At 32.6% G+C, this 72,089-nt stretch overlaps 1 protein-coding gene across 2 annotated transcripts; it reads left to right on the top strand.

Annotated features, from left to right (window-relative positions):
• The first annotated feature begins 24,653 nt into the window (after positions 1 to 24,653).
• Positions 24,654 to 29,868, top strand: LOC141533529 (uncharacterized). 2 transcript variants are annotated; one of them, XM_074252451.1, is made up of 2 exons: positions 24,654 to 24,834; positions 29,648 to 29,868. In XM_074252451.1, exons 1-2 carry the CDS (start codon positions 24,661 to 24,663, stop codon positions 29,741 to 29,743), a joined length of 270 nt encoding a protein of 89 aa, XP_074108552.1. In that variant the 5' UTR covers positions 24,654 to 24,660; the 3' UTR covers positions 29,744 to 29,868. The 2 variants fall into 2 exon arrangements, with proteins under 2 accessions (XP_074108552.1, XP_074108551.1); XM_074252450.1 differs by lacking the exon at positions 24,654 to 24,834 and adding an exon at positions 28,481 to 29,279.
• Positions 29,869 to 72,089: the final 42,221 nt, after the last annotated feature.

The raw sequence follows: 72,089 nt of genomic DNA, 5'->3' as shown, positions 1-72,089 counted from the left end.
AATATATAAATACAATCGTGAGTACATGAACTAATAAACATTTGATTAACAATAGTAAAAGATTCCAATTTATCAGATAATGATCAATTTAAAGCTAATAGTACAATTCATCTCAATGAGTTTAATTACTATCTCAGATTTATAATTATGAGAATTGTATTTTTTAACTTCTCGCTGACAAAATCGAAGATTTTTAAAAATCGGGGTTTTTGGTTTTACCCAGTTTTGCAAAAATCGAGTTTTCATCAGATCTCTACGTTTGAAGGCCACAGGAAGCTTGCCTGATGACCCCCGTGATGTTGTCGCTGTGTGTGTGTGGAAATAATTTTACATTATATATTCCTCGTTCACGGGCTGTCGAGAAGGTTAGAATTAACAGTTTGTCGACTAGTGTCATGGTATCCTCCTCTGTCCTAGTCAACTTCAGATTCCTTAGTCCCATAGTGAGGGTCCGGGCAACAGCGCGATTTAGGTAGAAACTGCAGTATAGACGCTCCTTATGAGGGTACTGTCAGGAATAAGTAAACTATGATAGAAACTACAACATAGACGCTTCACATGAGGTGTTATGACCGAATTAATTATATTTAAGTAATTATTAAATGATCAAACGAGCCTGCCGAAGGCAGGCGAAGTTCGATCGTAATTATATGAAGAGCCTCGTTCGAAGAGATTACATAAGTAATCGACAATATATCACCATGTAGTTACCTTCGTTCACGCTAGATGTCACAACTTTCAGAGTTCCCGAAGGAAAAAAATCCCTTCCATCAGCCCTCTGCTGCGTCCCACACTTCATATTTTTTAGAGTGTATAGAATAACTAAAGTTAAAAATAGAAATTGTTTGTCTATTTTGGGATTTCGGGAGATGGAAAAAACATTTTTCCCATGGGAGGGTTGTAATTCTAGTAGGGTTGATGCTACACATAGCTTAGGTTTCTCTATAAACTTTGGTATAATAAGAGTGGGTTGATCGCGACCTGGATCAGAAGTTTTAATTAAGTTTAAAATCTTAATTTCACTGCCATTATCTCTTATAATAATATTTTTTATATTTATATTGGTCAAAGTTTGAGCCCTGTGAGCTGTACACAGTGCCAATAGTATTATTATCTTTTTTGTTAATTTTTCTAATGACAAAGTATTCAGTGGAAACCACTTTTCTATATAATTCAATTGTGACTATTGTGACATCCCAGGTATGCGAATATTTTGGTGTTACAGGTCTTATCTTAAAAACACCTTTTAAAAAACGACTTATCATTGGACTTTCCCCAATTTTATCATTTGATAATAATGATATTGCTGACCTATATGTATTGAGGGTTCCATATGAAGCGCCCTCATTAAACTTTTGAGTTAAAAACTTCAACATTATTTTCTGTTCCGGATTAAAAAAGTCAAAACCCGATAGTTTGCAATATTGATGCCATTGTTTTAATCCTGAAGCATATTGTTTCATAGTGCTATCTGACAGAGAAACTATTAAAATGTCCGCAGCTTCCACTGGAGCTCATCTCCTTATATATGTCTCGCGGACACTCTGCCTGCAGTCAAACTCAATTGATTCGCCCTGGGATGTTGTTTCTTTCTACAAGAAGATAGTAATAATTTAGAATCAGGTTTAAATCTTATTTGTTTACTAACTAGTAAGGATAAAAAAAGTGGGTACCATGGCTGATTAGGCCAGTCTGGTACCACTATAATTCCTGAAGCTTTATCAGTCTTAATTTTTACAAGAACTCTAAGGATCAAAGAAAAAGGTGGAAAGGCATAGAATTTTAAGTTGGTCCAGTTAACTGTAAACGCATCAATTTCTTCCGCGTTAGTAGAAGAAAACCATGAGAAAAACCTTTCGCACTTTGTATACTGATTAGAAGCAAATAAATCTATCTCTACATTCCCAAAATTTTCTATAATTTTCTTAAATGCAAAATTTGCCAATTCCCACTCTGTGTCCTCATTTTTTATTCTGGATAGAGAATCTGCTTCTATATTATCTTTTGAGGCAATATATGAGGCGAAGGAGAAAATTTTTCTTTCTTCTGCCCATTGCCAAATAGACCTTGTTAGTAGATTATATTTCTGAAATTTAGTTCCTCCCATTTTATTTATATAGGAGATGGCAGTTGTATTATCTATTCTGAGTAAAATTTTACAGTTCCTCATACCGTCTTCTAAAGATTCTAAAGCTAGCTTTACTGTATATAATTCTTTGTAATTAATATGCCAATTTTTCTGATTATGATTCCAAAAACCGTAAATTTTATTAGACTTATCCGTTGCCCCCCAGCCTGAATTAGATGCATCGGTAAAAATTGTTAATTTAAAGTCTCCTGTTTTTATAAAACTTTTCCCATCTTTTACTCTATTTTTCCACCATAGTAAGTCTGGAATGATCGTGGAAGGCATTTTTATCATACTATTATAATTATTATTGTTTTTTGATAAGGCCAAAAGTTTTTCTCTTTCAATAATTTTTGTATATAACCAACTATAATCTAATGCTGGACAAGCTGCTACCAGTTTACCAGCTAGGTGGGAAAATTCTAAAATTAAAAAATTTTCTTTTTGACAAAATTCTAATAATAATTTCCCTAGCCTTTCTCTTTTTTCCCCAGTGAGTTCTACCGTATATTGATTTGAATCAATAATAAATCCTAAAAACTTACATCTATTGCTCGGTACTAAGTTACATTTTTTCTTATTTATTAAAAACCCTAAAGATTTTAAAAATTTAATCGTTTCTGATATATTCATTTGACATTTGTTAAAAGTTTGTTCGATACTTATAATATCATCGATGTATATTACTGACGAAAACCCTCTAGCTCTTAACGTTTTCATAAGTGGTTTTAAAACTTTTGTAAAAACATGAGGACTGGTACAAAGACCAAAGACTAAGCACTTAAATTGATATAGTTTGTTCATGAAATAAAATCTTAATAATTTTCTACTTGATTCATGTACTGGAATTAAATAATAAGCATCTTCAATGTCTAATGTAGCCATAAAGAAATTTGGAAATACAAGTCTAGTCACTGTCCTCAGATCCTCTAATTCAAAATGTTTCGGATCTATGAACTCATTTAATTTCTTAAGATTTAAAATGAAACGATAAGAGCCATCAGGTTTCGGCACCAGAAAGAAAGATAAAATAAATTGGTCTGGTTCAGGTTTACACTCTTCAATTGCACCTTTTTGTAATAATTTTTTGACCGCTTCTTTATATCTTTCTAATTCTAGCTCTGGGATAATTACCTTAGGGATATTATATTGAACCACTTTTCTTGCAATTTCAATTTTATATCCTTTAATACAATTTAAAACAAATTTATTTGTGGTAATCTTTTGCTAGGCGGATAAGAAAAATCTAAGTCTACCTGCTATCGAACTTACATCGTCGTTTATTTGTTCTTGCTCTTGTACTTGTTTGTCTTCTGAGACTGAACCCTGGGATTCATGAACTGTTGTTTCGACCTGAAGAAGATCCGAGGTCTGGATTGATTCGCCTGACTCGAGAAGCCTGCCTGGTTGGAGAAAGACCTCTTCGCCGGCAGGCTTTTCCCATTTAAATGCTGCCTTGGGTTTTGGTTTCCAGCCTTGGATTGCTGGTACCTCATACTTTGGGTTAATTTATCCAGGGCTCTGGCTTCCTTGAGTTTATCTGATAGGTTCTTTCCGAATAAGAACTTGTCCATTTTGGTAGTATATAGAACATCTTTACTCTACTTGGTCATGCCAGGGAGAATAAAAGCTTTTCTCGATTCAGAAAGTCTGAAATGGAAGTCTGACAGTATTTTGGTCGCATCACTCAGTCTTTCTACGAAAACGAGTTTATCAATGCTCTCATCTTGTTCGAGTAACATCGATAATGCTGACCCTACCGCAGACAGTGATGAACTAACTGATTTCTGATTTTCGGTGATAAATTTATCCCGTTTAACCGCTGATTCACCCAGGTTAGAGCTAACCTCAAGATTGAGTTTAGGTGCCTCTAGACCTTCCTGTCTTGCGTATTTGGACAATCTTCCATTTCTTGTTTTAGTATACCATTAGCTGTCCAATGTTTCCATCTTGCTGATAATGACGAGTGTAATTTTATATCAATTGCCTTTGAAGCTAGTGGATCTTCGCCCAGGACCTTGAGAACATCTTCGCTTAAAGTTTTACTACAGCTCGCTTGCTCTGCGTTTAGCGATGGTGGTATTGGATCAGTTTTTTGATCTCGAATTTTATTTTGATCATCGTTTTCTTTTTCCTCGACTGATTCTTCATCTTAAAGCAAAAAATAAACAATTTCAATTTTATTTATTATTATTATTAATTAAATTTTTTTAATTTTTTTTTTTTGGTATGCTTTGCCTCTCGTGCAAATTCATTACTAAATAACTCTGAGATGTCTTATCTCTCGTACAAGCTCCTCAGGTGTAAGGTCTAACAGCGTCCTACCTCTCGTGTAGGCTTGTTAGCCATCGTCGCCATTTTGTTTTGCCGCCCGTGCAAACTCTATGGGACTAAGTCATACTAGACATTACTTGTCTTGTGCAAGTTTTTATTTAACATTATACATATAAATATTTTACCTTGAAAATTAGCAAATAAATCAGTCTCTAGCCCATCTTTTTGTGATGTATCAGACTCGGTGTCTGATACCTCTGGTTCTTACGGTTCTTCCAGCGGCTGTACAGCGTCTAATTGATCTTGCATCAATTTTATCTGCTTTCGTAATTCTATAACAATAGAATCGCTTTTTCTCTTCGACATATTTAATGTCTAATAAAACACAACACTAAAATAAATCACACTTTTTTTTTTTTTGAAAAAATAATTTTCTTTAAAATGATATAAAAAGGTTGATATACGTCTTAAGTACTCTCTTACGTCATTCCTCTAGCGCACAACGAAAATATATGAAGTGTGGGACGCAGCAGAGGGCTGATGGAAGGGATTTTTTCCCTTCGGGAACTCTGAAAGTTGTGACATCTAGCGTGAACGAAGGTAACTACATGGTGATATATTGTCGATTACTTATGTAATCTTGAGAACGAGGCTCGAAATATAATTTGGTAGAGTGGGTTGAACTCATGTATAGAAATTATCTCTCACCCTACACTAAATATTTATCATAAATCATAAATACTTAAATGTTCAAGGTGATTAATTCGAAAACGATTTTTAAAAAATAATTTTTAATTTCCGGATGAATAAAAATATATAATTTATCCGGTGACTGAACGAATAAAAATATATAAGTCGTCCATTGGTAAAGGAAAATATAAATTTATGGTATAAATAGTCACTGCGAAAATTTAAATAAAGATATTAAAATATCTTATGACTATTTTTAATTAATTATTAATTTCCGGACGAATTAAAATATTTAATTGATACGGTTACTGGAAAAATAAATTAAATTTGTTCATACGGTTGACGGATTAATGTACGCAGCCTTTATTATTTGATTAAAAGTAGTGTTAGCTATCATTTTTTCTGAATAACTATAGGTAGATGTCTAAATATTGTTTTTACTTTCAACTTTTAATATTCAATTTTATTTTTCCTAAAATTAACAAAGACTTTTTTTCTACATCTAATATTATTTGTATGCTTATAAAAATTTTCAAATTTTCAATTCTAGATCAGTCAGTAAAAGATAAACAGATCTCAATAATTAATAAGAATGATGTAATAACATCTTAGTCATTAGCAAGCTTGACTCCAAAATCAGTCTCCGATTTTGAAAATGAGTTAGCACCGCCTATTGCTCCTAAAATTAACGTGATGGTACCAGAATTAGTTGCTGCATTAGATCGATCGAATGTTTCTTGTAGAAATGCTATGTACATTATTTCTGCGACTCTGAAAAGCGTTGGAGTTGATTTAAATAGTGTAAACATCAGTTACAAAACAATTCAACGCAGCCGAATAGCTTTGCGAAAAGAAATTGCGAAGGGGTTAAAAGATGAGTTAAAGTTTGAAGATAATTATATTGTGCACTGGGATGGGAAACTGTTGACAGACATCACGGGAACCGATACTGTAGATAGACTTCCAATCGTTTTGACATCATGTAGTGGTGAACAATTATTGGGTGTGCCGAAGTTAAAATCAGGAAGTGCCAATGATCAAGCAGTTGCTATTCTTGAATCTCTAAAGCAGCGGGGTCTTAGTTTATACGTCAAAGGGATGTGTTTTGATATAGCAGCTGTTAATACAGATTAGTTATTTATGATATACAAGCTATTTATTTGAATCATCTATATTTTTCGATTATTCCATTCGTTTTCTAGGAATTCCTTATGGGACTTGTGCTGAAATAGAAAAAGCTTTTAGTCGAGAGTTGATTCATTTACCTTGTCGCCACCACATCTTTGAACTCGTTTTGAAAGGTGTGTTTGAGGTATATTGGTCAACCTCATCAGGCCCAAACGTTCAATTCTTCTGTAGATTTAAAAATAAATGGAATGTGTGACAGGGAATTTGAATTCCCGCGCGGGGCTAGTGTCACTGTTATCTTGTCGCGGTGAGTAGGGACTACTCCGTACCTTCTGAGCGTGAGTAGCTAGTTGTAAGACTCGTCACCGGGTCGTACGGATCGCTAAGTCCCCACCGCTGTTCCCCAGAAAATCTAAGCGGGAACGAGATAAGGGGAAAATTCGAGAACCTGAGAGAGAGGTTATAAAAGAGCCGGCGAAGACCAAAAACAGCACCTTTTTGGCGGACGAGACTTGTGGTAGTACAGTGCCCAGTGATTTCCCATCAAAACAACGTAAGTAGAAATTTGCTCGAGGCTTCACGAAAGGGGAACGAAGCGAGCTGTTATATTCTAATTCATTGTTAAAATTTCATCCAGTCAGGCCTTTAGGCTGACGAATTTATAATTGATCCATTATTTATTTATCGGCTTTTACAGATATAATTTGTACGAGAGATAATTGAGATCGAGGAGACAAGGAAAGAATTGACGGACTCGAGAAGCTGAGGAAAGTTGCTATTTGCAAAATTTTACTTGCTCGGGATAACTCTATCGTCGACAGAATTAATTGGAACTTCAGGTAAATTGGTTATTCAGGCCATTCTAATCGTCATTAGGCCGAATTATCCAATCTAAGTTTTTATTGAGAATAAATATAATCGTCTCGGGTAGTCTTTACGTATTAGCAAATTCCAATCGAGTTAAGTTCGGCAAGGTCATGTAGAAATTAAGAAAATAGAATTAAGAATAATTATCAATTAACTGTCATCAAGAAATTAATTAAAATAAATTCGGTCTTGTTGTTATAAATATTCAAAATTAGTTGCCAATTAGTTTAGAAAACTTGGTAAATTCGAAAAGTACGTAGTTTAGAATAGAGGTCATTTACAGTTATGTGGTAAGTTCTTGGAAATTGTGGAAGTATAAATTAAGGCCGTTTGGCTAAATTTAATGAAACAATTTTAATTATTTCGTTTGATGAAATTTTGGAATTAGTAAATTATTAAAGGAAAATTGTCAAAAGATATTTAGTGAAATTTAATTGAAAAACTTTGATAAAATTTTGGGAGTAAGAAATTAATAATTTAGAAAACCGACAAGTATTAAATTTTGTGAGATAAAAAAATTTTGTATTGAGAATTGTTAGAAAAATTTAATTGTTAATTGGAATTAAAATTGAGAGAATTAGCACCTCGAGTAAAAGTTAGAAAATTTGAGTTAGCGTCCGGTGGACGATTTTGTATGGAATTAGGGAGTTATTTAGAAACGTTGTATAGACGCCCGAGTCGGGGGTACAACGGATTAAGTTAGGAAACCGCTGCGTAGACGCCCGAGTCGGGGGCGCAGTCGGGAATAGGTTTTAATTGGTATTCCGTCAGGTTGACGAGGTAAATTATGTTAATTGGTATTCCGTCAGGTTGACGAGGTAATTAGTTGGTATTTTATGGTATTCTGTCAGGTTGACGAGGAAATTAAGATATTGAGATATTCCGTCGGAGTGACGAGGTTGAATAATTGGTAAATTAGTTATAGAAAAAATTGGCAAGGGCCAACGTAGGTGAGAGGTTCTCACAATTAAGTTAGTTATAAGGAAATTGTTAAGTTTGTAGATTGATTGAATAAATCATTTATATTTTTCTAATAATTTTCTCAGTCTTATTTACAGCCTTTCTCGGACTTCTCACGACCCTGTCCTTTCCTTCTCATGCTCCTCCGGTTTCTGGGACACCGTGTCTAAAATCCCAGTGGCGCCCTTTCTAAAGAGGAAAGGGGTAGCTAACTGGACCTGGGCTAAAACCCCCCGGTTACAAATGGCTTTAATAAGTACAATTTCAAGGCTGGGATAGATGAAATCTACCGTTAATGAAATATTGTCAAATAGCAAACAAGCATTAATTAAATTGATTGAAAGAAATTTACAGTTATGAATTTATAAATTTGACTTCACAAAAATTATACATGCCATATGTTCTTGATGAAGTTTCAGATCATCCTCACTTTATGGGATAATTCAAATTAAATTTTTTCTAAATACTTGACAGGTTCGTCAACCAAGAGATGATTATAAAGAATTGTTAGAGCTATCACTGGTTTTTTTGGGTGAAAAGCCAAAAGATAACTTTACGTTTAAAAATCCAGGTCCAATTCATCATCCTCTTTGGATGTCAAGAGCCATTTATTTGTTAAAAATTTTTCTTTTTAGAAAAGAATTTAATTTAACTAGGCGAGAAATTAACGGTTTACGTCAAGTGTGTATTTTTTTAGTAAAAATATATTTAAAAGTTTGGTTCACTGCTCCATCTGCGATTTTGGCACCACACAATGATCTGATCTTCATGCAAGACTTGATTGAGTATAGAACTGTAGACAGTAACGTATCAAAAGCAGCTTGTTCAAAAATGATCAATCACCTGTGGTATTTGAGTGAACAGCTGGCAGTCATTTCTCTGTTTGACGATAATGTGCCTCTACTCGTAAAGCAGAAAATGATTTTATCTTTGGAAAAAAATCGAATAAGCGCTGATCCAAAAAAGAAGCGATTTGAAATTGAGCAAGAAAATTTAGATACGTTGTTATCAACAGACCTGAGTGATTTTATTTCAAAAAAATCATTGACTATATTTCAAATTTTCGACTTATCTACTGATTTCATGGATAAAAATGTTGAATTTTGGACACAGGATGAGAGCTATCAAGAGAATCTGACATTTTTTAAACGGCTCAGCGTTGTTAATGATGTAGCGAAAAGAGGAGTTGCAATTATAGAAGAGTATAACAAGTGTCTAACCAAAAATAAAGAACTGTTGCAATATTTATTGGAAATAGTTAAAAATCACAGGCAAAAATTTCCCAATTGTAACAAGAATTATTTAGTTTGATTTTGAGATAAAAAAAAATGGCAAGTTAGAAAATAAATAGTTTTATCATGATTGAAAAATTATTGAAACATGATTCTCAATATTTTACATTACCTAATATTAAGTGCAAACGGAGCACTTATTAATTTTTCAAGAAATAATTAATTTTTTCGTCATTACTCAGGTAAAGTACAGTCCCGAGTTTTTTTCTAATTAGGTATAGAAATATCGATTTATCTTATGATTATCGATATTTTGTAAAAATTTTGTTGTTTAATTAAAAAATACTCGATAAAATTTACGAAAACTAAGATATTTTATATTTTTGAGTCATTATTTTCTGATAGAGAATAAAAAATTGTAATAGTTATCATCAACTATTTGAGGTTGGACTTAAACCTCAAATAACTTTTAAACGAGTCAACTTAGCGAAAAATCATTTCAAATCTTTTTTGTAGATCGTCAAATTTCCTACAATAACATCTATTTGTTTTTACTAGAAATTGTTGGTGACAACAGCATTTAGATATATATTTACTGACTTTCCCTTTCCAGTTATTATCATAATTCCTGAATAGCCGAATCGGCATAACTTTGTATAATTCATATCTTTCCTATTTAGTCTCAATAAAGTATTCGTCACGTTAACTTGTGTCTTATACTTCATTAATAACCCAACAAAGGTTATGGGCCCAGGATTGTGTAATAAAGTACAGTAGTTAGAATAAAGTGTTTTTAGTTATAAAGCAGTTAAAATGGCAGAGAGTAATGGCACTGTATTTGGAATTGTGAAATTAAATAATAATAATTACCAGAGTTGGAAGTTCAAAATAGAAAAATTATTGAAAAGAGAAGGGACATGGAGGGCAGTTACATCAACAAGGCCAAGTGATTCAAGTGCAGCTGCAGCAATAGAAGCATGGGAGAAGGAGAAATTTAATGTGTGACACGAGACGGAAAAGTTCGTTCATTCAAATTAAAACGCGTCCTATACGTCCCACAATTTGATTGTAATTTGATATCGATCGGCTCACTCGATAGAATTGGGTATCAATTAAAAATTAAAAATAATAAAATGACAATATATACAGATAAGGGTTCTGAAATCGCTATTGGAGATGCGCGGGGACGCGTGTATAAACTACGAACACCGGAACGTGCGAACAACGCCATGTCACACCCAAGTAACTGCATACATCGCTGGCATGCTCGATTTGGTCACCGAGATCCAAATGCAATAAAAGAATTACTGAAAAATGATTTAGTTAGAGAATTAAAAATAGATGATTGCTCGATTAAACAAATTTGTGATTCATGCGTCAGAGGAAAAATGTCAAGGAAACCGTTTTCGAAGAAATCACTATCATATACCAAGGAATCGATGGACTTGATCCACACTGATCTATGCGGACCAATGCCGGTACAAACGCCAGGGCAACGCAGATACATAATGATTCTAATCGATGACTACAGTCATTACACGTATGTATTTTTACTTCGTAACAAATTTCAAGTAAAAGATGTTATTAAAGATTTTATCCAATTTAGCTCTACGTAGTTTGGACGTAAGCCAAAGGCTTTTAGATCGGATTTAGGCACAGAGTACGTGAATCAAGATCTAAAAGATCTTTTAAGGAATAAAGAGATAGATTTTCAGCGTACAACAGCATATACACCCGAGCAGAATGGTATTGCAGAAAGGAGAAACAGGTATTTGGTAGAGGCAATCCGGACGATGCTCATAGATGCGAGACTCGCGAATAAATATTGGAGAGAGGCAGCAGTTACTGCTGTGTATTTGCAGAACAGACTTCCCACGAAAGAAAGAGATGCAACTCCATATGAATTACATTTCAAAAAGAAGCCAAATGTGGAAGGAATTTGGATACAGGGCTTTTGTATATGTTCCTAAGCAGAAAAAAAAATAAGCTTGATGATAAGGCAATAGAATGTATTTTTGTTGGCTACTCGCCTGATTCCAAAGCTTACCGATTACTAAATAAATCTTCGGGAAAAATCATCACGAGCAGAGATGTAAGATTCATCGAAGGAACTCGTGATGAAGGGGAAGTGACTGAGACAGCAGATTTCCACCTAATGTCTAAAAATTTATCAGTTAACAAGACCGAAGAGGTAGTTTACTTGCATTCTACAATATTGATTGAGCTAGAATCACCTGGGACATGAGGAGAAGCACCTAGGACATCAAGGGAAGTACCAAGGACATCAGAGGAAGTACCTAGGACATCAGGCGAAGAATTAGCACCTTCTGTTGAAATCACTGAGGCAGAAATCGATGATGATAAGCCTTCAACACCAGATGAACCCTACGACATTGATGATATGCCATTAGCCGATAGGCATCCATCACAAGCCTCGAGTCAAGAAGACAGTCAAGATATAGAAAACGATGAAGAACCAACGACACTTGAACAATCTTTACGAGGACCTTATGCCGACCAATGGAGAATAGCTATGGCTGAGGAATTAAGATCGCTTGAAGAGAATGATACCTGGGATCTTGAACCCATCCCAAAAGGTAAGAAACCCATCGGATGTAAATGGGTATTCAAGATCAAGACAACTACCAATGGCTCGGCAAATGAATTCAAGACAAGGTTCGTTGCTCAGGGATTCTCGCAGAAATTTGGAGTGGACTATTAGGAAGTATTTGCTCCAGTAGTTAAAGGAACTACGATACGATGCGTGTTGTCGATCGCAGATAAAAGAGGATACCACGCAGTGCACACGGACGTCAAGACAGCCTTTCTTAACGGTAAGATTAAAGAAGTAGTTTACATGAAACAACCGCCAGGCCATGAAGATCAATACCATAGAGATTGGGGATGTAGACTGAATAAAAGTCTCTATGGATTAAGACAGTCAGCTAAAGATTGGAATGAGACCTTAAATGAAATGCTCGTCAATTACGGGTTCGCACGGAGGGACAACGATCCATGTTTATATAAGCATGGCAATACCACGCATTCATACTTGCTAGTACATGTGGATGATATACTCAGCCGGTCTTTACAAAGGATAAATGCAATCATCAACGTATTGGATAAGAAGTTCAACATGGTTAACCTGGATGAAGTTAAATGTTATTTAGGAGTCGAGTATATTAAAGATCGAGCTGGACATTTCCTAATTCACCAAGAAAGCTATATAGATAAAATTCTAACCCAGGTAAGACTCAATGATGCTAGACCTTCGACTTACCCAATGGATAAAAATTATGAAAGGAATCGAATCGATTCACCTGAAGTCGATATCCCGTTCTATAGCAAATTGATAGATAAACTGTTATATGTTTCAGTAAATTCACGGCCGGATATTGCTGCATCAGTGGCCATACTGGCTCAGCACATAAAAGATACTCGCCAGACGGACTGGAACGAGTTACAGCATGTGTGCAAATACCTAAAAGGTACTAAACACTATCGACTTAAATTAAGTGATCAATCTCTTCATCATCAGCAGCTAATTGGCTACGTAGATGCAAATTCAGCCGAGGATAGATCATCTCGCAAGTCAAACACAGGCTTTATATTTACATTGTGTGGAGTTGTTGTCAGCTGGATGAGCAAGAAGCAACAATGTGTATCTATTTCATCGACTGAAGGTGAAATCGTTGCTTTGTCCGAAGCCTCAAGGGAATGTATTTGGCTACGCAAACTTCTTGAATTTCTTGATGAGACACAAAGTCAGCCCACAATGATGAATGAAGATAACCGGGGATGCATCAGCAACACTCAAATGATCAGCCCAAGCAACAGGAGTAAGCTCATAGACACTCAATACTTCCACACAAGAGACCTGGAGGAGAAAGGAGTGATAAAGGTCACATTCTGTGCTTCTCAATTAAATCTAGCGGACATACTAACTAAGCCACTTGGACCGCAAAGAGTAACAGAGCTGATCAATATGATTGGATTCACAACTGAGTAAAAATTGATGGAGAACGCCGTTGAGGGAAAGTGTTGGTGACAACGGCATTTAGATATATATTTACTGTCTTTACCTTTCCAGTTATTATCATAATTCCCTGATAGCCGAATCGGCATTACTTTGTATTATTTATATCTTTCCTATTTAGTCTCAATAAAGTATTCGTCACGTTAACTTGTGTCTTACACTTCATTAATAACCAGGGCGTGGAAGTTGGGGCCATCAATTAAACTTAAATATAGAGCAAATTTAAATTAATAATCACAAGCGAAATGACGATCGCGAGCAAGTTCAAGCGCTTAAATACTATACTATATTTTAAGCATAAAATGTCAAAATAAAAGTGACTGTTGGCATCAAAACACGTGGGCTTGAACAATACAATCTGACATCAACGACAAAACTATAGAATAAAAATCACAAGTACAGGATAATATGAAATATTTACAAATGTTTCATGAAATTTCATCACTTATATATATATATATATATATATATATATATATATTATAATGGGGTTTTCTTCACGGGCTGGCGTCGACAGCACCGGGGAGTTCCACATAAATGTTGGCTTACCTGGTTCGTCGCTTGTTGGGCGCCAGGAACTTGACGTTCCACGGTTCGGCTTCAGCAATTGATCGTCGTCGGGCGGCAGGTCAACGTCGAAGAGATTCTAGAGTTCGTGGAGCGAAGAGGAAAATCGATGCGGAAGATTTAGTCGAAGAGGATAATAAAAACATTGAGACAACCAAAGAAAATCAGTAATGCGCAGGGACTGTGCAATGAACAAAAAAAAAATTCTGGATACGATCGAAATTATAAATAATGAGTTCGTATTTATTCAATGACAATCAAAATTTCGAAGTAAGAAAAATATGTGACCTCGCTTTACTATTTTTACAACAAGTGATAAATAAAAAAAATAACGAACAAAAAAAAACAAAAAAAAAATAATTGTTTCGCTGGTTGTCTCGTAACAACAAACTTCGAATTTAAGAAAACGAATATTATGGTCGTAGCCCGTCTTCGTAATAACAATCTTTTTTTTTTTTTTTTTTAACTATCAAAAAAATTTTTTATTGTAACTATCAAAAAAAATTTATAACTGGTTCGTGGTTTATGTTACTGTCGAATTTATCAATAGCATCGATTTGTCGTCGTTTGACTATTGATGTCACAATCAATCGATCAGTTATCAATTGCGGCGGGTAATTGAACTATAGGTAACTCTGGTTACCCGTCGGGCAACACGCGGGACAAAGCTCGAGGTATGATTAACAACCACGCTCGTAGATGGCCCTTGATTCGAGCCAATTTTCATTCGGCATGCATTCTCAATTTTTGATCTACTAAATCGACAATATACACAACATTCCTTACACGGATTACAATTTCTTTCTTTTGTGGCACCGAATACCTGGCTGACGTCAATAACAAAAATTGCGTCTCAAAAGTGTGCAATTTCACAAAACTTCATCAATAATCGAATAAAAAAATCAAAACAAAACTTAATAATTAATTATAATTCTAAATCGGACAGGTACGACCTCTCCGACCTCGAATTAAGTACGGACTCGGTGACGTCAACCAGGTGTATTAATAACTGCGACCGCACTTACCCCAGTTCAATCGACTTCCTGGTGAAGATGTGACTCCAGCAGAAAGTGACGGCGTGGCTGACGGCGGCAGAGGTTCTCGGCGATGGCGTCTCGGAAATTCCGTCGATGGAAAAGGACCAAAACGTTCGTTGAATTCTCGACCTTTGTCGATTGACAAATAAAATAACTCCCGAGAGAAGTTCTAACCTCGGTTCGATCGGCTCACAAATAAAAGCAACTCGTACAATTGAGTAATTCGCCAAGGCGCGGCTGAATTTACGTAAAAATTACAAAAAAACTTGTCGTTTTGCTTTCGCAACGTGACAAATAATTTAACAACAAAAAAAAAAATCAACACTCGTGTCAGTGGCCGGCTCAGAATTGCCGGCTTTTCCGTTGTGCCAGCAATCTGTGGCTTTTCGCTAGCACAGCTACCACGCTGCGCGTCCAATCAGCAGTCTTCGATAAGTTTCCATCGTCGATGGTTGGTCGATACTCAATCTAGTATTCTTTTCGGCGTTCAGGTGGGGCCCTGGTGTGCTCCCAGTGATTCAACGTCCTGTCATTGGTCAGTTCCGATGCCGGGTTTCCCTCGTTGATCGTTGACCCTCCCAGATGTCTCCCGGGTAGTTGGTTGCGAACTGAACTGAGGGTTCGCCCGGTCGCTTGTCTCATTCACTCTCTCGCTCACTCACTCTCTCGATTACATAGTTTATTACATAGTAAATTGCCTAGTAAACTACGTTATAATTTGGCGTGGTTCGGCTTACTGTTACCTCGAGCTTCGCATTCTGGCCGGCAACTCTTGGGGCGACACAGGCGCGTCGAATCCCCGCCATCCATCAGCTTGACCAACTAAACTAACTAATTTTCAAAAAAAACAAATCTAATGCGAAATTTTTAGTGGGGAAAATTTCCCACGTCACAATATATATATATATATATATATATATATATATATATATATATATATATATATATATATATATATATATATCACATACATAGTGACATCCTCGCGGGAATAGTCAGGGAAGCTTCCGAGGACCTGAAAACGTCGAGATCTGATGAAAACTCGATTTCCGAAAAACGGGGTAAAACCAATAACTTCCCGATTTTTGAAAATTTTTAATTTTCTTAGCAGGAAGTTAAAAATTAGTTAAAATCATCATAAATAATTTGGAACACATTTTAATTGGGTAAAATAAAACAAAAGTAAAATCAGAATCAAAAAATAATTGTTAAAATGGTCATTAAAATTATTTAGTTAAAAGTAGAAAATAAATCACTTGTAAATTTTGTTTTGAAGAAAATCGACAAAAGTTCGAGAGAGAGTCAGCTATATCTTGTTTCGCGCTGAAACGCTGAGTAAAGGACACTCAAGGTCGAGACTAAAATCTCGGTGTGTTGTAAAATAAAATACAATCCCCAAAAATAAAATAAATTTAATTTTAAGTTTCAAGCAACACAAAGAAAGTAAATAGAGTAATTCAGACGAAATAAAATAAATTCAGTTATTCAGAGATAAATAAAAGAATTTAGTCAAAAGAATAGAATAAAATCAATTGAAATAATTTTAATCAATAAAAATACGTTCTTAATTAAATAAATTAATGCGGTGTTACGTTCCCCTTTGAGTGTAATTAATTTTTTATTTAATAATTTATTTAAATCCAGATTTTGACCTCATTAGGATGTCAATAGACTCCAGCCGGGTCGTGTCACTGATTCCTTCGCAAAGTACTTTTTATATAATTTAATAATTTTATTTTTAATTTATAAAATATATAATTTAATATTTTACTTTCTTATTTACCTGCCTACAGGTAGGTAATGGTTAGAGTGCCTGAACGCTGGCTAGCGCTCTGGGCGATTTCACCAGGGTGAGAACAGCTAATAAGCGCTCACACCCTGGGAGTAATAATTCGGATATTTAGAGGATAGGATACCTGAACGATGGCTAGCGCTCTAGGTAAAGGAACCAGGGTGGAACTCTGATTAGCGCTCTCAACCCTGGGTTAAGGGTTTTAATAAATTTCCATAATTGATTAACAATTAACAGATATTTATTAGTAAGGAATTAGCAGGCTCAGCCTCGGACCAGCAGAGATTGCTCTTCTGCTAAGTCCTCGGACTGACTGCCCCAGATGAAGTCTGAAGACAGAATGTATCTTGAATAATAATTACAATGAGTTTTTATAATGAATTTTTAGTGACGTTGCATCTCAGGTTACCCTATGTGAACATCAACGCAGTCCAAATCTTACAATGTAGACTGTTTAGTCTACTGGGCTGCGTTGACGTTCCAGAAATCTCTTATCTCGAGGTATTTCGTAACGGAAATACCTCGGATAATAGTTAATTAATTAATAACTAATTATTTATTCACTTTAAAATTTCCGAGAACGTAACAGCGGAAACTCTGACTAAATGATTTGGACAAAATTAAAACAAATTAAATAAACTAATTTATAAATTTCGGCAAGAGTAGATTCGGATGAAAACAATTTATCTTCGGTTCGTCAAGGGTGTTGTTGGGGTTGGCTGGTTCGATTTCGGCCGTTTCGTTTATTCCTTTACCATTTTCGTCTAAGATTTGGCGACTTGCGTGGTCATAGCGTATATCCATGGCCACCAATTCGTCAGGTATGAGAACTTTTCCGAAGATAGGGGTTCGGGGTTCTGGTCCGACTTCTAAATATCCTGTAAATCTGAATCTATTACTTCTGAGGGGTTAGGGTATTTCGTTTGTTCAAGTCATTTTTTTCTTCGCTTTGTGTGTTAATGACGTTTCTTGTATTGATGTCTTCTGCTGAGGTCGAAGGCCTTGGCTCTTTGATGATGGGATGCTCTGCTTCGTTGGGATCTTCGCTTTTTCCTGTTTCTTCTGGACTGATATCGCCCCTTGATCCTTCCTCAGGGTTGTCGCTGTTATCTCTAAGAAATTCGTCGACATTAATTTCGGGTGCCGAGTCGTTGTCTAACGAGTCTTCTTCACTTCGCCAGAGAGGGGGAAGTTTAGTTGGTGATTGGCAAATTGGTTTCAAGGTTTCTGAATTAGTGCGTTTCATTGGGTAGAACTCTATAGCCATGAAAGTGATGACTTAAACAACCGATAACATAGGTTCCGATGACTTGAATTCCTATAGCCCAGATTCCGATTACCAAGATTCCGATAGCCAAGATTTTCGATTGGATATAATTCCGAAAACCAAGAATCCCGATGAAATAGAAACCGTTAGCCTAAATTCCGATAACCAAGATTTTCGATAGGGTATATAATCCCATTAACCCAGGATCCCGATGGAGTAAAATTCCCAATGCAACTGTGAAAAACTTTTTATTCAGATAGGTGGCGTTATTTGATTGCAGCTCATATTTTCCATAATACTTTAAGACTGTTTACATCAAACGACAGCATATTATAAGGAGTAATTAAAAAAATTTTTAAAGTTTTAAAATTTTGATTCTAATTCCGTATAGAACTAATTATATTTGTAATTAATTAATTAATTAATTTTAAATAATTAAATTGAAAGGTATAACACCAAATTAATAATGAATTTTTTTTCATTTTAAGATTTTTTAATTATTTTAATATAAAAACTAATCACTCAAAATTTATAAAATTTTATTTTTCAAATATACCATAGCTACTATTAACATTTTAATTTTTTTAATTAGTTCATAAAATAACTAATAATAAAATATTATTTTTTTAATTTCATCCAAAAGCACTTTGACCGATGACAGAAATGTAGATTTAACAAGTTGAGTCCGGCAGGCTGGAGATCGAGTTAGCTGATGAAGAAGACGAAGAGGAAGCTTCCGATTCCCCAGAGAATATTGATGAAGGATGGAAGAAGCTATTGTTTTTTTTATTGACATGACCGTGCTCGAAGAATTTGGATCTGTCATGCGGGCTGAAAAATGCGTGCCTCAGGGAGAATTTAACATTCTTTGAGCTACTATTTTCAAAATAAGGAAACTAGAAAATAGAATACTAGAAAATCGAGCTTGCTTTCACCAACATATTTATTATCGACATTTGAATTTATCTATATTTTTACAAATTGCACTGTAAATCCAAGTGTTAAAAGTCACTACGAATGGGCATTTAACATAGGAAATTAAAACACGTGGAAGTGTTTTAAAAGTGACTACAATGCTTCTAGATAGAAACAAAACACTTGGATTTACAGTGTGTATTTCTTAATTATTGACATTTTTAAAAATATAAGGTCATCTTGAAGTTACGCTCATCGGAACTGTTCCTTTGAGTACACACACGATTTTTTTCATATATTTTATATATATGATATTTCTCATATTTGTGAAATTTATAAAATACATTTAAAGTTCGTGTGTGTATTCAAACGAAAGATTTCGATAAGTATAACTCTATGATGAGCTTTTATCGTTAAAAATATCATCAATGCACAAAATACAACTTCATTACTTAATTATTGATATTTATGAAGATATAAGATCATCTTGATGTTTCGCTCATCGAGACCTATCATTTTAATACCCACACGAATTTTTTCAAATATTTTATAAACATTTTCCATATTTGTGAAATATATAAAATACATAAAAAATTTCTGTGGGTATCCAAATGAAAGCTGAATAAAAAGTTTTTCGCAGATGCATTAGGAATTTTACTCCATCGGGATCCTGGGTTAATGGGATTATACCCTATCGAAAATCTTGGCTATCGGAATTTAGGCTAACAGTTTCTATTTCATCGGGATTCTTGGTTATCGGAATTATATCCAATCAAAAATCTTGGCTATCGGAATCTTGGTAATCAGAATCTGGGCTATAGGAATTCAATCGGAACCTATGTTATCGGTTGTTTAAGTCATCACTTTCATGGCTATAGAGTTCTACCCTATTTAGACAGTAAAATTCTAAAATTAAAAAAAAATATAATACATTAGAAAATTAAAATAAAATATGATAATATTTTATTGTTAAATAGCAATTAAATAAAATTCCATAACTAAATTATAATCCGAAAAAATCAAGCGACAGTATAACTATTAATTATCGTAATGATTACCATGACTAGTAGTGTAGTTTACAATCATAATTAATCAGCGTAAAAGAAGAATTAATCACAGAAAAATTCCCTTGCGTGTGTATAACTTAGAAGCAATTACCTGGGCGAACACGGGAATCCAGATTTTAAAATTAGGCTTTCATTATCATTATTAATTACAATTACAATTTCTCAGAATCAGAGATATTAAAAAAATATCTAATTTTATTATAATAGCAAATAATACCATAGTAATTAACGGCGTTAGTTATGATTAATTAATTAATTCCACGTATCACTCATAAAGAATTTCCTTGTGCCTTGATTTTTCTCATGGGCACAGGATTTAAGATATAAAAAAAAAATTTAGTAAATTTTCTAGCGCCTTCTATAAAAATAACCCGTGCGCACGCGTCAAAGCACGGGAGCACGGGAGCACGGAGGTGTGGGAGTACGGGAGTACGTGGCACGGGAGTACGGCGGCACGGGTTTGCCAAAGTTTCGGAGCATTTGATAATTTACCCCGTGCGCACGCGCGAAAGCACGGGAGCACGGGTTGGTCAGATTTCAGAGCATTTGGTAATTTACTCGTGCGCATGCGCCGAAATCGGGTAAAATGACCATTTCCCCCGTGCTCCGTGCCAGCACGGGTAAGTGCAAATAGCCACACTCGATAATAAAATATCAAACTCACCAAGATTATCAAATCTGTGAAGCATAAATAAATATTATAATTTAAAATATATTTTTTAAATAACAAAAGATTTAAAAATAATTAATTAATTGTCTAATCTACATCAACAGGTACTCTATAATAGAGTACCTGTTGATGAAGTCAACCAACCACCCGCGAGGATTCCTCAGATCTGACGACGGCCGAGCATAAAGCTCTTCATCCGGAATATTACAGGAGCCAGATGGAACGGATTCGGAAATTCTAGCTGCGTAAGCCCTAGAAAATCAAGTTACTGATTTAAATAAATACTTTATCGACAAATAAATACTCAACTATTAATTATTCACAACAATAAATAAATTATGAAAACAGTAAATTATTTTCTTTATTTTAATTTAATTTATAACCTCACCTACCCTGTTGAAAAACTCCAATAAGATCCTATCAAAAGCGTCAAAAGCCACTTAGAAACCAATAAAATTTATGGGTTTCTAGGTGGCTTTTGTCGCTTTTGGTGGGATCCAATTGGAAATTTTAAACAGGGTAATGCTTATAAGCTGTCACAACATTACACTCCTTCATAATAAATATAAGTTGAATATATCTGATATATTGTCGCTTATTAAAAACAACCTTAAATTTTAAAATGAAATTAAAGTTTTGATACACATGGTGCCATTTATCCAAATTAACTTTTTTTTGTCAAGATGTAAGAAATCTATGCGATAGAGATTGTAAGCTATCAGAATTATAGGGAATCGGATTTCAGTGTCATCGAAATTATATCCAATCAAATTTCTAGGCAATCGAATTCTAAGTAATCGGGATTCTAGGTAATCGGTAATTTACCCTATAGGAATCCAACGTCATTGACAATTTAGGTAATCGGATTCAGGGTTATAGAAATCTAGGTAATCGGAATCTAAGTCACCGGTAATCTGACTCATCGGTCTGTAGGTAATCGACGTCTTCCCTTTTGATCGTACATTCAAGGCTCGTGGATCAACTTCACTTGTTCGTTTATCCGCAGCTCGTGTATCGACCTCTTTGAAATCACCCGTCACTCCAAATACAACGGTATCACCTGGTCCAGACGCCGTGTTTAATACACCTATATCCTCACCAACGATGTCGTGCTTGCCAACTGATTGGGCTGAAAAGTATCTGGATGATAAAATTACTCTTTTGATGGAGAAATTTTGTTATTCAGAAGTCACGACCAATGAAAAACTCAATGATTTGAGTGTGAAACTGTTCGAGGTTAAAGAATCACAGAAGCAAACTGCTGCAAACCTGACAGAATTAACTACCAATGTTAGAAAAAATAGTGAGTCAATTGTTGCAATCAGCTCAGATCTTTTGAATTTGAAAGAAACACAAAAATCCGATTTGGAGCAAATTTCTAAAAGACTATCAAATGTAGAGAAATCAGCACCTGTATCGTCTGTTCCTCAGCAAGTTTTGGGCAGCACTTCTGAACTAGTGATTTCAGGTATTCCTGATACAGTTGCAAATGATTTAACACCAGGTGATATTTCAGCTGCAGTGCTGAAAAGTCTAGAGTTGCCAAATCTGATTGGTAGTGTCTTGAATGCTCGTAAATTTATAAACAAAAATAAGCGCTTGCGAAATCAGAATACACCTAATACACACTCTTACATTGTCTCATTGATGTCAACTCCTGCTCGTGATTTCATCGTTGATAAGAAGCGCAAGTTAGGAAATTTTTTAGCAAAAAAAGTTTTTCCTGTACAAGTTGATGTGGCTTTTAAGGGTTCTATCTACATTAATGAATTTTTGCTTCCTGAGACTCATCGATTGCTACTGAAAGCCACAGAGAAGGCGAAGAATAGAAATTTCAAATGTGTCTGGGCTAAATTTGGGCAAATTTTTGTTAAGAAGGATGAAGATTCGGAAAGGCTTATTATAAATCATGAATCTGATCTCACAAAGCTTGATTAACATCTAACTGATTCTGCGAATATCTCTATTAAGAATACTTTCTCATCACTAACTGTACTAAGTTTAAATATAAATAGTGTTATTGGTTACATTGCTCAGTTCATTGATTTAGTTGATAATATAAAACCTGACATTATTATTGTTAAGAAGTCAAGATTTACCCAAGCCCGCTTAAGCTTATTATTATTATATATCTATACTATTATTATTATAACTAGTGAGTTGGCGGCGACCTACGCGCCGCTTGACGGCGCATACGACTCATCTCCCCTACATTCCATATTTTGTGTGTGTGCGTTTTTTTTTTTTTTTGTTCACTTGGTCGTGCTACACGCTACCACGTGCCTTTATATATTAATTATCTCTGTTACAGAATACGTTATATCATTATAATATTATTAATCACAGATTATTAATTATTAGCTATTTAGAAGACAAATAAAGATTTATCTAGATTATTAAACATAAATACTGGTGTAAATTAATTCATTTCCTCACAGGTTATTGAGGCCCAGTGCACGCTACCACAGCGTTTGTGATTTTATTTACTAAAAATATAATAAATTTTGTGGAAGTGATTTATTATAAGGTAAGAGTATTTATAAACATTAATTTAGAAAATAAAATCTACAAAAATTTAGTAAGAAGATAAGACGAAATTAATAGATGAGTGAGTCATGCATGCACATAAAAGATGGAAAACAATAGATGCGTATTAATAGACGACTAATTAGACAACTTAAAAAATTGATTTCTTCATTAAATAAATTCATAGATTTCTGAAAATAATTTTCAGTATATTAGATTGTGAAAAAGAGATTAACATTAAGTAGACTATCTTTTGTTTTATTATGAAATAACCGGTGAAGCCGGTAGGCGCGAAAAAGTTCAAGATGTCGGATAACAGCGTCATAATAATAACAGTATATATAAAAATCACGTGTATTGCAACAATATCTTAGATTACGATGTTTTAAGATGATTTAAACTAAATTTTAAATTTAATTATGAATCATAATAAATTCTGAAATAAAATAAAAATGTATTTGGACATGTCATCAATATTGATCAATATAAAATACATATCAGAAATATTTCGGTAACTTGAGATATGCGATGCTTGCGTTCGGTATCAAGTATCGTATAGTTTGTGAGGTTGTTTGTTTGCACAATGTATCCCGAGTGTGTGCGTGATCAACCGCCTTCAACGTCGTTTTATTGTCGTGCGTAAAACTATACGTTGGAATAGGTGTGCATACTCGAGGTGGTGCTGTGTAGATGATCAATCTTAATTTCAAATTAAAGTGAATTGCTGTGCGTTTATTTTGGTTTAGAAGCACGAAACAGAATAAAAATTAAGAAGAGTATCGGGTACTAGATGAATAGAATTTTAGAATATTAATAATAAGAGATAGATGATAAATTATTAATTAAATGTATATTTAATTAAATTTAAATTCTGTTTCATAAAATCCGAAATAGATGTCAGAGTCAGATAAAAAGATTACACTGGTTGATTACGATAGTGAGGGAAGTTTTGAAAGAATTGAAGATCTTGAAAATGTTGAACGAGAATCAGCATTACAGATTAAGACTGAGAAAATTGTGGACACTCTTTACAGTCTGTCACAGTTTCACAAAGGATTGATTCAATCAGCAGATGAAGTTAATTCAGAGTCATCAACAACAACTGATAATAATAAGGAAGTAAAGGTGTCATCCAAAAGGATGAATAACTTCTCAACTCCTGTCAAACCAAGCCAGTCGACGAGTAAGTAATGACTATAAAATAATTTAGAAGCTGTAAACATAATTAGAAGACACACTTTAAGAATAGATGAAAGTGTTTAAGAGTAGTTAGATGAGGCCTATTTAAGATGTATAAAGATGTATAGATGTTAAGAAAATCCCAGATACCAATTAAGATTACATGTTTACAGGTACAGATGATGGTACAGATGATCGTAAGAATGACAGTAAAGATGATGATGCTAAAGATGATGATGATTTTAAAGACAAGAGTGAAAATACCAAGATTAAAATTAGAAGCAGCGAAAAGATGTTAATGCTTGGTAATAAAGATTTAGAAGATATGAAGAGGTTGATGCTGGAGTCAAACAAGCAGACTCAAGAAATGGCAACGTCAATGGAAAGAACAGCTAGGAGACTCGAGGAAGTCTCGATTGCAATGTTAGATGCCCTAAAGGTGATGACAAAAGGGTATAAAGCAGAGTTAGATCGCGAAAAGACTAAGGCAGAAGCAAAGGTAAAGAATTCACATACATTTTCTACTTTCCTAAATAAGAATGATTTAGAAGTTACAAATGGGAATCATATTATCTCTAGAGATTTGAATGTAATTAAAGTTGCATTACTATCAAATCAAAGTAAGATTAATGTTAGACGAGAATATAGATTAACTCAAAAAACAAACTATAATATCTGGTTTGATTACTTAAAATCAGAACTTACTAGTTGTGATTTATTAGATGTAATAGATGAAAATAACAGTAATAATAATAACTTATCAAATTCAATGAATAATAAAAGAAAATGCCTTCTTAGAGATATTATTATTAATCATTTAGATGAAAATTATCACAAGAGAATTCTTGATATTTCTGAACCCGTAGAAATTTTGAAAAGAATTAAAGAATGTAGAAAAGAACAGATAAACCTTACATCAAGTTCAGTTAGAAAAAGATTGTATTCAATCAAGATGAAAAGGAATGAGAAGGTCAACGACTTTTGTGAAAAATTTGACCAGATTATTAGAGAATATGATTTTTGCGGAGATGGAGAAAAATTAACTGAGCAAGAGATTAGATCAGCCTTTTATCAAGCAATTACTCCTGTAACTCCTCAACTAATGTCCGCAGACTTTCTTAAGAGATCTCAGTCAAAAGAGATGATGACATTAAATGAAATGAAATCTTTTATTCTACAGTTAGAAGCAGAAAAGAAGACCGGAGATAGAGATGATACTGTCAAAGCACAGACAGCCAAATTTGACAGTAAAACAAAATGCTATAGATGTGCTAAGACTGGACATAGAATCGAGGACTGCCCATTGTCAAAAGACTTGTGGTTTTGATATTTTTGCCAGGACATTAAAAATCACAAAGGTGCAGAATGCAAGGAAGGAAGACTCAAAAGTAAGGTTTTGAATAATAATAATAATATAAAATCTAGAGGTAAATTAGATAGACGAGGCTTTATTAGAGTTAGAAATAATGTGAATTCTAAGCCATATAATAACGATAGACGTTTTAAGAATTATAATAAGAACGATCAACAGTCAGCTCAAAATGCACACAACAGAAGTGCAAAAAGAGTGACTGACAAAAAAAAAGGTAAGAAATTATTAAATGAAGATTTAATAGATGAGATTAAATTTATTGCTGATTCAGGAGCAACAGATCATATAGTAAAGAATCGATTGATATTAAGCAATGTTGAAAAATGTGAAAATAGAGTAATTAAGAGTGCCAATAAGAATAAATCGGCTAACATTTTAATAGATGGAAAAGGTGATCTTTTGCTCTACACGAATCAAGATAACAAGATAATTAAATTATCAAATGTTATTAGTGCTAAAGATGTATCAGATAATTTATTATCATTAAGAAAATTAGTAGATAAAGGATTTAAGATTTATTTAGATGATAAAACTTTGAGAGTATTTAGTGAAAATTTAGAAGAAATAATACTAGAAGGAATATATGAACAACCCAACTGGATTTTGAACTTCAAAGTTAAGAATTACATCGACGATAAAAATAAATTAGATTGGGAATACAACGCTTACCGTTGTAAAGCTGTAATGATTCAAGAAGATGACACCGAAGAATCAGAAGTAGATTTACAAAGGAAGGAGGGAGATTCAGAAAACATAGAGGCCAAGGATTCTTCAATTAGGAGGGAGGAAGAAGTTACAACACCTCCAGAAATAGAACAACATCCTGAAAATCCAAATGATGACATATTTAATTGGGATTCTAGTTTAATAACTAGAAATACAATTAAGTTAGATGACATCGAGAGCATTAAGAATTTAGAAGAGCTATTCACATCAAATCCATTAGAGCAAGGGACAACAGAGTCAAGTAAAATAAATGAAGCTATGTTATGGCATGTAAGACTTGGTCATGCTTCATTAAATTATCTCAAGAAGTTACAGAAAGTATATAGCAAATTAGAAAAAGTTAGATTTGATGATTCAATTCTAGATTGTGAAATATGTATTATATCAAAGATGCAAAAATTACCATTTAAAGAAGTTAGAAGATGAGTATCAAGACCATTACAAATAATACATACGGACACGATGGGTCCAATAAAACCAACTTCTCACCCAGGACACAAAAGATTTATTAATGTGTACATAGATGATTACTCCAGATTAGCTAGAGCATATTCAGTAAAGACTAAAGATGAATCAGGAGAAACATTAGAAAAATTTCTAATATCTCCAAGAAACTTACTCGGCAAAGATAAAAAGGTATGCTACGTTAGATCGGATCACGGAACAGAATTCACTGGTGAAAAATTTCTAGAGGTTTTAAGAAAAGAAAAGATAGAATTAGAATTAACACCGCCTTATACCCCTGAACACAATGGAGTCTCTGAAAGATTCAACGCCACGTTGCAGAGAAAGGTCAGAACCTACATGCTAGATTCTGGTTTACCCAAGAGTATGTGGGAGTTAGCAGTGGACGCAGCTGTTCACTCATACAACCGAACACCACATAAATCTTTAGATTATGATGTACCATTGATGAAATTTAATAAGAATGAAAATTGTCATTTTGACAAAATTAAAAGATTTGGATGTATTGGATATATTAGAATTCCAAAACCAGAGCACAAGTTCAGCGAGAGAGCAATCAAAGCAGTCATGGTGGGATATAAACCCACAGGATACTTGTTATGGCATCCAAGTACTGGAAAATTTCTAGAGTCACGACATGTTAGATTCAATGAAAAATTAGTGTACAAAGATGTATATAAGATTAAACAAACAGAAGAAACTGAAGATGAAATTAGTTGGAAATCAGATGAAAATGTACCAAATAATTTAGAAGACAAAACCAACGAAGAAAAGGAGAAACCGGAACAAAGAAAAAGAGGAAGACCCAGTAAAAATTCACTAGATGTTAAAAACTTAAATGAAAAGAAGAACTCATCAGAAGAAATTAGACCACGTACTAGAGGTGAGATGAAAAGAAAATTAGAATCTAAAAAGGATAAAGATAGAAAATTGATTGAAGACATAAGCTTTGCAAGAAATGTCAACGTGTCTGATGATCAATCTAACATGGATGAACAAGAATCAATAAGATGTTTAATTACTACTTTAAACAAAGAACCTATCAGTTATGATGAGGCAAGTAACTTAAGTGAAAGAAGTCAATGGATGAAGGCTATCAAAGATGAATTGGACTTAATAACTAAAAATGACGTCTGGGAATTCGTAGAATTGGAAGAAGCAAGTAAAACTAAAGGAAAATTAAATATCATTGATTCAAGATGGGTATTTAAAAGGAAAGTAGAATTAAATAAAGATGTACTTTATAAAGCACGACTAGTATGTCGAGGTTTTAAAGATAAGAATGATTATGATCTAAAAGATACATATTCGCCAGTATCTAGACTATCACTCATACGAGCATTACTTTCAATAGTAAATAAATATGATCTAGAAATCTGTCAATATGATGTGAAAACTGCATTCCTCTATGGAAATTTAGATGAAGACATTTTACATGAAGATACCAGAAGGTCTAGATGTAGATGAAAAGACGAAGCAAACAAAGATACTTAAATTCAAGAAATCTTTGTATGGATTAAAAGTAAGTCCTAAGAAGTGGAATATAAAATTCAATCAAGTGGTAAAAGAAATTGGTCTCGAAAATGATCTACATGAACCATGTTTATACACTTGGAGGAAAAATGGAATTGTAGCTGTACTGCTAATCTATGTAGATGACATTTTAGCTGCTCGTAATGATCCAGAGAAGTTAGATGAAATTGGACACCATTTATGTAAGAATTTTGAGATGAAAGTTCTTGGTGAACCCAAGAAATTTCTTGGAATTGAGATAGAAAGAAATAGAGAAGAGAAATACATTGTATTAAATCAAAGTAGTTATATAGAAAGCATTTTAGATAGATTTAAGATGACTGACTGTAACCCGCAGAATACTCCAATGGTTACCAGACAAGCTGAAAATAGAAGTAAAAGAAGAAAATTGGAAGAGTTAGAATCATCTGAATGTGAACAATCGTCAATAACTAGAAAAGCTCCATACAGAGAGGCAATTGGAAGTCTTATGTACTTAGCAAATGGAACTAGACCAGATATTTCTTTTGCTGTACATTACTTAGCTAGAAAACAATTATGTGCTACCGAAGATGACTGGAAATATGTAAAAAGAATTTTGAGATATTTGAAAGGTACAGTAAATTTAAACCTGAAATATAAAGGTAACTCAGATGACTTAGAAGCTTTCTCAGATGCCAGTTTCAAAGATAATGATGACTCCACGTCATCAGGAGGATATATTATTAGACTTTTTGGTGACGTAATTGCTTGGAGAAGTCACAAACAAAAGTACGTTACACTGTCCACTTGTCAAGCAGAATATTTGGCAATGAGTGATGCTTGCCAAGAGATAATATCTCTAGATAAAGCAATTAGATTTGTAATTGGTAAGACATTATTTCCTACTACTATTTGGTGTGATAACAAGTCAGCAGACGACTGTACTAAGAAGTCACAAACTTAAGATGTTCGATAATAGTGTAAATGAAATTAAATTAGAATTACTAGAAAGAGAGAAAACAGGTAATAGAAAGCACATGGCAAAAACTCATGGTGATTTCATTAAACAATGCGTTAATGAAAATAGAATAAGAGTCTGTTGGATATCTACGAAAGAGAACCTAGCAGATATACTTACAAAACCATTACCTGCAGAATCATTTAGATATTTAAGAGATAGACTTTTGGACTAGAATAATTAGAAGTTCATAAAATTGATAGAATTAATTATAATTATATGTTCACTATGTTACAGAAAACTTTGTTGATCGTAAGAAGTAGCGCAGTGGAAGCTGGACGTGGGAAAATGAAGGGAGTGTTAAGAAGTCAAGATTTACCCAAGCCCGCTTAAGCTTATTATTATTATATATCTATACTATTATTATTATAACTAGTGAGTTGGCGGCGACCTACGCGCCGCTTGACGGCGCATACGACTCCTCTCCCCTACATTCCATATTTTGTGTGTGTGTGCGTTTTTTTTTTTTTTTTGTTCACTTGGTCGTGCTACACGCTACCACGTGCCTTTATATATTAATTATCTCTGTTACAGAATACGTTATATCATTATAATATTATTAATCACAGATTATTAATTATTAGGTATTTAGAAGACAAATAAAGATTTATCTAGATTATTAAACATAAATACTGGTGAAAATTAATTCATTTCCTCACAATTATCCTTGTGGAAACTTGGTTAAAACCTACCTTAGATGATGAAATTTTTTCACTGGATGATTATTTTATCATTCGTAGAGACAGAATCCTGAAGCATACAGATACTAATTGCTACATTCAAGGTGGAGGTGTGGCTTGTCTTACTGACAAATCATTAAAAGCTAAAGTACTCCATATTTCAACTTCTGATCGTGTAAATCAACCAAAGTATCTCATTGTTGACGTAATTTTAATTACTGGATCTCACCTTTTGTTACCTTGCATCTTAGTTCATTGAAAAGTTCATTCATCTTCACGCTCTAAGACTCTAGATATGACCCTGGGTGGTCGCCCGGACCCCTGCTCAAGGTTCATACCGTCCTTAGCCCTTTCGCTGTCGCCCGGACCCTCACTACGGGACTAAGGAACCTGAAGTCGACTAGGACAGAGGAGGATACCATGACACTAGTCGACAACCTGCTAATCCTAACCTCCTCGACAGCCCGTGAACGAGGAGTATATACTGTAAAATGTTTTCCACACACACACACACACACGATTCTCGATAAAACAATTTATCCAATACACACTTGACTCTAATTTACAATCATTTTAAAATCCATAATACTTTTTACAACATTTCTTCCTGGGAATCAAATTTCCCGGTCCCTAACTTGACTTCGATAAATAAGTTAATTGAATTTTGGTTGCTTAATTAATAATATCACAGTAGCGTTTATTCAACCAAAATGTTAGATTAATTAAAATGTACTCGAATTCAAACTGCCTGAATAATCGGCTTATGTCTATTTTGAATTCCAGTCAGGATTTGAGACTTAGTCTTCGAATTGGTAAAAATTTCCCAAGGCTAAATTTTATTTTGATTATTTTTGAAATCATCGTACTGGAAGTTGACAAATTTATTTATCGAAGTTTATTGAACAAATTTTCTTTTGTTGATAATTTTCTATTGTGATTTTGTTTTATAAATTAATTTACTGCTTACAATTTTAATATTCAAATTTAAGGAATTTGTGTCTATGATAATTTTATTTTATAATTTTTTTGATAATTTTCCAAAAGTAAATTTTGATTATTAATTTTAATTTTCCATTTTAATTTAAATTTTAATTCATTTTTTACTTGTTGATTTTATTGGTCAATTTTAATCTAACTTGGAAAATTTTCTAATTTTAGTTTCCTTTAGTTTTATTTTAATTTCTAATTTGTAATAATTTAATCGACAGAATATCGCTTATAAATGAAGCAGTTAACTCAAAATAGTTGATATCAAAATTTCTGATTTGTAAATTTTAATCTAAATTTATTTGACCAATTTTATAATAATTTTAGTTCTAAATTTAACCTCTTTTATTTTGAAATTTGAATTTTTCCAACTTATTGAATTTTCTATTTGTTCAAATTTTATTTTAACTAATTTTAACCTCGACTTATAATTTAGATGTTTTAATTAAATTCGAATAATTAATTAACTAATCAAGTAGGGTGATTGGAAGACGAAACCTGGCCTGTGCCTAGAGTTTCCGGGGACGACGCAATAATTTCCCGAGGTTAAACTTTATTTTGTACCTGAGGACTTTTGACGATTTCTTCAATTGAGTTTGGCTCTCTTTGTTGTTCTCGCTGACTTCTAATAGAGGTAACCTTGTCAGCCAAAATCACGGTGTTCTCGGTACTCGGGTTCACTGCGTAGCAGCTCGAGATATTTAGCAATGTTTTATCTGGAAATTCAGGATAGTTAGAATGGTTTTATTGGATAATTAGGCTGGCTAAATGCCTAGCAGTAATTATCAATTTTACAATTTAAAAATAATCGCTCTGAAGGTTCCACAGGAATCTCAGAGGAATATTAATAATTACCTGATAATTCCAAAATTTCGTGTTCGTTACTCGGGCTCCGGCTTCACAATGTCGTTTTTTTGTTCGGCAACTTCACTCGTCCCTCGTGTGGGATTATCCCCACCCGCGGAACACTTATCATCTAGGCCCCGGAACTTGTGTAAATTTTATTTTTACTGCGCGAGCATCCGAGACCACAGCGCTCCGTGATCCGTCGACAACTAACCGCGGCTAGGGTGAGGACCTTCAACGGGTAATGAAGGAGCCCCGTGACAAAGTTTCATTTCAAAAAATTTACTGGTCAGAATTGGAGAAAATTGAAAATTAAACTATTGAAAGAATTAATACATGTTTTGTAAAGAATTTTTTTTTCGAATAATATTTTCATCACAAAAATATTTCAATAAACATATAATCGCTCATAGTTGAGCATGTCAAAACATCAACAGCTAATAAAGTGCATTTGCTGGTAAAGACAGATACTACTCAGAGAGTAAATCAAATCAATATTTAATTTGGACTATAACATATATAACTTAACTTTCTAGGTAGGGAAGAATTTTCTAACCATACGCCATCTATGAGAAACTGAAAATACTTCTTTTTTCAGTCAACTTTTTTCAGCAAGCTTTTTTCATTTATTTATAAATGATGTCATTTTTCAAAAAATTTTCCGGAAAAAAATTCGTATCGGTATTATTTAAAAAGCTAGAAGTTACGAAAATTTGAAAAACATCGAAAAAAAATTACTTTTTATAAACAAATGCGCATAACAATAGATTAGCAATAATTAAAATTTTTGATAATAACTCATTTAAAAGATCGTTTAATCTTTTATATATTGACTAAAATGTTTATTTTCGTATCTCTAATAGTTTAAGAATTATACACTAGTCACAAAAATTAAGGGATATAAAAAAAATTCCAAATTTTTTGGTGATTTTCAGCGAGCTGTAACTCCGAGGAAAATGATCGCACAGAAAAAAAAAAAAAAGCAAATTGTAGCTCCAAGTGTCTAGTTTTCAGATATGACCATGAAAATTTTTTGTCATCGTCAGGTCTGGAGAAATCCTAAGAAAACTACTGAAAAAAAATTTTTCGAAATTTTTTTCGTCTTAAAAAGGTCTACGGGCTTCAAAAAAATTTTTCGATTGTTTCGTTTAAAAGCTCTTTTAGTAAATTTAATACCCTTTAATTTGACGTAATCAAAAGCCTGTACGATAATTTGCCGCGGAGTTATCGTCAATCAAAGCAAAAAGTTTTTTTGACTTTGGAAATCAATAACTCTGGAAATAATGACCGTATAGGAAATCGAAGGAGAGTTTTGAAAACTGCACAATATTCTCTATAAGAGAACGTAAACCGCTTTTGAAGAAAAAATTTTTTTTGAATTGAAAACTCGGACTGAAAAAAAGACAAAAATTCGCATAATTAAGGATATTTGGATAACTTGGTATAACTTTGGATAAAATGGATGAACGAAGGATATCGTTGGTAATTTTTAACTTCAAAGTGTCCCCTAAAATCCCTAAGAAATTCAAAGCGCTGCGATTTTTTGTTCATAGTGCCCAGAAGCTTCAAATTCTGTGTTTTCGCAAAAATCACCATTATGAGCAATTTTGTGATTTTTATTCATTTTTCCATTGAAAAAAATTTTTTCAAAATTCTTTATTTTTTCGATCAAAGAGATTGATTTTTCAAGAAATTTGAAAAAAAAAAAAAAATTTTCAATTTTTTCGAAAATTTTTTCGAAATTTTTTTATCAAAAATTTTTTTTTAATTTTTTTTTTTATCGTCTTCAGAATGCTTCACTATTATCAAAAAAATTAACTCAATTTTTTCTGTCCGCTACAACTGCCTTAGTTTTAAATCTCATTTTAAAAATTCAATAAAAACAAATTGATATACCCCCGCGGAGTTCGGCTTTTCCTCACACAAAATTTGAATTTTACGTTTTCTTTTTAGCCTAAATTCCTTACGTGAATTTTATGTAAGCTTTTCTTTGATAAGCACCTTTTGATATGCCTCGTCGACATTTAGCTGCCACAGATGTGGCTCGCATTGTTACCCTCCTTCAAGAGGGCTACAGTCAGGTGGAAGTAGCAGCTTCTATGGGAGTGAGCCAGTTCGTTATCAGTCGGGCCTATGCCCGATTTAACGCGACTCAAAGTTACGATCGTCGTCCGGGTCAAGGTAGACTACGAATCACTACCGAGCGTGATGATCGAGCTATCATTCGAGAAGCTCGTCGAAACCCTACTGCGCATGCCCACACGATCGCTCATCAATTTCGCAATCGTCGACAACGTCCTCCCCAACCACACATATCGGCATCGACGGTTCGAAATCGCTTTCGAGAGCAAGGACTACGCGCTAGACGCGCAAATAGCGTGCCTATGCTCACTCCACGACATCGCAGAGCCCGATTGGCCTATGCTCATGATCATCACCATTGGGGTCGTAGACAGTGGACCAGTGTATTATGGACTGACGAATCTCGATTTTGTCTTCATGGCAGCGATAGACGATCTCTCGTTTGGCGCCGTCGTGGAGAACGAGATCGGGATGGTTTTACGAGACCAGTTACAGCTTTCAATGGTGGATCAGTCATGGTGTGGGCAGGCGTGTCCTTCACTACCAGAACCCCGTTGGTCATCGTTCGTGGGACGTTGACTGCCGATAGGTACGTCGACGAAATTCTGGAGCCACACGTCCTGCCTATGCGCACACGCATGGGGGCAAGACGGTTCATTTTGATGCAGGATAATGCTCGTCCTCACACTGCAGTTCGTACGCGAACTTTTCTCCGCGCCAACAACGTAACAACGCTTAATCATCCAGCGATGAGTCCTGATTTGAACCCAATTGAGCATGTTTGGGACATGCTTGGGCGTCGATTGCGGCGAGACTATCCGCAACTGCACAATCTTCATCAGTTGACTCAAGCGTTGTTACGTTGTTGGCAAGGAATTTCGCAACGTGATATTCGACGATGCATCAACATGCAAGAGCGTTTACGAGCTGTGATTCGGAACAGAGGTGGCAATACACGGTACTGAGCAGTTACTGCCGTGCGTACAGAGGTCATTCGGCAGCTGCAAACAGACAAACACGCAGACAAAGACACACACACACACACACACACACGCGCGCGCGCGCGTGTGTGTGTGTGTGTGTGAGAAGCGTAAATCCGACCGAGCAACCTCCACGTGGTACGCTTTGGGTAACGCTAATGCCGGCGGTAAAACAACAGTCGAAAAAAATTGAGAAAATTTCGAAAAAAATTTTCGAAAAAAATTGAAATTTTTTTTTTCAAATTTCTTGAAAAATCAATCTCTTTGATCGAAAAAATAAAGAATTTTGAAAAAAAAAATTTTTTTCAATGGAAAAATGAATAAAAATCACAAAATTGCTCATAATGGTGATTTTTGCGAAAACACAGAATTTGAAGCTTCTGGGCACTATGAACAAAAAATCGCAGCGCTTTGAATTTCTTATGGATTTTAGGGGACACTTTGAAGTTAAAAATTACCAACGATATCCTTCGTTCATCCATTTTATCCAAAGTTATACCAAGTTATCCAAATATCCTTAATTATGCGAATTTTTGTCTTTTTTCAGTCCGAGTTTTCAATTCAAAAAAATTTTTTCTTCAAAAGCGGTTTACGTTTTCTTATAGAGAATATTGTGTAGTTTTCAAAACCCTCCTTCGATTTCCTATACGGTCATTATTTCCAGAGTTATTGATTTCCAAAGTCAAAAAAACTTTTTGCTTTGATTGACGATAACTCCGCGGCAAATTATCGTACAGGCTTTTTGATTACGTCAAATTAAAGGGTATTAAATTTACTAAAAGAGCTTTTAAACGAAACAATCGAAAAATTTTTTTGAAGCCCGTAGACCTTTTTAAGACGAAAAAAATTTCGAAAAATTTTTTTTCAGTAGTTTTCTTAGGACTTCTCCAGACCTGACGATGACAAAAAATTTTCATGGTCATATCTAAAAACTAGACACTTGGAGCTACAATTTGCTTTTTTTTTTTTTTCTGTGCGATCATTTTCCTCGGAGTTACAGCTCGCTGAAAATCACCAAAAAATTTGGAATTTTTTTTATATCCGTTAATTTTTGTGACTAGTGTATTTGATTTTTAGTAGACAGATGAAGCAGCCGCTGTAACAACTTTTGTAGCATGTATTTTTTAAAAGAACAATAAAACGACATACCTTTTTTTTCATCTTTAATTATTTATAACTTTTGCAATTTTTTATGTGCGAATAAACGCTTTTAGAATATTTTTCTAGGCGTCATTCCGGATCCAATGAGCTATTGCACGTAATTTTAAGAGCAGTATCTCTATTTTAGACCATTTTGAACTTGTCGACTAGACAAGCTTGCTGAAAAAAGTTGACTGAAAAAAGAAGTATTTTCAGTTTCTCATAGATGGCGTATGGTTAGAAAATTCATTTCTACCTAGAAAGTTAAGTTATATATGTTATAGTCCAAATTAAATATTGATTTGATTTACTCTCTGAGTAGTATCTGTCTTTACCAGCAAATGTACTTTATTTGCTGTTGATGTTTTGACATGCTCAACTATGAGCGATTATATGTTTATCGAAATATTTTTGTGATGAAAATATTATTCGAAAAAAAATTCTTTACAAAACATGCATTAATTCTTTCAATAGTTTAATTTTCAATTTTCTCCAATTCTGACCAGTAAATTTTTTGAAACGAACCTTTCTCTTCTTTCTACTGGAAAACTAAATAAGTCTTATCAAATCTTTAATAACCCTTTAGGAAAGTCCCAACTTGTAGGGGAAATTTGACTTTTTAAGAGATTTTTCCGAGAATTATTTCCACAAGGATTCCTACAAGAAGTTTTAATAACTCTGAATAACTCTTCTGGCAGAGTCCGAAATCTTGGTAAAAACCGGACTTTCTAAGTCGAATAAAGAGTTTTTCTGATTTAATAAGACTTTTTCGGACTTTTTAAGAAAACAAAAAACTTTATGAACTATTATTCGTACTTATTAAAATTTTTTTTCAGTTATTTCAGAGAAATTTTTCCACAAGGGTAGATTAAAAGCAAAATTTCTGTGGGTTTTTAAAATAAAAGGACAATCGATCGCAAAGAATTGTATAACTTCCTGGAGCAGTGGTCGCAGGAGCTGTTGGTAGGTCCGGGTCTTCGAAAATATTTTTTACCAAGATTAAATCAAAATTTCTGTGGGTTTTTAAAATTAAAAGACAATCGATCAAAAATAACTGTACAACTTCCTGGAGCAGCGGTCATAGGAAAATTAATTAATTTTTAGTTATCTTTTGTATTTTAAATTTCTTAGCGCTTATTTTGTATGATTACTACATTTTTAATCGTCCCCTAGCGGATTCGTGGTGACGGTCAAACTACGGTCAAACGACGGTGAATTCACCGTAAATTCACTTTTCCAATGAAAGAAAGTCTATTGATGGTCGAACAACCGTCGTTAGACGGTGAAAAATAAGTCAAGTTGTGAATTATTCTAACGGTGATTGCATGGTTCATAAAGTAAACATTGTCCAAAATTTTCTTCATTTTTTTTTTATTCGATAGCCATGACTTCCCGATCCTTTGATTGTCTTCAGACATAACTACAACATCGAATGACTGGTAAAAATTCGGTGAATAAAGAGTATTTCGTCGGTGAATCCACGGTAATCTGTGGGTGAATTTAAGGTCAAATGGCGGTAAATAAGATAGTGACGGTAAAGTAGAAATTTTATAAACGGCTGAGTGAATATAAGTTTGATTTGTAATTATAAAAAAATTCCATAAAACAATATATAAGGCAAATAAAATACAAATAAATAGTTAAAAAAAATAATTTGAAAAAAGATTCAGTCACTACAATTTTTTACATTATCCAAAAAAACACTTTTTATAAATTTTTGTAAAATTTCAAAATTTTTTTTTTTCATGAAATCTTAAATTTAACATAAACTCATGAAATTAAAGAAAGATTTCTTTATAGTTAATAAAATTTAATGCATTCATTTTGGGTGACAAATTCGGAGAATGAGTTATTGTTTAGAGTTCGTGAAATAGAAATAATTATCAAACAACATCAAGTATCCGTAAAATAGATCGTGATTCAAAGACATTTTTGATTCACGTTTGGTATAGCATTACAGGAAAATCTCCTGACGTTCGATCAGATGATCCGAGTTCGATTCCCGGTCTGGGCGATGTGATTTTACACTGATTTTTTTTTTTTCAATATTATCATATACGCGAACATTTTACGAGCTTAATACTGATTATTTTGGGTGAATTAACTTATTTAGTTACATCGGATTCCTATAATGAGACGGTGAATCGACCGTAATGAGCTAGTTTTATGCTAGTTCTATACGGGTAAATTAATGGTCAAATGTCGCTAAAATCACCGTGAGTTCACCCGTAGAAAAAGGTATTTCTCGGATCTTCAGTCGATAAGTCAACAGTCAAAATTATTCACAATGATACCTGATAAAGACCGTCAAATCACTTCATATAGACTAATGTTTGACTGCTGTTTAACCGTGAATTGGCCATATTATAACCGTGGCGTTGAAACCGCTAGGGTCTTTGTTCTAATTTATATTTGTAAATATTTAGAGATGTCTAAAATCAATGATATCTAATTTTACTGGTTTATGTTTAGAATTGTCTTTAGTGATTTCTTAACTTGAAGTTTCCCAAATTTTAATGTTTCCATTTTCCGTAAGATTCTTGATCTGTACAAATAATTGAAAAGCATTGTACGTGTGTACCAATAATATGTCATCAGTTATTGTTTTTTTTTTTTTTTTTATTTTGTTATAATTTTTTTAATTATAAATTTAATCATACTTCAAAATTTATAATTAAAAAAATTATAATAACAAAAAATAAAAAAAAAAGAACAATAACTGATGACACATTATTAGTACACACGTATAATATAGGTATAGTTAAGAGTACTGAAAAATAGTACTCACTACGGAGCGCTGTAAAACCTTAGCTGTTGCCTTAATGTAAAAATATTGCTCATAAAAGTTGTTCCTCAAGAAACGATCTACAAAAATGGTCTCATATTATTTTTTCGAAAAATGATAAAAAAAAGTTATTTCGAAAAATATAAATTTTTGAATATTTTCACTTATAACTTTTTTATTTATAGTTCTATAACAAAAAGTTACTGAACCAAAGTTCTAGAGAATTTAATTTGCAACAAAAAATCTTAACAAATTTTTTTTTTCAAATAAATAGTTTAAAAGATATATCGTAAAAATCATTTCAACCCCTATTTTCAAGATGGCGGCCGTGGGACAAGGGTGGCGACCCCACAAACTTGGTTTTAGCTTTACATTGACCCCCCTTACACATCAAAAAAATAAAATTGCGTCCTCTAAAAAATGCAAGATTAGGCCTAAAAAATGTAACATTTCAATAGACTATCTACCGAAGACCGAAAGGACTCTTTTTAACTGAGTTTTTTTATATCTATTCCAGATTTGCATCGAGCTATAATAACATTATTATCGCTGGTGATTTAAATTGCAATTTGTTGGACGATACCTACACTTCGAACCATCTAAAGAATTTTATTGCTGAATCATCACTTTATTGTGTACCCTATGGTGCTACTTTTCACAAAAACAATTATGATTCCTGGTTGGACGTCATTTTACTGGATAATGAAACCAAGTTATTCTCGTTTATGAAATATGAGTTCCCGTTTATTGATGGTCATGATTACTTACCTATCCAATATAGACTGGATAACTTAAGACCTCTTCCAATGAAATTAACCTTCAGGAACTTTAAAAACTGTGATCATCTGGCCTTATCAATGTCGTTGATGAATGCGTTAAAAATTGACAATTTTGTGCTTGAAAATTCTAATCCTGATAAACTTCTGAGTATTTTTAAAGCTGGGGTTTTAGACTCTTTAGATGTACATGCACCCTTACTTACAAGAAATGTGACGTGATTGAGTAATCCGTGATTTACCAAAGAGTTAAAAATTAAGTGTCAGAAGCGCGATAAAATCTACAAAAAAGTAAAGAGATACAAGAATCCAAACTTGATTGCTCTCTCCAGACTAAAAAGAAAAGAATTAAAAATCCAGTTGAATCATGCTCGAAAAGAATACCTCAAAACTGCTCTTTCAAACTTGCCTTATGGTTCAACTGTCTGGAGCAAACTCAAGCACCTTGGCTTAATCAAATCAAACCCCTCGTCATCGATTAATTTCTTTGATGCTTGCGAGTTGAATGAGTAATTTGATCCTTTTTAGTCTGGATTTAGAAAACATCACAGCACGCAAACAGCGTTATTGAAACTCACTGATGATATTTGACAGGCAATAGACAACAGTAAACTTACGGTATTAGTATTGTTTGACTTGAGCAAAGCTTTCGACTATGTTGATCCCAAAAATTTACTGATTGCGCTATTTGAGCTTGGTTTCTCAATAGAAACAATTAATTGGTTCTTCTCTTACTCGTCGGGTCGATCTCAATCAATATTAAACGATCTGGGGACTCCAATTCAACTACTCAAAACGTCATCTGGTGTTCTGCAGGGATCTGTTCTGGGTCCAATCCTGTTTCTAATAGTCATGAATTATGTGGCTCAGCAGCTGGTATATTGCATGCATGGATTGTTTGCTGACGACAAATATATATACTATCACTTCTTTTTCTATCAGCTACATGATGCATTCTGGAAGGTCAACTCGGATGCACAATCAGTCGCTGACTGGGCAAGAGACCATAGATTGAAAATCAACCTAGCTAAAACAAAGGGTATGATCTTGGGTTCTAATAGTAAGTTGAAAAGCTTGAGGACTTGGATCTGCCACCAATAGTGGTAAATGGTGTCATAATACCCTACGTTAACTATACCAAGTGCTTAGGTATTCAGCTAAGCAGAAATCTGTCCTGGAACTACCACGTCACTCAGATAGTTAGTAAAGTGAATTCAGCTCTGCATTGTCTCAAAGTTAGGAAAAATATCTTTTCAACTCCTATAAGGAAATTACTAGTATCAGCAACCATCCTGGCACTCGTTGACTATTGTTCCGTTGTATTGGTCGATTCAACTTCTGATAACAATTTAAAACTACAACGTGCGATTAACTGCTCTGTCAGATTTATTTTTAATCTCAAAAAAGATGAGCACATTACACCTTTCAGAGGTGAGCTGGGATGGTTGTCTGTGAAGTATCGCCGATTGTACTACATAAGCTGTTATTTTTACAAGTTACTTCAAGTTGAAAAGCCCATGTACTTACGAGAGCTATTCATTGCTCTCGTCTGTGGGATGAACTACCAGAAGAAATTGTAAACTCAAGTAGCGGTGAAGTCTTCAAAAATAAAGTTTTTGACTATTTGCCAAATTTAGACCGTTGATACATTAAAAAATTGATAGATTAAATTTGTTTATTACAGTACTTGTATACTAATTAAAAAATTTTAATTGAGATAATAGTCAATTCAGTTTAAAAGTTTTTTGAAAGAAAGTAAATTTGAAATATTATTTTTGCAATATTATTCTAAAATTTAGGTTAAGAACTATGTACTTACATTTAATATTATTATTTTTAAGATGTAAATATTTTGTATTTCAATTGCCATTTAGCCTGTGTGTTGGCATGAATAAATTTATCAATCAATCAATCAATCAATCAATCTCTCTCTCTCTCTCTTTTGCGTCCGCGCATTCATATACATTCTATATATGCATGGCTTGATTTTGTATCACAGCTCTCCCTCTCAATTTTCCTTCTCTTTGCCTCTTAAAGTTTTTTCTCCGTCTTTAAAAAATTTGCCATTCGTCAAAAAATTGAATTCAACGTGCCCAAATCTTAACTATTTATATTTTTATGTAATTTATGAGAGCATTTTTAAGAATTATGAATTTCACTTGTCGAAATTTGCGATAGCGGTATAAAATTTCCGACCCTAGATTCCGACATCGAGTTCTTCCTCAGATATAATGAGGATTAATTAATTCGCAAGTCATCAAAAACTTTAGTTTACCGTGCCCACACTCTTGATTATTTATATTTCTATGAAATTTATAAGAGTATTTTGAAGAATTATGAATTTCAACTGTCGGTATTTTTGCGATGTTGGAAAGACATTTTCGATGTCAAGTTTCTTTAAATATAAAGAAATATATTAATTTACATTAAATGGAATTCATTGTGCTCAGAGTCTGAAATTATTTCTACATTTATGAAATTTATAAGAATATTTTCAGGAATTATAAACGCCATCTGTCAAAATTTGCGATATCAGAATAAAATTTGCGATGCTCGATTTCGACATCGAGTTTTTGTTCTGATGTAATGAGAATTATTTAATTTGCCTTTCATGAAAAAATCAAATTTATCGTGCCCAGAGTCTTAATTATTTATATTTTTATGAAATTTATTGGAGTATTGTTTAGAATTATGAATTTCTCTTATCGGAATCTGCAATGTCAGTAGTTAAACAATAAGGGTATGACCCAGATATCGGGAAAAAGGGGTCTAGAGTAGGGAAATGGGACTGAGTCGGAGAGAGAGGGCCGATGGCTAGTACAGGACAGCTGAGGAGTAGGGCGCGGAAGAAGGATCAAGGAGGGAAACGACGGTGGCTACCTACTCTTCGTCATTCATGTTCGCCTGATACTTCGACGGGCGTATTTTCTCGAGAAATTATTAATTAACGTTATAAATAATCCGTTGTTTTTTATTTAAATTGTTGTTTATAAGTGCAGTATTGTTATTCTAATTATTAATAACGATAATTTACGATATTTAAAGTATTATTCACCAAAGATTTGTGAAAATATTATTATTTAATTTAGATTTGATTATAAATATCTAAAATTATTTTGTTAGTTAATATCGTTCGTTTAAGATAGTTAATGTTTAATATTTTAGTTACCAATGTTGAATATCTAGACGGGTTAATAATTAGTAACTATAAATATTAATTTTATTCTCATGAAAATCATGCAGCGTTTAGTTATAAAAGTATTATTTTGTCTACGACGATTATTTATCGAATTATTATTTCTACTACTATTATTACGAACGAGTGTTATTTTGTTTATTATTTATCGAGTTATTATTATATTATATTATTACTTGTTATTGGACTTAGTTCATATTATTTAACCAAGAAATCTCATACCATAATTAGTAATTATTGGAATATTATTATTTAATTTTGTTATATTTTTTTTTTATTTGGTTTATAATTTTTCCATGACTGATGTAAATAACTCTATAGTTGTGATAGAGGTAAAGCTTATGTCCACTAAAATTGTTACTGTTTGTTTATAATTTTAATATTGCTTAGGTTGAAGAAAAATTCGTAATGTAAGAAATAATTTAAGTGAACGAAAATATTCTAAGTCCCGAGTGATTTTTAGTATGGAAAAGCAAGGAATGGTTAGAGAATGAAAGAAGACCGATTAAAATAATAAATCAAATTTCTATCGAAAACTAAAACTTAGAATTTGACACAGCGAAGGGATAGATAATGAGGGAATTGCCAATTAAATTAATAGTTTGTAAACAACGTGTAGAGGGCAAAAATGATTATTCTGGTTCGCTGTAAGTGACTTTTTGAAAAACTGTTGAAAGCGAAAATTGGCGATCAGAAAAACAAGTCTTGTGACAGAGTGTTATTGTGGTGAATATTCTTCTGCCAATAACATCTGAAGGGACATTACCTCGGTTCGTCTTGAACATTGGTAAGTACCTTTTGACTCTGAACAACATTTGACTTCCCTGGATTTTTGACCTTCTGTCAAAACTCCAGTAGGTGATCATACACCGTGTAGGTGGGGGCGAAGAGGACATTCTCCATTCGCTCTCGGGGTAGAAGTGTAGGCCCAGGGGTGACGGCTAGTCTCCTGGGAAACGGGGAACCAGCTTTTGGAGTTTTCGTTTGCGATTTTGACGCCCACGAGAGTGAGAGTGTGTGAGAAGTTTGTTTTTGTACGGAGCAGTTTTGATCGGATCTTCGTTACCGACGAAAGGTACGCGTGCGCTTACCGACGAAAGATTTATTACTGAAAATTATTCGTCGGTTTGGTTTAGTTTTTGGGGTTTTGATATAACCTAAAAGTGTATCACGTTTGTTTTGTTTATTTGTATTCTTTTCTTTGACTTATTTAACTGATTTTGATAAATAAATTACTATTTTATCGTTATCATAACCTGTTTAATTTTCGAGTTTACTTCTTTAGATTTAGTGTCTATTATGCTATTTACAATTAATTGAGTTTTGTTTTGGCTTTTATTTTTTTGGTTTTGTTTATTGGTACTAATCCCCGTTTTGACCCTGGACTTCGGCGAGCTTCAGATTCGAGCAACGGGGGCGTTTGTGTCGCAGTATCATTCATTGTTTTAGTTATTTAAAAACACTCAAAAATTATCCGTTACAAGGGAATTTGTTTTTTTAAATAAGGTACAAGACGTTGGTGTAAACTAATATAGCCAACTTTACAAACTTATAATATATACTGTACATTTTCACCGCTCTTACATTTAAAATATAAAATTATTAAATATATAGAATAATACGTGTATAGAATAGGTAGGCTTATGCCATATCACATAGTTGAGTAATACACAGTTGTGTAATGGTCCCATCTTAGCAAGAAAAATTCATAAGGTTTACATTTAAGAAAAAAAAAAATAAAAAAAAATACATAACTATATACATAATGACATTCATTTTTCTTCTGAGTTATTGAATAAATAAAAATAAAAACATATTAAATAAATTTTTTAATAGCTGATAAAAATGTACTTTGGCAATTAATAATTCCCTGACTCAAGTTGCTTAAAAGAGATTCATCATTGTAAGGGCTTTGACCTGTATTAGTACTTAATGCTTTAATGAAACCAGCTCTTTGAAATTCGTATAGAGGACACTGAAATAGAATGTGGTTCGGGGTTTCTTCTGGTGCTCCACAGGCACAAGCAGGCGACTGTACAATCTTATATTTGGCTAAGCAGGAATTAAGCGAAAGAAGACCACCTCGTAATCTGTTGATGGAGACCACTGAGCGTCTATTTCGTTTAAACTTACTGAACCAGGGCTTGGGGTTGTTAGTATGGTAGAATTTTCTGTAGTAATTTCCCTTATCTGTATTAGCAAACATAAACCATTTGTGAAACTCCGACCACATAAGGTCTTTTCCCATCTTTTTGAAGTCACTCGCAGGGAGATGAAGATTGGTGTCTTTTCCTGAATGAATGGCCTTTTTAGCAGCCCTGCCGGCTGCCTCGTTACCACTAATGCCGCAGTGTGCGGGAATCCAGAAGAGTTTGATTCTTTTACCCCTCAAGCTCAATTTTCTTGAAAGTTCTCTAATTACAAGTATCAAGTAGGATTTCTTGCCCAAGGCTTTGTCCGATACTAGTGCCTGTAAAACACTTTTGGAGTCTGAAAAAATGGCAAAGCATCTAAACGGGGATTACTCAATTAATTTAAGAGATTCATAAATAGCCAACGCTTCGAGAGTGAAGATTGACGCGTGTTTGGGAGCTCTAAACTTCATTTCTATCGACTCTCATGGCTGGACCACCGCGAAGCCTCCGAATGGAGCGTTCTCCGTTTTGGACTTGTCCGTAAAAATACATGTCCAGCTTCCTAAATACTCCTCGAAGATGTTACAGAAGAGCTCTTGACACCTCATAGAGTTACTAATCTCTTCGCCCTCCACGAGGGAAACTTGTGGATGATACCAAATTGCCTCAAACCAAACACTGTAACATAAGAGACTACTTGACGACTTAATGAGGTGCCTATGTAGCTCAATTGCTCGGAAACATATTGACTGGTACGAACCTATAGATTTTCTTTTTGTGCTTTAAAAACTGCGCCGAATACTTTTAAAAAAATTAAAATCGAACGACGCATTCAAAAGTTATAGTTTAATAAATATATTTTGAGCTCGAAGAGCTCAACATAGGAAAAACGGTGCTTTAAGCTTAAAAAGCTCAAATAAGTTATCATACTCGTTGGCATTCTCTCTGTAATTCCATCTGTTTTGGAAACCCTTAATAGTGTTCCAGACGAACTTAGGATTGGTATTCTTCGACAGGCTAGCACAAAAGTTCTTGAAATTTTCTTTCTTGATCCATCTTAAACCAACCAGAGCCGCAGCCTGGGCTTTTTTGTACGCGATAAAGTTATTACGTGATCTATTAGCCTTAAACTCAAGTAATGCAGCCTTACGCAACCTTACTAACCTATCGCATTCTTAAGCAAGGGAAGTTAGAGGCCAACCCCGAACACCACCTAGCGACCACCACCAAAACTACGATGAGCTGTATACCCTCTGTTGGTAACTTATCTAGTGTCATCTGGTATATCGACGGGTCATTATTCGTTACTTACATCTCTAAGCGTAAATTTAGAGGGCGCTTTTGATCCTTATGTGAAGTGGGGAGAGGTTGTTTTTGAATTTTAGTGGTAGGTTGTTGGTGGGGGATATATTATCAATTAATATTCTTATCTTATGAACAATTATTATCTTATAAATTTTCTTATCTTTATGAACGGTTGTTATCTCATAAAGTTCCTTATCTTTACGAGGCAGTAACTTTAACCCCAAAAATTTATTTAGTCTATTTTATTGACCAGCATACTTTTACAATTAATCATCATTTATTTGAAAAATTAGTTATTTTATCAAATTTTTGATCAGCTTATCAGCTTTGTGACTCATTTTTAGTAACAAGTACCATCAATTTTATCTATTTTTGGTGGGGATTTGGGCTATACGAGCTGAATAAAATTTTGAAACTTCACAGTTCTAAAAATTTGAGTGGTGATATACAGTTCTTCTCTAATAAGTTTGAAAATACGTGCTGTGTTTAATAGCTGATTACTTTGTGACTGGTTATTCAGCATATTTATTCGTTCCTTTTGTAACTCAGTGTGTGAGTATATATTTACAATTACCCATTAAAATTATCCTATTTCTCTTTCTACAGTTTTACGAATAATTTTCTGTGTTTAGTGAATCATTAATTTCTCAGCTATCAACAACGCAGCAACTTAAAAAGATATTCTGTAAAAAAAATAAAATGTCAGAACTCACTCTCAATCAGGAGTATCTAGTCACTGGATTTAAAATGATTACAACTAAATTTGGAGAAAACGTCATTGCGTCATTAGATGCTTATATTTTTTTTTTCCGAGGTACCATTTTTACATTACTCTTACGCCACAATCATAAATGTCACTATGACAAAATACCTGCGTTACGACTACATGATATTTTTTCGTCAGAATCATTACGTTAGGAAGTGCGAAATAATGAGTCATACATAACTTATATCTTACGTAAAGTTTGACATCGTTTAATGTCATTTTGTCGTCATATTGACGTAAACGTGTTCACTGGGTTCGTTAAGATTAACTATCTGTCAAATCATACTAAACTAGCCTATTAGCCGCTTGGCTTGAAAACAGATTATTAATCATGTTGCTTGATTTGTATTGGATTAGAAAATCAATTATTTCATGGACTCAGAAAATCAAATGTTCTAGTATTGCATCACCTATTCATATGCAACTTTTGATACTTGATTGTGAACAAGATACGTAAACTTTCATGAAAATTTATCGAAACCTATCTATTATAGGACAAAAAATGAAAAAGCAATTACTTATTGATCTAACAACTGGTGGCAGCATTTGTATACTCTCACCACGGCTAAGTGTGTGTTTTTCGCGTTAAATACCTGGGTAGAAAATATATAGCTTCTATAGAATCCCTATTTTATTTCAAGTAATTCAATCAACATTGGATTGTAGACTCGAAAACATAAGTCGAAAACATCTTTGATGAGCTCATAAGAACGAACATTATGCAGCTTATATAATAGTATAATATTTTTGACACGGCCGTGAGAATTCGATAAACTCATATGTTCTATTCATGGGACTAACAATAATACGATAATTTGCTGGAACATAATTTAGTAAGTATTACATTTCAGAAAACAATTTAAGCTGAATTTGGAGTTTAAGAACTAGTAGAAAAATCACATCAAAATAAAAGGAAAAGGAACAAAAGCTCATAGAAGGATAAGCAGGGTAACAATGTATTTTATGAGTAGATAAATAATATTCTATGGACATGCACGTTAGGGCGCTCTTTTTTTTGGACTATTTTTTTTTTTGTTCCCATAGTGAAAATTTGTGGGAAGTACCAAAAGAAAAATTCCCTGGAAGTTTGGGTCCTTCATATTAATATTAAGTACTCGACCAAGGCGTGTAATGATTTCCCATTTAAAATACACGTAAAACTTGATTTTTTTTTTCGTTGAATCTTATAACTCAGCGGCATTTAATGAGATTATCTTAATGAGAAGACCTGGACAGGTATTTCTTAGAATTGAATGCTCTACAAAAGTCTTTATTACGGCAAAGTCATATTTTATACCTGCGGGGTAGTACGGGCTACTAAAGCTAATTAGCTACAGAAAAAATGCAAATGACAGACTTGTAGAAAATTAAATTTCCTACAAGAAAAATTAGGAAAACGGTTGACCCTGACGGCCATCCCTGCAACTTCCCACTACTTTCGTAATTAAGCGCTCGATATTGCACTTATTATGTTTTCGAGCTCAAAAATCTAATTTTCGTGAAGTCTTGAGCTCTCCGAGCTCAAAAGTTTGATAAGAGTTTATTCAATCAATATTTTTGGAATTTTCAAATCGCAATAACTTTCCAATGGAATAACCGACTTTCACGCGGTTGGCGGCATGCGACGCAATTTCATCATCCTCATAAGTGAATTTCTGGTTTTAATTGATCGAACCGATAATTTCAGAGAAACCCTGAAAAAACACTTTTTCCGGTTTTATTTCGTTCACGATAACTCACGAACGAATCAACCGATTTAGACCGGACTGGCAGCAATCGACGTGGCAGCAATCAATGGTGTTTTGATGTTAAGAGCTGATTAGTGTTTTGAATTGATCGATAGATCCGTTTAAAAGTTATTCTAAAGAAAACACTTTTCAAAAAATTTTTTTTTGTAGTTTTCTTACAATTTCTCATAACCTACTGGTTCGAATCAATTCAAATTTTTAGGAAATCTAAGTTTGGTCAAGCCCTATCGAATGGCACCAACCGCGATGAAATCGGTCGAGCTGTTCAAAAGTTATAAAAGAGTTACATACATAAACACACACACACACACACACACACACACACACACACACACACACACACACACACACACACACACACACACACACACACACACACACACACACATATATATATATATATATATATATATATATATATATATATATATATATATATATATATATATATATATATATATATATATATATATATATATATATATACATACAGACATACGGACATCATCGCGGGAATAGTCAGGAAGCTTCCTAGGACATCGAAACGTTAAGATCTGATAAGAACTCCATTTTCGAAAAACGGGGTGAAACCAATAACTTCCTGATTTTTGAAAATTTTCAATTTTTTTAGCGGCAAGTCAAAAATCTTCAGCTCTAAATCGTTAAGAATGATACTTTTTGAGATATAGAGGTTTTAATTTGATGCGGTATGAAATTTTTGAGTTAAATTGTGAAATAAATTCATTTCACGATAAATTGTTATAAAAATTATCAATTATTCATATTTCAAATTACAAATAATTAAAAAATTGAATAATTGATCATTTTAAAACTGATATTAAAAAAAAATTTTCTTTAAATCTGTTTTCCTTTTACTAAAAATATTTTGTGATCTTCTCTCCGGATTTTTTTAACTTCCCGCTAAGAAAATCGAAAATTTTCAAAAATCGGGAAATTATTGGTTTTACCCCGTTTTGAAAAAATCGAGTTTTCATCAGATCTCGACGTTTTGAGGTCGTAGGAAGCTCCCCTGACTACTCCCGCGATGTCACCATGTGTGTGTGTGTGTGTGTGTGACCCGCTTATAACTTTTGAACGGCTCGACCGAATCGAACAAAACTAGTGGCGTTCCAAAGAGTTTTATCAACCTTAGATTTTATGAAAATTTGAACTGATTCGGACCGATAGATTTTGAGAAAAATCAAAAAAACCCCAAAAAATTAAGAAAAATTTTATTTTTAAATGTGGTTTTTTTGGAATAACTTTTAAACGGCTCTTTCGATCAACTCCAAAATCTAATCAGCTCTTAACCTTGAAAAACCTCATCGAATGCCGTTTTGAAAACCAAAATCGGTTGATTCGTGCGTGAGTTATCGTTGTCGAAAGAAAATCAAAAAAAGTGTTTTTTCGGAATTACGTCGAAATTCCTAGATCGATCAATTCGAACTTAAAAGTTCTTTATGGCGCCTTAAAAACCGCGTCGATCGCGGCCAAGAACGTGAGAATCGGTGCATTTAGTTAAAAATTATTGCGATTTGAAAATTCAAAAATAGTGTTTTATTAAATCTCTATCAGACTTTTGAGCTCAAAAGCCTAGAAAAGCTATCTCTTTGAGCTCGAAGAGCTCAAAAACGTAATATGTGCAATTTTGAGCTCTTAAATATGGAACCAGCGGGAAGTTGCAGGGATGGCCTATAGGGTCAACCGTTTTCCTAATTTTTTTTATTATTTATCACTACTTTCTTAACTTATTACTTTTTTTTAAAAATGGAACGATAACGAAATATAAATAGTTGGAAATATGTTAGTGTTAAATGTAAAAGAAAATGTTTTACATTTATAGATAAATTGACAGGTTAGAAATTTTTGTAATTTATAAGATTACGTTAGCAAAAACTAAAATATATAACGAGAAGAAAGAGGTGAAATGTATGTAAGTAATCTAGTACTGATTATTCCTTTCGTTTACTCTAATACCCCACTCCTTTCAGTGCAACAATCAGACTTCCCTGGCGACTGTGAGTCTACTCTGGAACCATTCTGTTTCCAGAGTCAGAGTGGAATCATACTAGATCCAGAAAGTTTCCAGAGTGGTTTTGTGCCTTTTTTTCAGAGTGAAACCAGATTGGATACAGATTGAAACCAGATTGTATTCAGAGTGAATACAGAGTGAATACATAGTGAATACAGAGTGAATACAAATTGAATACATAGTGGACCCATAGTGAACACATAGAAAATTCAAGATCGATACAGAATGGAATCAACGTGAAGCCAAAGCGGAGCCAGATTGGTTATTCAGTGAAACTATAGTGGAGCCAGAATGAAACCAAAGTGGATACACAGTGGATTCACGATCGAAACAGAATGAATTCATAGTGGACCCGAAGCGGGTCCAGATTGGTTATCGAGTGAGACCAGAGTGGATGCGGAGTAGAGCCAGAATAAAACCAAAGTGGCGTCGGAGTTGAATCAGAATGCAACCTGAATAAAATTCGATTGGAATCAAAATGGAATGAGAGTAGATAAAGAATAAAACCAGAGTAGAACCAAAGTGAATACAAATTGTTGCAGAGTGAACTTTAATTATTTTCTTAGCAAATCCTTTATGAATTTTGAGTTACTCCAAAGTATTTTTAGATTAAATCTAAAGAATTTTTAGAACGGACCTGTCATGTTTACACTTCAGTATACCTACTGTGAATTTATATCGATCTTGTTTCGTCTGATCAAAATACATATGGTTCAAAACGTTCGTATTGCTACATAATTTTTAGTAGATTTCATAAAAATCTAACTATTGCAGCCGTCCTCATGGCGTAACTTTTAAAAAATTTAGCCATTTTCTGACTCAGTTTTTCGAGCTGATTCAGAAAATGTAGTTTGTTCAAAAGTTTATATATATATATATATATATATATATATATATATATATATATATATATATATATATATATAGATATATTAGGTGTCCCTTATATGGCAAAAAAAAAATTTTTTTAGAATTTCGAAACGCATACCCTCCAATTTTTTTATAAATGCTAAAATGTACTTAAATATGAAATTTCATATCTGTAGCATGATTGCAACCCGTGCCGACCGAGCTCTAAAGTTTAATAAAAAACGGTGTTTTGGTCTGACATTTTGGTTTGATCCAAAACTAATTAAAATGCAACAAATAAAGTAAATATGAGTAAAACTAAAAAAATATCAATACAAACTTTTATTTAAATACAAATTATAATAATAATTAATTAGGGTAACTTCTCTTTAGTGTAGTTTTTTTACAGTCTGGATACAGATTTCTATGTTCCTGAACACAACGCAACAAAAACTGTTTTTGCTCTTCTTCAGCCGTGATAAGACCATTAAAATCTTGCATTAATTTAACAGCTCTTTCAGCAGTGTCATTTACGACCATCAAACGACTTAATCGCCTTCTAGCTTCCAAAAAAGCAAGATTGTCACCCCACGAAGATACGTCTTCCCAAAGAAAACTGTCGTCGATTTGTAGTCGAGATAGAAATCGTTTGCTTCTTTGAGTCACAAAATCATCCAGCGTCATATCTGAAATAAAGAAAAAATCATTAAAATAAGCAAAAACTAAACCACAAAACTTTGAAAAAGAAACATGAAAATATTAAGTACTTACCAAACAAATTTTGCGTAATATCTTCCTTCGATGGGACATAGCGTTTAGAGGAATCTGAACTTTCGTCTCTGTTTAAATTATTAATCATTTTTGTCTTGGTTTTGGTATCAACTTCTTCATCAAAGAGTGATAACATGACTGTTTCTTCACACAAATACCATAAATGATGAATAAACTTGCTTAAGGATGCCTTGGAACTTGTCGCGTCTACTTTTTCATATTCTTTTAGAGCTTTCAAAAAGGACAAGTCTTGGTTAGGTGCTTTAACTGCCATTGTACATTCGAGCCAAGGTTTGGTATACAAGGTGACGATAAATAAACAAACATCTTGTAGAGCATTTTTGTCCTTTGCAGTAATTTTAAGTTGCAATTGAAGCAAACATATTTTTATAGAATAGATTGCTCTCGCCATCCATCGCGCTTGATGCAAAGCTCCGGGGGGCCTGAGTTTTAGTTTATTCTCTGTGTCTCCTCCTAAGAACACAACGCATAGTTCAACCAATTCGCGGTAATCGTCTCTAACAAAAGATTTTTCCAGTTCAGTCTTATAAAAAGTTAACAAAGATGTAATGTTTGTCTTAGCAATATGTGCTTCAACGAAATTTAGAGGTGACTCAATGTTATCAGTGTTAATATTTTTCCACATATCTCTTAACTTTTTGAAAATTGGAATATCTGGGCTACTTGTAATATGTTTTACCTTTGTTTCAAAAACAGCTTTAAGGACCAACTCATAAACATGATGACGACAAGCAAAAAGCAGCAATTCCCTTTCTAAAGTCTGCTCCAAAATAGCACAAGCTCCACTGAAGCGGCCAGTATTGGAAGCTGTTGTATCGCAGCACATTATCTGTACTTTGTCATGGAGGGTCCAGTCAAAGAGAGCAGTTGAAATGGCTTTAGCTTGATGTTTTCCAGAAGAACTCTCTAATTTCGGTACTGCAAGAAGCTGTTCTCTATCGTCAAATGAAGCAATAATTGGCAAGCGTTCTTCTTTTGAACTTCGTACATCCAATCCAGGTAATAGTTTTCCATCCCAATGAATTGTGACTACGTCAGGCAAATTATTCTGGAAGTCAGTTTTTATTGCTTCTGCCCTGGATTTTCTCGCTTGAGTACGAACTCGCTGAATCGAGGATTTGTTTATAGGGAAATCATCGCTGTTCAGACCAAGCGCTTCTACAACCGCATGGAGAATGTAAACTGAGTCCCTTATGCTTAATTGGCATCGATCTAAAGCTGCTACCAGTTTTGGAGTTATTTAACTTTTTGTGCCTCTTTTAAAACTTTTTTCAGGGCAAGGAATCTGAGTACTAAGTTCAGAGTTCGAAATCTGTTCCTCATCCGAATTCTCAAGACATTCCAAGTTATCTATCGAAGAAGTAGATGCAACAGCCAATAACTCTCTTTGTTTTACCTTTCTTTCATCTTCTTCCAATCGTGTTTGCCTAACTCGTTCTTCTTTCTCCGCCAAATTTTTGTCGATTCCACCTAAGTATCCCGGTCGACCGGGCTCTCTCTGTTTCCTTAAGAAATCTTTGTCTTCCTCTATCTTCATTCTGTCAAAGGCATCTGCATGTGCAATATCAAATAAGTTATCAAGCTCTTTTACAAAATTATTTTCACGATTCTTGAAAGTCAACTGAGTTTTCTTACAGTTTTTTTGCAGGTCCCTCCAAACATGATATAAATCAACAAGTTTCTTCACGCAGTTAGGGATTGCCTTCGTAGGAATTCTAGCTTTTTCCCAAAATATAATGCACTCTCTTATAACAAGATTCGCACTTTCACTAACAGTCAGCTTGACTTCACGAATATTGTAAAATAAAACGGTAAGAACTTGTCGATTAGATGGTAATTTTGCACCATTTATCTGGTGGCTTGGCAGTCCGATAAGGAAAATATTTTGTTTATCCCTTCGTAATTCCACAGACATTTTCACAAAATAAACAACAACGCACTAAAAATGTTAGAAATCACTTATAAAATGACAATTGAAACTCGCAGTAACAGGTCGCCGCGCTACTCCCGCGCAACTTGTATGGACAAGTTAAAAACTCAAGTCGGCACGGGTTATCGTTTATAAATCGGGCTAATATTTATTTCTAGACTATATTAGGTCCATACGAAACTTTTTAGAAGGTATGCGTAAAAATATATTGAAGTTGAATTTTAAGGGACACCTAATATATATATATATATATATATATATATATATATATATATATATATATATATATATATATATATATATATTGGCCACGTCTCATCATATATAATCAGATTTACTTATGCATTATTATATATGATCATATATAATTATTTTTACTCATATATGTCTGATAAAAAAATGCTTTCCAGAATAACAAATTCATTTCATAAATACATAGAGAAATGGAATAGTACGGTAATGGTTCGTTACAATATTAGGATAATCAATTCATGACAATATTAAATAAAAAAATCGCAGGCGTATGGAGGGCTCGAACTCAAATCTTTTTAGCTGGAAGCCGTCTGGAACGCTGCTCACTCGTCCAAGTCACCAGCATTAATATTGAAAGACAAAAATTTATTAGACTTTTAACAACAGAAAGTACTGGTTTTTATAAAAATTTTTGCAATTTCATCAAATTCCGGAATTCAATAGATTTTTGTAAAGTTTAAGAACTTATTAAATTTGATAAAATTCGCAAAGTACAAAAAAATTATGTCATTATTAAAAAAAATTAGAAAATAGTCACTGTCCAATAAATTTTTCGGTAATTATTGACAGGCTGTATGTCAGTGTCAAAACAATCGTATTGCCAGTCTAAAAAAAAAACTTTTTAAGGTCCCAAGAGTATTATCGCAACATGTTTTGATCATATATGTTTGATCATTCCAAACCTCATGTATAATCATATATGATCAGACAAAAATTTTTTTTCATCGTGTATACGATACTACTTGACGTACAAGTTCATAGAAATTGACGTGATAATTAATTTGGATATCTAAATCGAAACATTGTCAAGTTTGGTAACTAAATAAAATTGTGTAATATCGTTATAATATTCTGATCGTTTCATTTTGTTTATAATTATTGGACCTACTAATTCTTGAATTTCATTTTTTTCACTGGAAACCGACGAACGAAATTCTACTACGTTGGTCATCATTAATTTTTGACTTCTTTAAACCATAAAATTTGAAAGTAAAGTAACAATGAAAGTGAACTTTGAAGTATTACGACAAATTTATTTTTTACTTTAAATAAAAGTCATTGGAAAATTAATTTTTTTCAAGTTGTATATTTTTTTCCTGTGATTTTTAATGCACAATTATAGACTGTATACATATAGTGAATAGGTTCATGTACGAAAAGCATTTTAAAAAACAGCTGTAGTAAAAACTATGTCATGATTGATATGTAATTTTTTTAAGAGAATTTAGGAGAAAAATTGAAGCATACATTTTTACCGACATATATTACGCATGACTTTATTTTCTTCACCAGATATATTATATATAGACATTTACAATTTTCTGAAACTTACGTTCTATATGATAGGAATTTTATATTTTCTATTTTTGATTTTAAATACAATTTTCGATGCTGATCAACTCATAATTGATATAATAAAGTTTTTATTAAAATAGTTTTAGTGTACGTAAGATTGGGAGAAATTTTTATATTTGTCAAAGATGAGATGAATAACAACTTTGATTATAAAAACTGATTGAGAAGAATTAATTTTTAATACTCTTTAATCAACATTTTTAAATAGAGATGTGACTAAATAAACAAACTGTTAATGTTGATTAATATATTAATATATATCATTGAAATTATAAAAGGATACGTTTTCCACTATGAAACATCTTATTATGTACATTTATATAATAAAGATGGAAAAAACTTTAAGAAGTATATTAATAATTGATTAATTTTTTCCAATGAAGGTAATTTATTATTTATATTAAATTATTTACACATTCAGATCCCTATGAAGTTTTATCGGATCAGACTTTAGTTTTGCTGTAGTTTTATCTTAATTCATTTCGATTTTATCCGAACTTATTCTAAATTTACTGACAGTTTAATCTAATTTTTAATAACTCCATTGTGACTCATGCAAATTTCACGTTGACTTCACGCTAGTTTAAATCTGAATGAATTCTGATTTGATTATTATTTTACTCTGATTTCATTTTAATTTCATGTTGATTTCACTTTGAAGCCATCTTGATTTTATGTAAAATTCACTTTGATTCTAATCTGGTTCCATTCTGGTATCACTCTGGTTCCACTTCGGTTTCATTCTGGATTCACTTTGATTCCACTCTGGTTCCACTTTAATTACATTCTGAGTCCAATTTGATACCACTCTAGTTCTAGTCTGGGTCCACTCTGGTTCCACTATAGTTTCATTCTGAGTCCAATCTGATTCCACTCTGGCTTTAGTCCGGGTTCACTTTGGTTTCACTTTAGTTTCATTCTGAGTTCAATTTGATTCTACTCTGGCTTTAGTCTGGGTTCACTCTGGTTCCACTTTAATTTTATTCTGAGTTTACTTTGATTCCACTCTGGCTTTAGTCTGGGTGCACTCTGGTTTCATGCTGGAAAATAGGCACAAAGCCACTCTGGAAACACTCTGGAACTATCATGATTCCATAATGTTTCCAGAATTTTTTCAGACTGATTTCAGAATGATTTGAAAGTCGCAAGGGTTTCGCTTGACCTCGATTGAGCTTACTTAATTTACCGCTTAATTATAGCGCTTTCTTTAATCTCTACTACTTAACACTGGCGTCGCGGGGGTACTAAAAAAAGCTTTGTGTACACTAACCTCATAGCGTCGATTATTTGTAGTCAATGTTGCATTCCGTATTTAAGTTCCACGTTATCATTATTAACAATGTCTGAACAAATTGGTGAAAAAATCTACAATTATTTAATCGGATTTTAAATAAAGACAATTAATAAAAATAAATTACCCTTATATCGCGACGTATTGAGCTTGTTTATGTACAAACATCATTCTTTGAAACAAACTATTCGAAATAGTTCATCAGATGTTCTTAGTGAGATTAATGCTGTTTGGGCCGGCTTTTTGATTCCGACTATTCGTCCTCAGCACAGTAAGAAAAAGCTAGAAAAGCTTTATGCCGCGTATATGATCATTAAAAAACATCGACACAGAGCAAAAAAATCAAAAGCTGAACAAGCCAATGTCAAAAAGTTTTGCGAAAAACTTGATAAATTGTTTGATATTTGTAATTGTGTTGCCTTGAAAAACTTGCCGGAAGGAGTTAGAAACTTTTTATTCGAGAGTCAAGGTAAGAATTGTAATAAACGTTTACCAGTAGCCTATGCTTCACCAGAAATGATTTCTGATAATCAGTCAGCTATGGAATAAGATGTAGTTGATGAAGATAACGTCAACATTAAGATATAAACAGGTTAGTTTTAAAATATCAACTTGGGGTTTTCTCATTAATAAAAAAAATTATAAATACTTCAAAAAATTGGTAATTGTTCAGAATCGCGGTTCTGCATATTTTTAAATATTCGATTTTTGATGAAATTTAAGAAAAAAATTAAATAATCGGTCAAAGAAAATTGATTTCATGTTCAAAAAACGGTGGAGCCGTGATTTTAAACAATTGCCAAAATATTTTTCATTTTTAAAGATCTTTTCTTACTTGTTTCTAACTATTGTGTTTAACAATTAAGTTCTAAAAATTTTCCATTTCAGGTTTCAAACTATCTCAACAAATAGTCTTGACCAGTTTTTCCAGTAACGTATTGAGTTCTAGTGAATTAAAACGAACTTGCTCTGATTTTAAATATGAAATTCCTGCTCCGAAAATGAAAAAGCTTAACATTTTGACTTCTGAACTCGTATCAGCGCTTGATCGCACTCAAACCAGCGATAGAAATTTGATGTTTATGATAGCAGCTGTTATTAAAAGTCTGGGTCTCGATGTCGAGAAACAATTTAAGTTACTCCTCAATTCGTAATGCGCACATTTTAAAACGTGAAGAAATTGTTGATACCATAAAGAAGAAGAAAGAAGATGACGAATCTCTTGTAGTTCACTGGGATGGTAAGAAACTTCCTACAGGACATGGCACATTGAAAGCAGAACGACTGGCAATACATATTTCTGGAACACATACTTCAAGAATTCTAGAAGCTCCGTTTCTTTCTGATGACACTGGATCGAGTCAAGCTTCAGCCATATCCAACACATTAACTGAATGGGATCTTTGTGATCAAATCAAAGCAATGTGTTTCGATACAACTAGTTCAAATACTGGTAAATTTTCATTTTGTCTCAGAAATTTTACTGATTAATGTTTTGTAATTTTTTTAACCCGAGAATATAGTTTTAACCATTGTAAAAACCTTTTTTCTACGTTGCGTTTTATATTCTAATAAACAAATTATGCTTCAATTTCAAAAAGCTATTAGCTGAGTCAAGTCTTCCAAAATGATTTACAAATATTTGCTAAGTTTTTTTTTGTTTATGTAATGTTTCAAATGTGTCCGGCAAATTGAAGCAAGAAAGATTTTTGATAACAACAGCTTTTATGAATAAACAATTTAACAAATTCAATTTTAGATTTCGTTGTTTAATCTAAATTTAATAATAAAAATAAAATTTTCAGGTGATGTAAATGGCGCTTATGCTATATTTGAAAAAATGATTGGTCGTGATTTGCTGTATCTAGCTTGTCGCCATCAAACATCGGAATTAATGTTGAAAAATGTAGCAGAAGTAGCTTGGCCAGTTACGAATGGTCCATCTGTACCAATTTTCAAAAGATTTCGAGATCATTGGACAAAAATTGATACATCAGTATGCGAAATTGGCATCAAAGACGAACTCATAGCAGATATTTTAAACGATAAAAAACAAAATATACTCCATTTATTCAATACCTTAAAACAGGCATAATTTCACGGTTTTTCAAATGATCAATTTATTTACTCTGTATTAATTTTAAATTATTTATTCTTTTATCTAATTAGAATCATCATCCACGAGATGACTACAATGAGTTTTTGATGCTGAGTCGTATATTTTTGGGTGGCGGAGAAAGTCATGAAGTTAAATTTACAGCTCCTGGTGCTTGTCATCATGCAAGATGGCTTTCAAAAGCTCTCTACTGTTTGAAAATTTATGTTTCGCAGAAAATTCAAAATCTTTGATATAAAATTGAGATGAAATATATGTGGCATCAATTTATTCGTGATGTGATTGGTCGAATATATCAAAAGCATGAAAATATATTCAAACTCTATAATTAGGCGCGTGCTTGCGCGCGCAAATTCAAATTCTAGTTTCAATCAAAAAAGTGAATAATTTACGTAAGATTTGTGTTTTTATCGTATTATTCTATGTTAAAATCTGGTTCATAGCTCCAAATGCGATAAAAGCACCCAACTCAGATTTGGAATTAGTGAAAAATCTCATTCAATATAGAGACATTCATCCTGATGTAGCAAATGCAGCATTAGATAAATTATGCAGGCATTTGTGGCATTTAGAAGAGCAGCTTATTGGATTGGCTCGTTTCGATAAAACAGTTTCACGAGAAGAAAAATTAAAAATTGTAGAGAAAATTAATAGCACAATAGTCGTTGAAAAAGCTAGTAAACGTTACACAGTTGCCTATAGTGCAATAACTTCAATGATAGATGAAAACATTTGAACAATTTGATCTTCCTTATGGATTTTTAAATTCAGAACCAAATACATGGGAAACTAAATACGAGTATAAACAGTGTCTTAAAACATTTTGCAACTTGAAGGTAGCGAATGACTTTGTCGAGCGAGGAGTAGCACTAGCTGAAAAATTCAATCAAGGTTTGACCAATAATGAACAGGAGAGGCAAAAAATTTTTCAGACAGTCCAAAACCATCACTCAGAGCACCCTTCATGTACGAAATCACAATACAGTCGAACAGAAGTGAAATAAAAAATTTTTTTTTATCAAGCTTATTAATAAAATTTTTATATTTGACATATTTCCGACGGTTTATATTTTTTTATGGTTCTATTTTTAAAAAAAAGTAATTAGTTAAGAAAGTAGTGATAAATAATAAAAAAAAATATATTTTTTATAATTTGACATGATTTTCGATAAAAATTTTAAATGACAAAAACTTTATCATTAAATATTTCCGGAAATATTGATTTAAGCGACTTGGTGCTACCTTTTTTGTAGGAAATTGAATTTCCTACAAGTTTGTTATTCACATTTTTTCCGTAGCTCTTGTTATTCACGAGATATCTGCGAAAAAACGCGAATTTCATGGAAAAATCAAGTTTAGAGGCCTGTACTACCTCTCCGGTTCAAGTTACGACTTGGCCGCAATGGACACTTTTGTAAAGCATTCAATTCTAAAAAAAACCCGTCCATATTCGAAGCGATACTATGAAATGCCACTGAGCTATAGGAATTTAAACATGAAAAAGCCAAAGTTTCTGAGTTTTTTTAAGGGGAAATCTTCAAACGCCTGGGTCGAGGTCTTAATATTAATATTAAGGGCCCAAACATTCAGGGTATTTTTTTTTTGGGTACTTGCAACAAAATTTCACGATGGGACCGAAAAAAAAAATAGTTGAAAAAAAAAAGCACCCTAATATATATATATATATATATATATATATATATATATATATATATATATATATATATATATATATATATATATTAGGTGGTCCTTATGTTGGGTTTTTTGAAATTTTTTTTCACGATAGTTCAAAATCGGTTCAAAATCTATGAATAAAAAAATCATGCCAAGTTATAACTCTTAATTTTAATATTAACCCGCGCCCCCCGACGGTCAAAGTTTTAAAGGAAAATAACATGGGAAAAGTTATATTTTTACTTTGGAATTTTTTACGTCATAAACTAACCAACAAATCACATCAAAAAATACTTTTTCTAATGCAAAATTTAACGGTCTACAAAAAAGGTCTCTTATCATTTTTTGATAATTCTAACGGTTTTAAAGTTATTCGAGGTCTAAATTGAAACTATAATCTTTTTCATAGTTTTTTCTGTTTTTTTGGTCATTTAATAGTTCATAAATCATGAACCGGTTATTCTTTATAATCTCATTGGATTTTTTTGTTTAGAAAATTTTCAAAGTAACTGTAACTTTGGAATAATAGTAACACCAATTTATTTTTTTAGCCTGAACTGTCGAACATTTTAAAGATTTTTAACTTTTTTTGGATACAAAAGAAATTCGGGACCTATTGTCTCGATTTTTATTGTTATTGGTACAAATATCAACAAACTCCAATTTCAAATTTTGATTTCTGGTTAAAAACATTTTAGAAACCGATCATGCCGCCATCTATTAGATTTTACTTCAATTTCTAACACTAAAATTAATTTTCAGATTACTCATAACCTACATTTATTTCTCAGCTTGATCAAAATCGTTCAATTACTAGCACTGATGCCTTTTTGATATATAAATAAATTTTTTGAGTTCATTTATCCGATATTTAAGTAATCAGTTAAATATGGAGTTATCACGTTTACGTCAAAACATTTTTTTGATTGGTGATGTTGACGTTCAAATCGTAGGTAACAAATTACCATCGAAATTGCAAGCTTTGAAAGTGTTATTTTTTTATACACGTATTTTAAATAATACTATCACAGATAGTGTTGCTGCAGTGATTGATGAAATTATTGTGTTTTGGAAGAAAGCTCGAATTCCCGTTCAAGATGTGCAAAGATGTCGAGATAAGTTGAAAAAACTGTATGATGAGTGGCGCATACTTCTTAAACATAGAAATCGGAGTGAAGTTGCTGTGAAAAAACAAAATGAATTTACCTGTTCATTAAAAAATTATTTGACATCGCACCATCAAATGTATTTGAAATGGTTGATGAAAATTCCAAAGAATTCTTGAATAATCAGAGATCAGATGAACGAATTGGTTTTATTGCAAATATTAAGACGAAATACGATGACGATGAAATTGGTGTTAAAAAATTAGAGAAACAATTGGATTTCGAAAAACGAAAATTGGAAAGTGAAAAAGAAAAATCATTATTTGGTAAATTATAATAATCAACTTACTCATTGACATTTTATTATTTTATAGTGAAGATATTTTTTGTCTTATCATTATCCTTTTTTGTAGACAAAAACGTTGAACTCTTATCAAGCCAAGGAAGTGCTCAATCAGTCTCTAGTGGAGAAGTATACATTCCAACTACTGCCGGCCAATTTAAATCAAGAAATATAAGAGGAACTCACAATATTCTCAACGAAAGAGTTGTAGCTACTTTTGACCGTTGTAAAGTAAGCGACAGAGATGCTGTGTTTATAACTACACCTATTTGTCAGTCGCTTATCGATTTAAAATTATTAGAAGTGGATATTAATTCCATTATTGTCAATCGATCATCTATTCGCCGATGTCGGCTTACTATGCGAGAGTCAAAATCAATAGAAATAAAAAAACATTTCCAAGACTTAAAGTTATCATCTATTGTTGTACATTGAGATGGAAAATTATTACCTAATTTGTTAAATACAGAAACTGTTCATCGATTGTCTGTAATAATTACTTCAGAAAGTAAAGAAATTATGTTAGGTGTACCAACGAGTGAAGATGGAACTGGAATGGCACAAGCTTCTGTAGTTCATAACACATTATGTGACTGGGGATTCGACATATCTGTAAAAGCAATATGCTGTGACACTACTCCTTCAAATTTAGGCCTTCGTAATGGTGCTGCTGCATTACTGGAAAAATTGTTAGAAAGAGATTTGTTGTATCTTCCATGTAGGCATCATATATTTGAAATAGTCCTAAGATATGTCTTCGAAGCTGTTTTTCCAAATACTGTTGGTCCTAATGTTCCACTTTTTATCCGATTCCAAAAGCAATGGGGAGATTTAAATAAACTCAGTTACAAAACAGGTTTAGATGATCCGAAAAATGATAATATGTTGACAAATGAAATAATTGAATCTATTAGAACTTTTGCGACTGAAACTCTTGCATCACAACTGCCTCGTGAAGATTATAAAGAGTTATTAGAGCTTACTTTAGTTTTTATCGGTGTCATCCCCGAAAAATTTAGTTTTCGTAAGCCAGGAGCTTGTCACCATGCACGATGGATGGCAAAAGCTATTTATATATTGAAAATGTACATGCTTCGGGAGCAATTGTCATTGAAAAAAGGTGAAGATAATAAACTACGGCAAATATGTGTTTTTGTGACAATGGTTTATGTTAAAGCTTGGTTTTCGTCGTCAAATAGTGTCAAAGCTCCGTACCATGATCTACAGTTTATAAAAGAACTCAACAACTTTAAGGCAATCAACAGTAATCTTGCTACTGTGGCAATTAGTAGATTTATGAATCACTTGTGGTATTTATCACCAGAATTAGCAATCATGGCTATTTTTGATGAGGAAGTTTCACAAGAAACAAAATTAAAAATTGTCGCTAAGCTGCGTAAAGAAGAAGAAACAATTGTGATTGATGATATTCCGGAAGAAGACTTGGATTATACTAGTGAAAAATGTAGTGTTAAACGCTTTCAAACTAAGAGCATAACTGAATTATTATATAATGATATTGACTTTTTCGTAACTGCAGAATCGATCAATTTTTTCAATAGATTCGAGTTACAAACAGAATTTTTAAAGATTCATCCTTCTGAATGGGCTCATAATGAACACTATAAAACTGCATTACGATTCGCTAAAAAACTATCGGTTGTGAATGACTGTGCTGAAAGAAGAGTTAAACTAGTGCAAGATTTTTGTAATCGTTATACTAAGGATGAAAAACAAATGCAATACGTGTAACAATTGGTTAAAGATCATCGTCAAATGTTTCCTGACGCACTTAAAAAAACTAATGTAAAAACTTCATGAAAGTATCTGTACTTAAAAATCCGAACAAAAACAGTTTCACTGTAAAAAAATTGCGCCAAGTCCACGTTCATAAAACTCATCTCAATAACGTTTGCACTTTACAAAAAAAAATAAGACTCAATATAATAATTGTCATTCTCTACAAAAAAAAGTGAAATACAAAAAAATACCAAGAAACTGTCATAATGTTAAAAAAATTGAAAGAAAATTTGTTGAAAATTTAAAAATTAAAAAAAAAATTTTTTATCGTACTTGGCGCGCGTCATTGAGTACCCCAAATTTTTTCGGAAGAATTTCAACCCGAGAAAAAACGATTTTGCTCGAATTTATGTAATTATGTATAGTTATACATATTCGGGCTGATCAGCTCTAATTACATAATATATGATTTCATACATTCTTATACTTATAAATTTACATTAGTCAAGCATACTCAACTCATTAAAAACACTGCTTACTCGATTAATTATCAGTTTCAGTGAAAAAATCCGTTTTTAAATTTTTTTTTAAATTTTTAGTGGACATAACTATCAATATGGTGGTGTGGTGAAATCATCTGAAATTATATAAAATTTTTGGATTCAATTTTTTTCAGCTCTGTCATTAAGCTTCAATGAAGAAACTTGATATGACTTAGTTTAATTGTAATTAACACATTTTGATTGGCAATCACACCGCATTTTCTCAATTTAGTCGGCCATATGTTTTCTTTTCTAGAGCACTCAATTGTATCTACTTTGAAGTAGTTTTCATAACCAAACACGAGAGGGCGTTTTAGTAAAATCATAAATGATGTCTGGAAGATTAAAAAATTTCAAATAACATATGTATGACATGTCGATTTTACCTAAATTTTGTAAAACTTATTATTAAATAATAATAGTTGATTAATTAAATTCATGCATTTTATAGGTTGACTTAATTATAAATTTTTAATCATTCAAAGGATGTTTATTTATCCTGAAAAAATTTGGGGTACTCAATGACGCGCGCCAAGTACGATAAAAAAATTTTTTTTTAATTTTTAAATTTTCAACAAATTTTCTTTCAATTTTTTTAACATTATGACAGTTTCTTGGTATTTTTTTGTATTTCACTTTTTTTTGTAGAGAATGACAATTATTATATTGAGTCTTATTTTTTTTTGTAAAGTGCAAACGTTATTGAGATGAGTTTTATGAACGTGGACTTGGCGCAATTTTTTTACAGTGAAACTGTTTTTGTTCGGATTTCACATCTTTTTGTAAAGAATGAAAATTTTTGAAACGAGTCTTATTTTTTTTTGTAAACTGCTAATGTTATTGAGATGAGTTTTATGAACGTGGACTTGGCGCAATTTTTTACAGTGAAATGTTTTTATTCGGATTTATTAATAACAACAATCATTTTAGTAATAATAATGATAATGATAAACATTATTATTGCTTTCATTTTTAACATCAATTTATTATTACCGATATTAATACTTTCAGTATTATAATTACTATTATTGTTATTTTTATTATGGTTACCAATATTATTTATTGTTATTATGATATTGTTGTTAGTAAGTGACGCAATATATTAAACGCATAGTCATGTTTCGTATTATCAAGAGATTAAGATTATTTGAAACCCGCTCAATTGGATGACAGTGCCACCTACAGGCAATAACCATAAGATCACAGAATGTTCACACTTTTAATGAGAATTCCCCAGACACTGAACATCTGGTTTATCCGAAGAAAGTATAACTCATACAATGTTTGTGTGTTTAAACTGGTTAACAAATAAAATTTAATTAAAAAATATGTTTCAAACATAAACATGGAAGGTTGTATGATAATTTGTTCTATAAAATTTTTTGTTTCATAAGATACTTTTACATTTTTAATTTCAAACGTAAACTTTTCCTCGCGCAATATTAAAAATTCATAAATAAATGAATTTTTTCAGGCAAAGCTATAATCATATGAAAAGTCGTTCGTTCTTTGATTTTACAGCTCAAATTATGATAAAAAAATTAAAGTTTTCTTTTCTCATATTAGCTAGTGGTATTAAAAATTTAAACTGACTAATCCGCGAAAACGCCTCCGGTTTAAATCGATAACTTAAATTATCGATGGAAATTATACATTTCTTATATATACAAAGAGAATTTTGACATTTTCTTAATAAGAAAAAATTTTAATTTAGATTTAATACTGCAATACACATTAATTCAATGAAAATAACAAACAATTATTTTAGTAATAATAATGATAATGATAAATATTATTATTGCTGTCATTTTTAACATCAATTTATTATTACCGATATTATTACTTTTAGTATTATAATTAGTATTATTGTTATAAAAAATTATAAAAAATTATAATAGGGACAAAATTTAAGCAGTTATATTCAACGCTGTCTGAACCGAAATAATTCTGATTCATAGAACTAAACAATTTTTTCATATTTTTTCAATTAATTAATATTAGGAAAAAAGGTATGAACTACTGTTATAATAGAAATTTAAGAAAAAGAAAGAACGTAGAATTTAAAATAAAATTTGCAACCTCAGAAAAACGTCACGCTTTCAGTAAACACAGTCGGTAGTCTGACGCTCCGTTTACAACGATATTTTTGAACGGAACTTGGTGCCAGATTCTACCGAATCTGTGGATTATTTTTTTTTATTTAGTATTATAATTTTAAAAATTTTTGTTTTGTTGTTTGTGCTCATTTACTTAAGTATTTTTTTAACTTTAAAAGAAGTTAGTAGTAGTTATTTTATTTAATTTCTTGTTAAGTTTAAGATAAGTTAATATATTTTAAGTATTAAGATGTCATATATACATAGAAAAAGAAAATTTCTTGAACTAAGAAAATTGTAAGGAAGACCGAAGTTATTTTGGAGCAAGAAGGAATTTTCTTGGCTTAAAAAAAATTAACTTCATACAAGAAATTTTCAATCTTCCTTAAGATTTTTTTGATTTAAGAAAATTTACGCTTGACTTAAGACTTTCTTTCTTTCGGTGTACCTCAAGTTTTCAATTTACTTCTTTTGTAAGAAAAATACGTAAGCACTTTTAGAATTCGCAGGCCATCTTACTGATTGTACAGTCTCATCATCTATTTGGATCCATGATAAATTATGTTTAATCATCGCAACATGATGATTTTCAGGGTGCCGCGACTAGTCAACCGCGGACATTTCAACCGCGACAGTTCAACCGCGACATTTCAACCGACGACTTTTCAACCGAAAGATACTTCAACCGACGGACAATTCAACCGAAGGATACTTCAACCGACGGACAATTCATCCGCAAGACAATTCAACCGATGACAGTTTAACTGCAGTTTTCTTGATAAATTGATCACAAAAACCATGTTAAAAGGGCGCAACACAATTACTCGCATTTGTAATGGCCTATTAGTGAGTAAACACTCAAACAAACCATGTTAAAAGGGCGCAACACAATTACCCGCATTTGTGTTGGTCTAAATAACACGATAACATTATTGTTATTATGAACGATGAACAAGAAACCCGGGAAAAAATGATCAGACCTGATCAGACATGAACAGGCATGAGTCTTCAGCCCTGATCAGACATGAAAAATGACCATGCCTGATCAGGCATGAATTGACCTGATCAGGCCTGATCAGACATGGTCAGGTCTGAAAACCCATTACTATTTTTAATTAATTATTTTGCTTAATTTTATGGTTGTAGTACTTGATAGAGTCGTACGCAATTCTCTATAATAAAATAAAATAAAAAAAAAAATAATTACATATTATTGTAAGGATGTAACACCAGCGGTCAACCATCCAACTACCAACCATGCTCAATGCTGTTTAACTCTGGTGTTATCCGTTTGCCTTGAATTTCCCGCCTGCTGTGCTGCTATATTAGATGTAACAATTCTATGAAGTACATAGAGTATCGAATAAGTTTATGATAAATATAATGTTAAAATTGGTTTTATAATATATTTTGATAGTCCTAATTTATTTATGTAACCGAATCTCATTATAATATCACATTTATTTAAATAATATAATAAGTAATGATTTTCATATTAGGCAGGAGCAGAGCAGACCATAACATCCCATAGAAAATGTAATAAATTTTTTATTTCAAAATTATTTAAATAAACGTAATGTTAAAAATAATTTTGCACTTTTTTAGTGATGACCAAAAATTTTTTTCGTCAAAGAAAAAATTTTTATCATATCTCTGACTATAGTCAGAGAGGAACAGTCATAAACAGGCATGGTCAGACATGAATAGACATGAACAGGTATGAACAGGCCTGAGCGTATTTAACACTTCAGACATGAACAGGCATGGACAGGCATGGATAGGTCTGGTCAGGCATGGACAGGCCTGATCAGGCCTGAGCGTATTTAGTACTCCAGATATGAGCAGGCATGAACAGAACTGATCAGGCATGATCATGTATAACTTCAGGCCTGGTCATACATGAACAGGCATGATCAGGTCTAATTTCAGGCCTGATCATACATGAACAGGCATGGTCAGGTCTGATCATTTTTTCCCGGGAAGTGTTTGAAAATCCCGCGTATTTGTTTTTATCGATATCGAACTGCTTGAGGTCGATAAAATGGTAAACTTTTTGGAGAAGCCAAATATTTATATTGGTGAGATTTTGGTATTTTCGCATTAGCTAGAGCATACTGTCCTAACCTTAAATATTTATTTTTTGAAGAGTGAATTTATTAATATCTTGAAGAATGAATTTATGTATATTTTGAAGAGTAAATTTATTAAAAATATACCTTGGTATTTTCGCATTAGCTAGAGCATATTGTCCTAACCTTAAATATTTATATTTTGAAGAGTTAATTTATTTATATTTAGAAGAGTAAATTTATTAAAAATAAATAATAATATATTGTTAGTGTATAATTTTCGTTTCAGTGAATTTATCATGCCGTTGAAGTTTATTAAATCGACAAAGGGTGAAAAACAATTGTATGAAGATGGTTATTTATATAACAAATAGTCAGAAATGTAGTTTTTTTGTATTTCAATATATGTAATAATAATAATAATAATAATAATAATAATAATCATCATCATAATTATTAAGTTTTTTTTTTGCATTATTTCAAAAATAAAAAAATGATTCTTGCGGTTGAATTGTCATTCGGTTGAAGTATCCTTCGGTTGAATTGTCCTTCGGTTGAAATGTCGCGGTTGAACTGTCGCGGTTGAAATGTCCGCGGTTCAACTGTTACAGAACCGATTTTCAGAATTACCATCTTTTGAAGAGTTAAATATAGCACTTACAATAGCATAGTTTGTATTACATATTGATATTTTTGCTTTGGGTACCGATTTTATAAACCCTTTTTTCCTATTTATTAATTTATTTTTTCCTTTGATGGACACATGTAACTTCACAACTAATATCTGTTGCAAGGAATTTAATGAAATTTTTGTTAGCGTTTCTTTGACTTCTATACAATTTTCACAAAATTTGAAATTAGTAAACCAATATCCAAATGATGAATCAATTAATTCTTGTAGTTCAAATGTTTTTCTCATCATATATTGAAACATGTAATACATTTTCTAGTATACTGTAAGAATTAGAATAATTGCATGTTTTGCATCGATCATTAATTTCTAATTTAAATTGTACTAAATTTCTAATATCACAATTATCATTACAAATTTTAAGAAATACTGATACAGGATCGTTATTTGTCATAGAATAAGGCTGCTCTATTAATGACTCTTTAATGTCACTGGACTTTAGAAGTAATTCGCGATTATTATATTTGCTAAATAAATTACTAAGTTTATTGTTGACAGATTGATACTTTAGGCCATGATTGATTAATAATGTCCTAATTATTGTATTATTAAACATACATTGAATAATTGAATTAAGACCATCGGAAACGTTATCACAGTTTTCGATACCTCGACAATCTAATAAACTAAGAGAAGCTTTTTTCGCATTTTTGAGTTCAATTTGAATAGAATGTTCTTCAACTGCCCAAATCATGTCCCATACTTTTGCCAACGTGTATCAGGAATTGGTATGGTAGGTAAATCAGACCTATAAATTTTTCTTAAACGATTATATTCTTTAATTGCTGAAGAGCTTGCTTTAACGGAATGAGGATCAAAATTGATTAAATGTAGTCCACGTAACTCTGTTACACGAGATAGGGCTACATAAATTTGACCAACATTAAAAATGGTGTTCCCTGCTTCAATGATGGCATTTTTAAACTTAAACCTTGACTCTTATCAATAGTTACTGCATAACTCAAGCATAATGGAAATTGTTCTCTTACAACGAAAGCTCTTTCAAATAATTGAAATTTTACTTTAATACCATTTTAAAAATCAGCTCCTAAATTATCATTTATTATTATTATGATATTGTTGCTAGTAAATAAGACAATGCATCAAACGCATAATTACAATACGAATTATCTAAAAATTATGATTATTTGAAACCCGCTCAATCGAATAACAATGCCACCTACAGGAAATGACCAAAAGATCATAGAATGTACACACTGCTTAATGAGAATTCTCGAGATCCTGAACAGCTGGTATATCCGAAGAAAGTAAAACTCAAACAATGTTTAGCGTATTATCTATTTGGTCTGGTTAATAAATTAAATTAAATTAGAACAATATGTTTAACAACATACACATAGAAGGTTGTTGGATAGTTTAGTTAGTAGTTTACTCTGTAAATTTTTTTGTATTCATAAGAAAATTTTTTACATTCTTAATTTATAGTTTGTACTTTTCTCACGGATATGAAATGTTCATAAAATTATTATAAAAATAAATTAAACTTTTATTTTCCGTAAAGAAACTAGTAGCATCGATAAAATTTCATGAAAATTAGTCGCGTATATCTTTTGAATGAGATTGATAGACTTGAATTATCAATCATAATATTTATATTTTATAAAATCGTAGGAAAAATTTTTTATATTTTTGTAATTTAGGAAATTGTGAATTTGGATTTAATACCACAATCCTTAATAATTTAATAAAATAATCGTATTGTTCAATATTATGAATGCAATTATTTTTAACATCAATCTATTGTTATCGTTATAATAACTATCAGTATTATCTTCATTTTTATTGTTATTATTAGCATGATTATTTTTATTACATATTATTATTATCATAATTATGTTGTTAGTAAATAATACGATTCATCAAACTCAATGAATGTAAGCATTATGTACAGAATATTGTCGTTTTGAATGTCCGCGCAGTTCGGTCGCAGTATAGCAGTGCCACCTATATCTGTACAACACTCGACCAGAATTACTTAGGCAATGATCAGCTGACTATTACATAGAAACTAAACCCAAACAATGTGAGCTCTTGTAGATATTGACTCTAGTTAATAAATAATACTTAATTTAAAAAAATTCATATGTAAAGTTGATAGATAGTAAATTCTAGAGATTTTATTTAAAAAAAAAAATTCCAACATTTTATGTGATTGAAAAAATTTTCAATTCAAATTATGTACTTTTGCCGCGGAAAATTAGTGCTCATACCATTGTAACAATAAAATCACGTTAAACTTTTATTTCTCGTAGAGTAACTAATAATAAGCATTAATAAAATTCCATCAAGTATATCCTTTGGTTTAGATTGATAGACAAATCAATCATAATATTTATATTTTATAAAATCG

The sequence above is a fragment of the Cotesia typhae genome, unplaced genomic scaffold, assembly GCF_013202065.1.
Source record: "Cotesia typhae breed Kobodo isofemale line unplaced genomic scaffold, CoteBio_Ctyphae contig_9, whole genome shotgun sequence".
NCBI lineage: Eukaryota > Metazoa > Arthropoda > Insecta > Hymenoptera > Braconidae > Cotesia > Cotesia typhae.
The sequence above is the reverse complement of the archived record's forward strand: the minus strand, read 5'-3'. Positions and strand labels throughout refer to the sequence as shown.

Bases quoted from the DNA above. Each gene is read 5' to 3' on its own strand.
- LOC141533529 (XM_074252450.1), top strand. From the start codon at position 28,628: ATGAAAGTTCTTGGTGAACCCAAGAAATTTCTTGGAATTGAGATAGAA. The intron at 29,280-29,647 runs GTAAGACATTAT...ACTATGTTACAG, and splicing joins AGCAATTAGATTTGTAATTG to AAAACTTTGTTGATCGTAAG.